The following is a 72,089-nucleotide window of genomic DNA, read 5'->3' as shown; positions in this document are numbered from 1 at the left end:
CTTCACCAAGTACCAGGATATTTTTTGGCAAAAACCTGGTTGCCTCTGCCAGGAGGCTGAAACTTGGCCACAAGTGGATCTTCCAGCAAGACAATAACCCCAAGCACACATCAAAATACACAAATACATTTTTATTGGCCACTAAATCAACATTTTGCAATGGTCATCTCAGTCTCCAGACTTCAAAGCCATTTGAAAACCTGTGGTTTGAATTGAAGAGGGCAGTCCATATGCACAGACAAAGGATATCAGGGATCTGGAAGCATTCTGTCTGGAGGAATGGTCTAAAATCACTCATATTGGATTCTCCAACTCATAAAACCTTTTAGAAAAAGGCTCAGTACCTTTTACCCTCGCAAGGTGAGGTATTGTAAAGGGGAGAAAAAAAACCTATTACCTAAATCAAAATCTCTTTCTCTGAACAATGATATAAGCATAAAATAATATTCATCCCCATGTTTATGGAGCATACAGCATTTTAATTAGTTTATACATTTTTGCTCATCTTTATCAAGGTTGTCAATCATTTAGGACCCCACTGTATATACGATATTAATTATAAGTAAATGTTGCTGTGTCTCCCTCTATCTAGCCGGGACTGTCCCATATTCTACATGAGGAAGAAGGTGCAGAAAGATCTGGATGATCAGGAGAAGCTGGTGTCTCGCTTTGGATGGTGAGAGACAGAACCAACAGACTCCATATTCACCGGCTCCCCTCTCTCTCCCCACTCTTTCTCAGACTCTCTCCCTCTCCTTGAAAGGATTTATACTGTATTTTCTTCTTGTAAGAATTGTAAATGTTACACTTAGACTTTTTTCTTGAATTATGAATCTAAATAAATTACATCTTTTTGTAGAAATGTGTCTTACCATAGTTGTCTGTCTTCAGTCTAGAAGATCTCAGTTGCATTGAACTAAAAGTATGGTGGTGGATGTTGTAGTATGTTGAGTACGAAAAGTGAATAACCAATGCAAAGCAGCAGTCGTTTTTAACTAAAAACACTTCTAATAGGCTACATTCCCATGCCTTGTGTTATGATAGACTGTATTTCTGAAGCATCTGCGTAGGAGTTGTGATCCAGGATAGGGTTTGCAAAGGGAGGGTATACAGTACTCAGACGTTTTACAGCCTTATTCTAAAATGGTTTAAATCGTCCCCCGCCTCAATCTACACACAATACTCCGTAATGACAAAGCAAAAAAAGTTTTCATACAAATGTATACAAAATAAGAAACTGAAATATCTCATTTATATAAGTACTCAGACCCTTTACTCAATACTTTGTTGAAGCACCTTTGGCAGAGTTTACAGCCTCGAGTCTTCTTGGGTATGACACTACAAGCTTGACAGCTGTATTTGGGGACTTTCTCCCATTCCTCTCTGCAGATCTTCCAAACCTCTGTCAGGTTGGATGGGGAACGTCGATGCACAGCTATTTTCAGGTCTCTCCAGAGATGGATCAGGTTCAGGTCCGGGCTCTGGCTGGGCCACTCAAGGACATTCAGAGACTTGTCCCAAAGCCACTCCTGCGTTGTCTTGACTGTGTGCTTAGGGTCATTGTCCTGTTGGAAGGTGAACCTTTGCCCCTGTCTGAGGTCCTGAGCGCTCTGAAGCCGATTTTCATCAAGGATCTCTGTACTCATCTTTCCTGACTAGTCTCCCGGTCTCTGCCGCTGATGCTGCCACCATGCTTCACCGTAGGGATGGTGCCAGGTTTCCTCCAGATGTGACGCTTGGCATTCATGCCAAAGAGTTCATTCTTGGTTTTATCAGACCAGAGAATCTTGTTTCTCATGGTCTGAGAGTCCTTTCGGTGCCTTTTGGAAAACTCCAAGAGGACTGTCATGTGCTTTTTTACTGAGGAGTGGCTTCTGTCTGGCGACTCTACCATAAAGGCCTGATTGGTGGAGTGCTGCAGAGATGGTTGTCCTTCTGGAATGTTCTCTCATCTCCACAGAGGAACTCTGGAGCTCTGTCAGAGTGACCATCGGTTTCATGGTCACCTCCCTGACCAAGGCCCTGCTCCCCAGATTTCTCATTTTGCCGGGCAACCAGCTCTAGGAAGAGTCTTGGTGGTTCCAAACTTCTTCCATTTAAGAGTGATGGAGGCCACTGTGGTCTTGGGAACCTTCAATGCTGCAGTAATATTTTGGTAGCCCTCCCCAGGTCTGTGCCTCGACACAATCTTCTCTCGGAGCTCTACCAACAATTCCTTTGACCTCATGGCTTGGTTTTTGCTCTGACATGAACTGTCAACTGTGGGATCGTATATAGACAGGTGCCTTTCCAAATCATGTCCAATCAATTGAATTCACCACAGGTGGACTCCAAGTTGTAGAAACATCTCAAGGATGATCTATAGAAACAGGATACATGAGCTCTCATAGCAAAGGGTGTAAATACTTCTGTTTTTTATTTGTAATAAATGAGCAAAAAAATCTAAACCTGTTTTTGCATTGTCATTATGGGGTATTGCATGTAGATTGAGGACATTTTTGTTTGATACATTTCAAAATAAGGTCATAACCTTCAAAATGTGGAAAAAAGGAAAGAGGTCTGAATACTTTCCAAATGCACTGTATTACAGAACTTTCTAAATTTACCAGTAAACTACCAGCATGTTGGTATTTTTCAAGGATTATATGTAATCTATCACAAGACCTATAGTGGCCCTTTTGGGTACTTCAGATTATCACGTGTCTAACTATCTCTGGCCCTTGTTGAAAATGTTAAATGAGATGATTTTCACATTTTTTAAAATCATGACAAAGCTCTAAAATATCCTAAATATAAACCATTTATTTAGTAAATACCATTATTTGTGTTTAATGAAGGTTTCAGCGTGAAATATCCTTTATAGTTTCTATGACGCCCATTCATTTGACAGTGTATTTCTTCTTGTCAATATTTTGGCATCAAACTGGTGGCAGTTGTGGGAAAAAAAGTAAATAGTTGCAGAAGTAATTGAAAAGAATGTCATTGTTGATTAGATATTTTGAATTAGGCTATTTTCTCTTGAACGATATGGTCCATCTACTAGAAACTAATGGACCATATGGACCTAGTACTTCAGTCTGTTTTTTCACTGACAGCTGTAAGCTGCTGTATTGTCAAGCAGCGGTGCTGTTCTAGTGATTTATTACAGGAAGGCTGCACACTACACTTTCACTTTAGTATCTTACCTAATTGTTTTCTGATCTAAATTCCCTTTTGTAGCTTTGGGAGGTACAGTGCCTCCAGAAAGTATTCAAGCCCCTTTACTTTTTCTACGTTTAGTTACAGCCTGAGAGAAAAGAGAAACCTGCACACTGCTCTTCCGAGTATCGTCCTTAAGGCCTTTGCCAGAGCTTTTGAGTGTTTTTCATCTGCACTCTTATGGAGACATTGTTCCACCCACATCTGTTGAATGGGGTTGGAGTCTAGGGAAAATAAACATGTTTCGTTACCAAATATAACAATGTGCACATAAAATATATTAAACACGTCTGTAAAACCACAATGAGGACATCGACCTATCAAGTAAGTGAATAATCCATGTCGTTTCTCCTGATTGTTCACTAATTCTCTGTTTAGGAGTGTCGTGAAAAGTCTACACAGGGACCCTAAATCAATTTTAAATTAATCAGTCTTTATCAGTGCGCTGGAGAGGTTTCAACCAACTCAATGGACCAAGTACACATGTCAATCAGGAGCTCCCCCGGGGCAGTCTCGTTAGTTCTTTATATACCGCAGACAAGTCATATTGGTATGATTTAGCAAATTAATTCATTGTTGACGTTTGCTTCATGTGACCTAACAATACTGGGTCATACATGTGACTGACCAATACCTCACAAGGCTTCTCTAAACTGAGACCGTGAAACTGATCTTACATTCTCAAAAACAGGGTTTGGGCATACTGCCAAATTGCAGATACTGATAGGTGAGGATTTGTTCCGTCACTTGCATGAACACGGAAATTGGTTATTAGAAAAGCACATGAATAGAACACAAACATAAAATGTTCCGTCACATGAGAACGAGAGGTTTTTACCTACATAACACAACCCACATGGACATTTAATCATGTCGATAACAACATGGGTGGAGGTGCACATAATGGCATTTATTTGGAACTGTTTTCCTGTGTGTGTTTGGCAGAAATATTCACACTTCATCACATTGTTGCACTGTGCTGTATGTTACCCTTTCTATCAGCTTATAATATAAACTACAATGTGAAAGCTACTGTTTACGTGACTGTTAATCATGTCAGCACATGTAACAGCAGTTTCTATCAGCTTATAATATAAACTACAATGTGAAAGCTACTGTTTACGTGACTGTTAATCATGTCAGCACATGTAACAGCAGTTTCTATCAGCTTATATTATAAACTACAATGTGAAAGCTACTGTTTACGTGACTGTTAATCATGTCAGCACATGTAACAGCAGTTTCCAGACCCTTTTTTTGTTCCTTATTCTTCCTCTCCCCAATTCACTTAAACTATCCTGCTTTATTTCCTATGGGCTTCACCAGAGTACCACCTAGTGGCTGGGATACAACTCTATGGCTTCACCAGAGTACCACCTAGTGGCTGGGATACGACTCTATGGGCTTTACCAGAGTACCACCTAGTGGCTGGGATACAACTCTATGGGCTTCACCAGAGTACCACCTAGTGGCTGGAATACAACTCTATGGGCTTCACCAGAGTACCACCTAGTGGCTGTGATACAACTCTATGGGCTTCACCAGAGTACCACCTAGTGGCTGGAATACAACTCTATGGGCTTCACCAGAGTACCACCTAGTGGCTGGGATACAACTCTATGGGCTTCACCAGAGTACCACCTAGTGGCTGGGATACAACTCTATGGGCTTCACCAGAGTACCACCTAGTGGCTGGGATACAACTCTATGGGCTTCACCAGAGTACCACCTAGTGGCTGGGATACAACTCTATGGGCTTCACCAGAGTACCACCTAGTGGCTGGGATACAACTCTATGGCTTCACCAGAGTACCACCTAGTGGCTGGGATACAACTCTATGGCTTCACCAGAGTACCACCTTGTCGCTGCTCGGAAATTGTATTTATTTACTCTGCCATGTTTTTGTCACGCTCCCTCCATCCTTGACTTTTCCTAAAAATAAATCTATACAACAATCTATACAAATCTATACACGCTGTGTTATAATCCTAATATTATTTGCACATCATTACAACACTGCATATCTACCTGTTAGTCTACCTGTTCGAGGAGAAAGGCTGGTCCTCATATCTACTACAGAACTACAGAACCTCAACACAACCAGTCTGCCCAAAGAGACAGTCACAAGTGGTGAAAAAAAATATGACATTTAAAATGTCTATTCTATTGGAACAGTGTAATTCTTTATTTCCTTTTGTTTAATCATTTCACTTGCTTTGGCAATGTAAACATACCAGTCTGCCCAAATTGAAAGAATATTAACCTCTTAGTGAGCCTCACATGCACAGCCTCACATGCCATCCTCAAGTGGTGAGGGTGGAGAAAAAAATATGACATTTAAAATGTCTATTCTATTGGAACTTTTGTGAGTGTAATGTCTACTGTTCATTTGAATTCTTTATTTCACTTTTGTTTAATCTATTTCACTTGCTTTGGCAATGTAAACATATATTTCCCATGCCCCTTCACCAAGGAGGAAAGAGAATTGAGAAAGAGAGACCCTTAAATTGAAATGGAATTGAAACGGTTTAACCACAACTTCAGTCTTCTACAAGGAGGAAAAAATACAGTGGAGAAATCCTGCACCGGGCCTCACATGCTCATCCTCAGTCACCAAGGAGGAAATGGAGAAAGAGATACAGTGGAGAAATCCTGCACCGAGCCTCACATGCTCATCCTCAGTCACCAAGGAGGAAATAGAGATACAGTGGAGAAATCCTGCACCGGGCCTCACATGCTCATCCTCAGTCACTAAGGAGGAAATAGAGATACAGTGGAGTGGAGAAATCCTCAGTCACCAAGGAGGAAAGAGAGATACAGTGGAGAAATCCTGCACCGAGCCTCACATGCTCATCCTCAGTCACAAGGAGGAAATAGAGATACAGTGGAGGAGAGAAATCAAGATACAGTGGAGAAATCCTGGGCCTCACATGCTCATCCTCAGTCACACAGTGGAGAAATCCTTGCTCATCCTCAGTCACCAAGGAGGAAATGATACAGTGGAGAAATGCAGCCTCACATGCTCATCCTCAGTCACCAAGGAGGAAATCAAGATACAGTGGGGAGAACAAGTATTTGATACCTGATGATGCAGGTTTTCCTACTAACAAAGCATGTAGAGGTCTGTCATTTTATCATAGCTACACTTCAACTGTGAGAGATGGAATCTAAAACAAAAATCCAGAAAATCATATTGTATGATTTTTAAGCAATTAATTTGCATTTTATTGCATGACAAGAATTTGATACATCAGAAAAGCAGAACTTAATATTTGGTACAGAAACCTTTGTTTCCAATTACAGAGATCATACGTTTCCTGTAGTTCTTGACCAGGTTTGCACACACTGCTGCTGGGATTTTGGCCCACTCCTCCATACAGACCTTCTCCAGATCCTTCAGGTTTCAGGGCTGTCGTTGGGCAATACGGACTTTCAGTTCCCTCCAAAGATTTTCTTTTGGGTTCAGGTCTGGAGACTGGCTAGGCCACTCCAGGACCTTGAGATGCTTCTTACGGAGCCACTCCTTAGTTGCCCTGGCTGTGTGTTTCGGGTCGTTGTCATGCTGGAAGACCCAGCCACGACCCATCTTCAATGCTCTTACTGTTGGCCAAGATCTCGCGATACATGGCCCCATCCATCCTCCCCTCAATACGGTGCAGTCGTCCTGTCCCCTTTGCAGAAAAGCATCCCCAAAGAATGATGTTTCCATCTCCATGCTTCACGGTTGGGATGGTGTTCTTGGGGTTGTACTCATCCTTCTTCTTCCTCCAAACACGGCGAGTGGAGTTTAGACCAAAAAGCTATATTTTTCTGTCTCATCAGACCACATGACCTTCTCCCATTCCTCCTCTGGATCATCCAGATGGTCATTGGCAAACTTCAGACGGGCCTGGACATGCGCTGGCTTGAGCAGGGGGACCTTGCGTGCGCTGCAGGATTTTAATCCATGACGGCGTAATGTGTTACTAATGGTTTTCTTTGAGACTGTGGTCCCAGCTCTCTTCAGATCATTGACCAGGTCCTGCCGCGTAGTTCTGGGCTGATTCATCAGCTTCCTCATGATCATTGATGCCCCACGAGGTGAGATCTTGCATGGAGCCCCAGACCGAGGGTGATTGACCGTCATCTTGAACCTCTTCCATTTTCTAATAATTGATGTTGTTCTCACCAAGCTGCTTGCCTATTGTCCTGAAGCCCATCCCAGCCTTGTGCAGGTCTACAATTTTATCCCTGATGTCTTTACACAGCTCTCTGGTCTTGGCCATTGTGGAGAGGTTGGAGTCTGTTTGATTGAGTGTGTGGACAGGTGTCTTTTATACAAGTAACGAGTTCAAACAGGTGCAGTTAATACAGGTAATGAGTGGAGAACACGAGGGCTTCGTACTGGTTACCCCCAGTAACCAAGCTGTCAGATAAGCAGTCCCTTAAAAAGCATGGGCTGAGTCACACCGCTAAATATTGGTAGAGGTGCTGAGTAAGGAGGGTAATCTGTATTTAAAGAAAGAAAGGAAGTCTCTCTCAACAATGGTTGTGTGACGTGAGACCAGCCTCTGTCCATCCGTCTGAAACGTATCCCTTCAGATAGCACTTGAATAAATGATCCTTCAGATAGTACTTGAATAACTGATCCTTCAGATAGTACTTGACTAACTGATCCTTCAGATAGCACTTGACTAACTGATCCTTCAGATAGCACTTGACTAACTGATCCTTCAGATCAGATAGCTGATCCTTCAGATAGCACTTGAATAACTGATCCTTTGAATAACTGATCCTTCAGATACTTGACTAACTGATCCTTCAGATAGCACTTGACTAACTGATCCTTCAGATAGCACTTGAATAACTGATCCTTCAGATAGCACTTGACTAACTGATCCTTCAGATAGCACTTGAATAACTGATCCTTCAGATAGCACTTGACTAACTGATCCTTCAGATAGCACTTGAATAACTGATCCTTCAGATAGCACTTGACTAACTGATCCTTCAGATAGCACTTGAATAACTGATCCTTCAGATAGCACTTGAATAACTGATCCTTCAGATAGCACTTGACTAACTGATCCTTCAGATAGCACTTGACTGATCCTTCAGATAGCACTTGACTAACTGATCCTTCAGATAGCACTTGAATAACTGATCCTTCAGATAGCACTTGAATAAATGATCCTTCAGATAGCACTTGACTAACTGATCCTTCAGATAGCACTTGAATAAATGATCCTTCAGATAGCACTCAAATAACTGATCCTTCAGATAGCACTTGACTAACTGATCCTTCAGATAGCACTTGACTGATCCTTCAGATAGCACTTGACTAACTGATCCTTCAGATAGCACTTGACTAACTGATCCTTCAGATAGCACTCAAATAACTGATCCTTCAGATAGCACTTGACTAACTGATCCTTCAGATAGCACTTGAATAACTGATCCTTCAGATAGCACTTGAATAACTGACTCTTCAGATAGCTGCTATTTTTACTTGCAATGATTGTGATGTGTGGTTGTTTTTGCCTACTTTTGTTGAATGCAAAGTCACTGTGTAGTTGAATAGAAATGTGTAGTTGAATGGAAATGTGTAGTTGAATGGAAGTCACTAAATGTAGTTTAGTTTGTAGAGCGTGGTGCTTGCAATGCCAGGATAGTGGGTTTGATTCCTGGGACCACCAGTACGTAACATGTATGTTTTGGATAAAAGCATCTTCTAAATGGCATATTGTTATTATATATTATTATTAAGTTAATGTAAATGTTGCTGTGTCTCCCTCTATCCAGCTGGGACTGTCCATTATTCTAAATGACAAATCCACTATAATTGAGAATTTCAATAAGCATTTTTCTACGGCTGGCCATGCTTTCCACTTGGCTACCCCTACCCCGGTCAACTGCCCGGCACCCTCCACAGCAACCCACCAAAGCCCCCACCATTTATCCTTCACCCATATCCAGATAGCTGATGTTCTGAAAGAGCTGCAAAATATGGACCCCTACAAATCAGCCTAAATGCATGCTATTCAACCGATCATTGCCCGCAACTGCCCGCCCATCCAGCATCATTACTCTGGACGGCTCGGACTTAGAATACGTGGACAACTACAAATACCTAGGTGTCTGGTTAGACTGTAAACTCTCCTTCCAGACTCACATTAAGCATCTCCAATCCAAAATTAAATCTAGAATCGGCTTCCTATTTCGCAACAAAGCTTCCTTCACCCATGCTGCCAAATATACCCTCATAAAACTGACCATTCTACCGATCCTTGACTTCGGCGATGTCATCTATAAAATAGCCTCCAACACTCTACTCAGCAAACTGGATGTAGTCTATCACAGTGCCATCCATTTTGCCACCAAAGCCCCATACACTACTCACCACTGCGACCTGTACGCTCTTGTTGGCTGGCCCTCGCTTCATACTCATCGCCAAACCCACTGGCTACAGGTTATCTACATGTCTCTGCTAGGTAAAGCCCCGCCTTATCTCAGCTCGCTGGTCACCATAGCAGCACCCACTCGTAACACACGCTCCATCAGATATATCTCACTGGTCACCCCCAAAGCCAATTCCTCCTTTGGTCGCCTTTCCTTCCAGTTCCCTGCTGCCACTTACTGGAACGAACTGCAAAAATCACTGAAGCTGGAGATTCCCATCTCCCTCACTAGCTTTAAGAACCAGCTGTCAGAGCAGCTCACAGATCACTGCACCTGTTCATAGCCCATCTGTAACAGCCCATCTATCTACCTCATCCCCATACTGTATTTATTTATTTTGCTCCTTTTGCACCACAGTATCTCTACTTGCACATCCATCTTCTGCACATCTACCATTCCAGTGTTTAATTGCCATATTGTAATTACCTCGACACCATGGCCTATTCATTTCCTTAACTCCCTTATTTGACCTAATTTGAACTCACTGTATATAGACTTTTCTTTTTTTCTACTGTATTATTGACTATGTTTTGTTCATTCCGTGTGTAACTGTGTTGTTGTATGTGTCGAACTGCTATGCTTTATCTTGGCCAGGTCGCAGTTGCAAATGAGAACTTGTTCTCAACTATTCTACCTGGTTAAATAAAGGTGTTCTCAACTAGCCTACCTGGTTAAATAAAGGTGTTCTCAACTAGCCTACCTGGTTAAATAAAGGTGTTCTCAACTAGCCTACCTGGTTAAATAAAGGTGTTCTCAACTAGCCTACCTGGTTAAATAAAAGGTGTAGAAAGACCTGGATGATCAGGAGAAGCTGAGCTCACTTTGGATGGTGAGAGACAGAACCAACAGACTCCATATTCACCGGCTCCCCTCTCTCCCTCGCTCCCCACTACCCCTCTCTCCCTCGGCCCCCTCTTTTGCTCCCCACTACCCCACTCCCTCCTCCTCTTTCCCTCTTCCCCTCTGCTGGAAAGGATTTGTCTTGAGTGTTTGTAAAAATGCTAAATGTTACACTTATTCTCTATTTTCTTGAAATATGAATCTAAATAAATGGCATCTTTTTTTGTAGATGTTGTATGTCTTCAGTCTAGAAGACCTCAGTTGCATTGAACCAAAAGTAGTTGTTGTTTTGTACTATTTTGAGTACTAAACGTTGTGTAGTGCTCATTTTGTGATAACCGATGTGTTACTGTTGTCTGTGGTAAAGCAGTAGGTCATTTTCTTTTTTACTGTTCTTCACATCTAACAGGTTACATTTCAGGCTCGTATGAGGCCAAACATAATCCAACACACCACAAAAACAAACAGAAAATGCATCTAATGAGTTTGTAGAGTCACCAACTTGATGAAGTCATTGCGTGCAAGAAATATGGGACTAAATACTAAAGTTTTGACTACTTCAATACACTCTAAGTCAGTTTTCTCAACTCCGGTCCTCGAGTACTTCCGGGGCAACAGTTGAGAAACACTGCTCTATATGAATTGGTCAGAATACTTAAGACTTCTACAAATGGGGGGACTAGATACATAACGTGCTTTCATTTCTAAACTGTGAAACAGATATGTATGAAAATACCCTCAAATGAAATGTCTCCTCATATTAAATAGTTGATCTCAAATCCAAAAATGTTGGAGTATAAAATCAAATGTACAATTGTAACTTTACTGTCAAAATACATATGAGGACTGTATATGCATTTATATTCCCTCAACTCAGTCTCCCTGCTTCTGCTCCTAACCTGTCATATATATATATACATATACATAATCAATAGGAGCTAAGGTTGTGTGTTTATACCTCTATCTGGTCTAGAAGGTTGTGTGTTTATACCTCTGTCTGGTCTAGAAGGTTGTGTGTTTATATCTCTATCTGGTCTAGAAGTTTGTCTGTTTACACCTCTATCTGGTCTAGAATGTTGTGTGTTTATACCTCTGTCTGGTCTAGAAGGTTGTGTGTTTATATCTCTATCTGGTCTAGAAGGTTGTGTGTTTATACCTCTATCTGGTCTAGAAGGTTGTGTGTTTACACCTCTATCTGGTTTAGACGGTTGTGTTTATACCTCTATCTGGTCCAGAAGGTTGTGTGTTTATACCTCTATCTGGTCTAGAAGGTTGTGTGTTTATACCTCTATCTGGTCCAGAAGGTTGTGTGTTTATACCTCTATCTGGTCTAGAAGGTTGTGTGTTTATACGTCTATCTGGTTTAGACGGTTGTGTTTATACCTCTATCTGGTCTAGAAGGTTGTGTGTTAATACCTCTGTCTGGTCCAGAGGGTTGTGTGTTAATACCTCTGTCTGGTCCAGAAGGTTGTGTGTTTATACCTCTGTCTGGTCCAGAAGGTTGTGTGTTTATACCTCTATCTGGTCCAGAAGGTTGTGTGTTTATACATCTATCTGGTTTAGACGGTTGTGTGTTTATACGGTTGTGTGTTTATACCTCTATCTGGTCTAGAAGGTTGTGTGTTTATACCTCTATCTGGTCTAGAAGGTTGTGTGTTTATACCTCTATCTGGTCTAGAAGGTTGTGTGTTAATACCTCTATCTGGTCTAGAAGGTTGTGTGTTTATACCTCTATCTGGTCTAGAAGGTTGTGTGTTTATACCTCTATCTGGTCCAGAAGGTTGTGTGTTAATACCTCTGTCTGGTCCAGAAGGTTGTGTGTTTATACCTCTGTCTGGTCCAGAAGGTTGTGTGTTTATACCTCTGTCTGGTCCAGAAGGTTGTGTGTTTATACCTCTGTCTGGTCCAGAAGGTTGTGTGTTTATACCTCTATCTGGTCCAGAAGGTTGTGTGTTTATACCTCTGTCTGGTCCAGAAGGTTGTGTGTTTATACCTCTGTCTGGTCCAGAGGGTTGTGTGTTTATACCTCTATCTGGTCTAGAAGGTTGTGTGTTAATACCTCTGTCTGGTCCAGAGGGTTGTGTGTTAATACCTCTGTCTGGTCCAGAGGGTTGTGTGTTTATACCTCTGTCTGGTCCAGAAGGTTGTGTGTTTATCCACCAAATTAACTTCAATATTCACCACCAACATTGACCAATATCAGTCAATGCTAAAATTAAGTGAGTGTCTAAACCAAAGCTTTATTTCTCTTGAGAAACTCTGGCCTACTGTACACAGACAGACGGGTGTGTTGTGGTTCCTGTTTGAAGCAACACATATTTAACAAACTAATATTTACAAAGTATTTGATCACACTTAACAATAAATTGTATCCTATTCAAAGTCAAAAGCATTTCACATAACTGCACTAACATTACAGAATATGGATGTACAGTCACAGGAATATAATATAATCATCTGATGTATTAATGTCCATATCTGAAGTCATGACCACTGTCAGCCGCATCAAGTCACACGGTTGTGTTAGAACCAAAGGGTGTGTCTGTGACTGTTGTCATGGAGACCCAGGTGTTCCTCCAGGACCGAGAAGGCTACTCTACCTGGCACAAGGACACTGAGCAAGGGTTACAGACATCTAGTCCAAAAGCTGGATAGAGGGGCTCAGTGAATGTGGTGTGGAATGTGTACATATGGGTCAATGTTTCAGAGAAGACTGTGTAGAAGGACAGAGTGCCGGCCGGCCAGTCCAGATACATTCCTATTCTGTGCCTAGAGTGGTTCCTAAAGGGGGGGAATGTAATATCTGCGCCATTATGACAAAAATGTGTTTTGTACTCCATACACCAGGACTTGTCATTGTGTCCAATGACAACGTCGTTGGAGATGCTGCCTTTTCTTTTGATTCCTTTGTACGTCACTCCGAGAACAACGTCGTCAGTTGACTCCGTTTCCCAGTAATGGCGCTCAGTCAGACCCTCTCTACAAAGAACCTGAAAAGCGTCGTAAAATCTCTCTGGGTGATCAGGATACGGCTGTTTCTTACTCTCATATCTCACCACTCTGTTTCCTTCAGACAGAGAGAGGTGTTTGTTTGCTGTGTTTGGGTCCAGTGTGAGATCACAGGCGTCTGTAGACAAGAGGTAAGAGAGGATCAGCTGGATTAAATCAGGAGTGTATTGTTACCAGGGCTGTCAAACTATTTTAAAAATATGTTTATGTGTAGTATAATACTTTATTATGTACCATATCAAGTATAATGTATTCTTACACTTCTTCAGCAGCTCCAGTTTCACCCAGCACTCATCGTTCTGGTCAATACTGTGCGAGAGGCAGGAGAACAGATAGTGTGAATATAGTCAAAGGCCTTACGAGATGTTGCATTACTTTCATCAACTGCACGTACTTGATGTTCAGTCTACAGGCTGGATCTTCCATAGTAGCAGAGAGCATCTTCACTCCTGAGTCTCCTGGGTAATTGTAGCTCAGGTCCAGCTCTCTCAGGTGGGAGGGGTTTGACGTTAGTGCTGAAGCCAGAGAATTACAGCCTTCCTTTGTGACTCTACAGAATGGCAGCCTGCAAAGAGGTAATGACGATCCTTGGCACATAAATCCTGCTTTTATTACTCACAGCAGATTCAGACATGAGACCAAATTACAAGGTTCAAGACACGCCAACTTTATGATACACCTATCTGCCATAGGATTGCTTTTGAAATAGAAATAGACAATATTCATAGGATTACCTTTGCAAAGCACCTTTTCTCCTGTACTTTACTATCGGGGAAAAGTGTGAAACGATGTCTCAAAAGGATGGGGGGTATCGTTGGAAATTGTAGACATGGAACAAAAAGTTCGGACCCACGTGTTTATTTATCAAAGTTGATATATCGATGGGGATTAAACATACTGACACGGAAACTACACGACAAGAGAAAACGGTCTACTCACAGTAACGTTAAGTGTTCCCCTTGGTGGGATAGAACATACTGACACAGAAACTACACGACAAGAGAAAACGGTCTACTCACAGTAACGTTAAGTGTTCCCCTTGGTGGGATAGAACATACTGACACAGAAACTACACGACAAGAGAAAACGGTCTACTCACAGTAACGTTAAGTGTTCCCCTTGGTGGGATAAACATACTGACACAGAAACTACACGACAAGAGAAAACGGTCTACTCACAGTAACGTTAAGTGTTCCCCTTGGTGGGATAGAACATACTGACACAGAAACTACACGACAAGAGAAAACGGTCTACTCACAGTAACGTTACAGTGTTCCCCTTGGTGGGATAGAACATACTGACACAGAAACTACACGACAAGAGAAAACGGTCTACTCACAGTTAAGTGTTCCCCTTGGTGGGATAGAACATTGACACAGAAACTGTTCGTTAAGTGTTCCCCTTGGTGGGATAGAACATACTGACACAGAAACTACACGACAAGAGAAAACGGTCTACTCACAGTAACGTTAAGTGTTCCCCTTGGTGGGAATAGAACATACTGACACAGAAACTACACGACAAGAGAAAACGGTCTACTCACAGTAACGTTAAGTGTTCCCCTTGGTGGGATAGAACATACTGACACAGAAACTACACGACAAGAGAAAACGGTCTACTCACAGTAACGTTAAGTGTTCCCCTTGGTGGGATAGAACATACTGACACAGAAACTACACGACAAAGAAAACGGTCTACTCACAAAAGTGTTCCCCTTGGTGGGATAGAACATACTGACACAGAAACTACACGACAAGAGAAAACGGTCTACTCACAGTAACGTTGTTCCCCTTGGTGGGATAGAACATACTGACACAGAAACTACACGACAAGAGAAAACGGTCTACTCACAGTAACGTTAAGTGTTCCCCTTGGTGGGATAGAACATACTGACACAGAAACTACACGACAAGAGAAAACGGTCTACTCACAGTAACGTTAAGTGTTCCCCTTGGTGGGATAGAACATACTGACACAGAAACTACACGACAAGAGAAAACGGTCTACTCACAGTAACGTTAAGTGTTCCCCTTGGTGGGATAGAACATACTGACACAGAAACTACGACAAGAGAAAACGGTCTACTCACAACGTTAAGTGTTCCCCTTGGTGGGATACTCACAGTAACGTTAAGTGTTCCCCTTGGTGGGATAGAACATACTGACACAGAAACTACACGACAAGAGAAAACGGTCTACTCACAGTAACGTTAAGTGTTCCCCTTGGTGGGATAGAACATACTGACACAGAAACTACACGACAAGAGAAAACGGTCTACTCACAGTAACGTTAAGTGTTCCCCTTGGTGGGATAGAACATACTGACACAGAAACTACACGACAAGAGAAAACGGTTACTCACAGTAACGTTAAGTGTTCCCCTTGGTGGGATAGAACATACTGACACAGAAACTACACGACAAGAGAAAACGGTCTACTCACAGTAAAAGTGTTCCCCTTGGTGGGATAGAACATACTGACACAGAAACTACTGACACAGAAAAACTAACGCAAGAGTGTTCTCCCGTTAAGTGTTCCCCTTGGTGGGATAGAACATACTGACACAGAAACTACACGACAAGAGAAAACGGTTCCCCTTGGTGGGATAGAACACTCACAAGAGAAAAGTACTCACAGTAACGTTAAGTGTTCCCCTTGGTGGGATAGAACATACTGACACAGAAACTACACGACAAGAGAAAACGGTCTACTCACAGTAACGTTAAGTGTTCCCCTTGGTGGGATAGAACATACTGACACAGAAACTACACGACAAGAGAAAACGGTCTACTCACAGTAACGTTAAGTGTTCCCCTTGGTGGGATAGAACATACTGACACAGAAACTACACGACAAGAGAAAACGGTCTACTCACAGTAACGTTAAGTGTTCCCCTTGGTGGGATAGAACATACTGACACAGAAACTACACGACAAGAGAAAACGGTCTACTCACAGTAACGTTAAGTGTTCCCCTTGGTGGGATAGAACATACTGACACAGAAACTACACGACAAGAGAAAACGGTCTACTCACAGTAACGTTAAGTGTTCCCCTTGGTGGGATAGGACAGTGTGGATGTTTGATCAGATGATCATGTAGCGTAAACAAACTCGTCAGTCAGAAACGAATGCTGACACGAAAAATCTAAATCAATCGTGCAATTTGTTATCGTTCTCCTATTGTCAACTACATATGCATTGGTTAATTCTAGAGCGATGTATATTGACGGTCACAACTGTTGGGTGCAATTTTTGATACAAAACATTCCTGCCTTGTGTTTAATCTTCTCCATTTTAGACTGGTGTGTTCTGGAACCTATTGGACCGGATCCGATACCTCTCCTGAAAAATTATTTAAACTTTTTGCAATGTAAAAATTATAATAAAAGCGATCCAAGTTCTTTCGAGTTGCCTCTTCGTTACTTCTCCTGCCTCCCCTCCCACCCAACAAAAAGAACGTAATGTGAAAAAGTCCATTTTCAGCCCGGGCCTAATACTGTAAGAGTTCATTTGGGTTGGCACGGCCTGGGTTTATGGTTTGCCCAACATTGTAACCTATGTTTGAGACCAACGCATGGTCGTGGCTGTGTGAGAAGAGTGCCAGTATCTCTCACAGAACTAGAATGAGATTCACTTTCTATGTTCTCTCTCCCTCTCTCTGCACTGATAGACATGAGCCTACAACTCACCTCTCCAGCGTTGCACTTCCTTTATTTCCTTATAAAATCATTGCTGCGCGAAGGGTTCTGAACGAACTGCAGCACCCCTGATAAATTGAAATACATTTGACTGTTCAGAAATAAATGAAATCATTCAGAATAGTCTACTACACCATGAAAATGCCTTCAATTTAGCGACAGAGGATCAATAGGTTTAAAAAAAAATATATATATATATATAGTTTCGTAGCTGAATCAGAATTAGTTGGGTAACATAGATAAATAAGATGTTTTATTGTTACATCATAATATGCTCATGTGAGATACTTGTCATTAGAATGTCTCTTTACTTTACTTTCGGCAGTTGCATTTTCCTTTCTTCTCTAGGGAAAAGTCACTTGGGGCCCAGAGAGGGGAGAGGTCAGGCTTGTCCTTTACATGTCTGGAATATCAGAATATCAGAATGGAACATTGTCTTCATATGTAAATGTATCTGTTAAACCATGAGAAGGGCTCCACAATGTCTGTACTCCAGTCACTCCCTCCTTTTCCCATTGGGGGGAGGAGTATAGCAGTGTCTGGAACCATTGTATTACCCCACAATGTCTGTACTCCAGTCACTCCCTCCTTTTCCCATTGGGGGGAGGAGTATAGCAGTGTCTGGAACCATTGTATTACTCCACAATGTCTGTACTCCAGTCACTCCCTCCTTTTCCCATTGGGGGGAGGAGTATAGCAGTGTCTGGAACCATTGTATTACCCCACAATGTCTGTACTCCAGTCACTCCCTCCTTTTCCCATTGGGGGGAGGAGTATAGCAGTGTCTGGAACCATTGTATTACTCCACAATGTCTGTACTCCAGTCACTCCCTCCTTTTCCCATTGGGGGGAGGAGTATAGCAGTGTCTGGAACCATTGTATTACTCCACAATGTCTGTACTCCAGTCACTCCCTCCTTTTCCCATTGGGGGGAGGAGTATAGCAGTGTCTGGAACCATTGTATTACTCCACAATGTCTGTACTCCAGTCACTCCCTCCTTTTCCCATTGGGGGGAGGAGTATAGCAGTGTCTGGAACCATTGTATTACTCCACAATGTCTGTACTCCAGTCACTCCCTCCTTTTCCCATTGGGGGGAGGAGTATAGCAGTGTCTGGAACCATTGTATTACTCCACAATGTCTGTACTCCAGTCACTCCCTCCTTTTCCCATTGGGGGGAGGAGTATAGCAGTGTCTGGAACCATTGTATTACCCCACAATGTCTGTACTCCAGTCACTCCCTCCTTTTCCCATTGGGGGGAGGAGTATAGCAGTGTCTGGAACCATTGTATTACCCCTCTGATGTTGCACTAATCTTGAGATAGTATATGACCTACAAGTCACTCCCCTCAGCGAGCTTGTCCAGGGGTGGGGTGTATTTGAGATGGGAGTATCTAGAATTGACAATTGATATATGCCATTGGATGAGGTAATGTTTTGGTACTATGAAGTACCAAGAACGAGATTAGAACCTTGTTTTAGAGAGCAAACTGAACGATAATTTATAGCTAATGCTACCACCTAGCTTTGGGATACTCCTCTCTCAAGTAAAAGGCCCTTTGTGAAGTTTCTGAGATCTGTGGTTCGTCATGTAAGTTGAGAGGGGTGTATCTTGGCTATAAAAGATCTTTGTATTCTCTTATAGGCACTCTCAGAATTCATCTGAGAGTCAAAGGGCTATGGTGAAGCTCATTTGATTAAAGATGAAGTTTAAATAACTCTGACTTGTGTGTGGTTTGTAAACTCTCCTCATTTAGTAATACAGAAAATTACCATGACATTAGCCTAACTGTGGATTCTAGCCAAATAACAAGGAATAGCCTACAGTCAGGAATGCGCAGGAAATCTGCAAGTGAAAAAACAGAATGCAGACAAAACAGGCCTTTCGCGATATTTCAAACACAAAAGAGAGAAAACAGGTTGGAAAGCAAATGGCTCCTGCTGAAAAGAGAATACTCTAGACGTCCTGAGTGGCACAGCAGTCTAAGGCACTGCATCAAATCAAATTGTAAGGTCACATACATGTTTTTAGCAGATGTTATTGCGGGTGTAACTAAATGCTTATCATCTCAGTGCTAGAGGCGTCACTACAAACCCGGGTTCGATCCCAGGGTGTATCACAACTGGCTGTGATCGGGAGTCCCATAGGGTGGCGCATAAATGGCCCAGAATCGTCCAGGTTAGGGGAGGGTTAGGCTGGGCAGGCTGTCTTTGAAAATAAGAATTTGTTCTTAATTGACTTGCCTCGTGAAATATATCAAATCAAATGTTATTTGTCACATACACATGGTTAGCAGATGTTAATGCGAGTGTAGCGAAATGCTTGTGCTTCTAGTTCTGACCATGCAACAATATCTAACAAATTCACAACTTATACCTTGTACACACAAATGTAAAGGAAGGAATAAGAATATGTACATATAAATATATGGATGAGAGAGATATATATATATTTGGCACGAGCAAATCGCCATCACTAGCGAGTGATGGGTGAAACTAGAAAACAGTTTTAGGTCTATAATTTCCTCCTCATATTGTAGCCTACAATACGTGTCTCACACACCTAGGCTGTTGATGGACTCAAGACAAGTTCGTTTTTATTTACATCAGATTGTCAATTTGTCACAGAGGTAAAGTTGGTTTTATATTCGGACAATCAACAGACATTCGCAAAAAGCCATTTAAAAATGTGAAAATCAATAACTAATTCACAGTTTGTCACAGAATCATCAAACTAGATATGATTTATTCTAAAAATGTCTAGTATACTTTTACAAGTTTTGTTGTGTGGAAAAATTCCAGTTTTGATTTGATAGAGGGCATGTAGTCCGTCTAGAGGGCATGTGGTCAAAGTTCTAACTAGTCTGTTATACCCTGTTAGAAGGGGCCTGGCATAAAATTATGCATTTTCAGTCATATTAAATTAGATTACAGGAAAAAACACGAGATGAAGGGGTCAGGTCTGACTAACAAAAAAGACAGGTGGATGATCAAGAGGACCAAGACAACCAAGAGGATCAACATGGACATTCCACAGTGGAGATAAGGACAACTAAGGGTAAACCATAACATACACTACCGTTCAAAAGTTTGCGTCAATTAGAAATTTCCTTGTTTTTGGAAGATTTTACTTTAAATTGTCCATGAAAATAACATCAAATTGATAAGAAATACAGTGTACACTGTTAATGTTGTATATGGATATTGTAGCTGAAAACTGTTGTCCTGAATAAAGAAGCAATAAAACTGGCCTTTAGATCAGTTAGGGTTAGGGTTAGGGTTAGGGTTAGAGTATCTGGAGCATCAGCATTTGTGGGTTTGATTACAGGCTCAAAATGGCCAGAAACAAATAACTTTCTTCTGAAACTCATCAGTCTATTCTTGTTCTGAGAAATGATGGCTATTCCATGCATGAAATTGCCAAGAAACTGAAGATCTCGTACAGCGCAAATTGGCTCTAACTAGAGGAGTGGGAGGCCTCGGTGCACAACTGAGCAAGAGGACAAGTACATTAGAGTGTCTAGTTTGAGAAACAGATGCCTCACAAGTCCTTAACTGGCAGCTTCATTAAATTGTACCCTTAAAACACCAGTCTCAACGTCAACGTGCTTGCTTGCTAACCCCGGTCTGCTAACTACTAGCTTGCTAGCCTCAGTCTGCCAACTGCTAGCTTGTTAGCCCCGGCCTACTAACTGCTAGCTTGTTAGCCCCGTACTGCTAACTGTCTGAATCGCCGTGTCCCCAGCCAGTCAACCACTCACTGGACCCATATGATCACTTGGCTATGCATGCCTCTCTCTAATATCAATATGCCTCGTCCATTACTGTCCTGGTTAGTGATTACTGTCTTATTTCACTCTAGAGCCTCTAGCCCTGCTCAATATGCCTTAACGTCCTTCTGTAGCTCAGTTGGTAGAGCATGGCGCTTGTAACGCCAGGGTAGTGGGTTCAATCCCCGGGACCACCCATACGTAGAATGTATGCACACATGACTGTAAGTCGCTTTGGATAAAAGTGTCTGCTAAATGGCATATATTAACCAACTATGTTGTTCCACCTCCTACATATGCGACGACATCACCTGGTTTAAACGTCTCCAGAAACAAAATCTCTCTCATCATTACTCAATGCCTAGGTTTACCTCCAATGTATTCACATCTTACCTTACCTTTGTCTGCACACTATGTCTTGAATCTATGCTATCGTACCCAGAAACCTGCTCCTTTTACTCTCTGTTCCGAACGTGATAGATGGCCAGTTCATATAGCCTTTTGCCGTACCCTTATCCTACTTCTCCTCTGTTCCTCTGGTGATGTGGAGGTTAATCCAGGTCCTGCAGTGCCTAGCTCCACTCCCACTCCCCAGGTGCTCTCATTTGTTGACTTCTGTAACCGTAAAAGCCTTGGTTTCGTGCATGTTAACATTAGAAGCCTACTCCTTAAGTTTGTTTTACTCACTGCTTTAGCACATTCTTCCAAGCCGGATGTAGCCGTGTCTGAATCCTGGCTTAGGAAAACCACCAAAAACCGTGAAATCTGCATCTCTCACTATAACATTTTCCGCCAAGATAGAACTGCCAAAGCGGGCGGTGTTGCAATCTACTGCAAAGATAGCCTGCTGCGTTCTGTCTTACTATCCAGGTCTGTACCCAAACAATTCGAGCTTCTACTTCAAAAAATGAACCTTTCCAGAAACAACTCTCTCACCGTTGTCGCTTGCTATAGACCACGCTCTGCCCCCAGCTGTGCCCTCAACACTATAGGTGAATTGATTGCCCCCCCCCACCTATCTTATGAGCTTGTGCTACTAGGTGACCGAAACTGGGACATGCTTAACACCCCGGCCATCCTACAATGTAAGCTTGATGCCCTCAATCTCACACAAATTATCAATGAACCTACCAGGTACAACCCCAAATCCGTAAACACAGGCACCCTCATAGATATCATCCTAACTACCTCGCCCTCCAAATACACCTCTGCTGTTTTCAATCAAGATCTCAGCGATCACTGCCTCATTGCCTGCATCTGTAATGGGTCTGTGATCAAATGACCACCCCTTATAACTGTCAAACGCTTCCTAAAACACTTCTGCGAGCAGGCCTTTCTAACTGACCTGGCCGGGGTATTCTGGAAGGACATTGACCTCATCCCATCAGTAGAGGATGCCTGGTTATTCTTTAAAAGTGCCTTCCTCACCATCTTAAACAAGCATGCTCCAATAAAAAAATGTAGACCCAGGAACAGATATAGTCTTTGGTTCACTCCAGACCTGTCTGCCCTTGACCAGCACAAAAACATCCTGTGGCGTTCTGCATTAGCATCGAATAGCCCCCGTGATATGCAACTTGTTAGGGAAGTTAGGAACAAATATACATTCGCAGTTAGGAAAGCTAAGGCTAGTTTTTTCAAACAGAAATGTGCATCCTGTAGTACAAACTCAATAAAGTTCTGGGACACTGTAAAGTCCAGGGAGAATAAGAGCACCTCCTCCCAGCTGCCCACTGCTCTGAGAATAGGAAACACTGTTACCACCGATAAATCTATGATAATTGAGAATTTCAATAAGAATTTCTCTACGGCTGGCCATGCTTTCCAACTGGCTACCCCTACCCCGGTCAACTGCCCAGCACCCTCCACAGCAACCCGCCCAAGCCCCCAGCATTTCTCCTTCACCCAAATCCAGATAGCTGATGTTCTGAAAAAGCTACAAAATCTGGACCTCTACAAATCAGCCGGGCTAGACAATCTGGACCCTCTCTTTCTAAAATTATCTGTAGAAATTGTTGCAACCCCTATTACTAGCCTGTTCAACCTCTCTTTCGTATCGTCTGAGATTCCGAAAGATTGGAAAGCTGCCGCGGTCATCCCCCTCTTCAAAGGGGGTGACACTCTAGACCCAAACTGCTACAGACCTATATCTATCCTACCCTGTCTCTCTAAGGTCTTCGAAAACCAAGTTAACAAACAGATCACCGACCATTTTGAATCCCACTGCTCAAGGTTCTAAACGATATCATAACCCCCATCGATAAGAGACATTACTGTGCAGCCTTATTCATCGACCTGGCCAAGGCTTTTGACTCTGTCAATCACCACATTCTTATTGGCAGACTCGACAGCCTTGGTTTTCTAAAAAATGATTGCCTCGTCTGGTTTACCAACTACTTCTCTGATAGAGTTCAGTGTGTCAAATCGGAGGGCCTGTTGTCCGGACCTCTGGCACTCTCTATGGGGGATTGCCACAGGGTTCAATCCTCGGGCCTGACTCTCTTCTCTGTATACATCAATGATGTTGCTCTTGCTTCTGGTGATTCTCTGGTACATCTCTACGCAGACGACACCATTCTGTATACTTCTGGCCCCTCTTTGGACCGTGTGTTAACTAACCTCCAGACGAGCTTCAATGCCATACAACTCTCCTTCCGTGGCCTCCAACTGCTCTTAAACGCAGGGAAAACTAAATGCATGCTATTCAACCGATCCCTGCCCGCACCTGCTCGCCTGTCCAGCATCACTACTCTAGACGGCTCTGACTTAGAATACGTGGACAACTACAAATACCTAGGTGTCTGGATAGACTGTAAACTCTCCTTCCAGACTCACATTAAGCATCTCCAATCCAAAATTAAATCTAGAATCGGCTTCCTATATCGCAACAAAGCATCCTTCACTCATGCTGCCAAACATACCCTCGTAAAACTGACCATCCTACCGATCCTCTACTTCGGTGATGTCATCTATAAAATAGCCTCCAACACTCTACTCAACAAACTGGATGCAGTCTATCACAGTGCCATCCATTTTGTCACCAAAGCCCCATACACTACCCACCATTGCGACCTGTACGCTCTCGTTGGTTGGCCCTCGCTTCATACTCTTCACCAAACCCACTGGCTACAGGTTATTTACAAGTCTCTGCTAGGTAAAGCCCCGCCTTATCTCAGCTCACTGGTCACCATAGCAGCATCCACTCGTAGCACGCGCTCCAGCAGGTATATCTCACTGGTCACCCCCCAAAGCCAATTCCTCCTTTGGTCGTCTTTGCTTCCAGTTTTCTGCTGCCAATGACTGGAACGAACTGCAAAAATCTTTGAAGTTGGAGACTCACATCTCCTTCACTAGCTTTAAGCACCAGCTGTCAGAGCAGCTCACAGATCACTGCACCTGTACATAGCCCATCTGTAAACAGCCCATCTACCTACCTACCTCATCCCCATACAGTATTTATTTATTTATGTTGCTCCTTTGCACCCCAGTATCTCTACTTGCACATTTATCTTCTGCACATCTACCATGGCCTATTTATTGCCTTACCTCCCTTATTTGACCTCATTTGCACTCACTGTATATAGACTTCTTGTTTTCTTTTTTTCTACTGTATTATTGACGGTATGTTTTGTTTTACTCCATGTGTACCTCTGTGTTGTTGTATGTGTCGAATTGCTATGCTTTATCTTGGCCAGATCGCAATTGCAAATGAGAACTTGTTCTCAACTAGCCTACTTGGTTAAATAAAGGTGGGAAAAAACCAACATAAAAAAACAGTGAAGAGGTGACTCGGGATGCTGGCCTTCTACGCAGAGTTGCAAAGAAAAAGACATATCTCTGTCCAGTGTCTGTGTTCTTTTGCCCATCTCTTTACTTGTTATTGGCCAGTCTGAGATATGGCTTTTTCTTTTTTCAGAAGAAAGATCTTTGTTTCTGGCCATTTTGAGCCTGTAATCGAACCCACAAATGCTGATGCTCCAGATACTCAACTAGTCTAATGAAGGCCAGTTTTATTGCTTCTTTAATCAGAACAACAGTTTTCAGCAGTGCTAACAAATTGCAATAGGGTTTTCTAATGATCAATTAGCCTTTTAAAATGATAAACTTGGATTAGCTAACACAACGTGCCATTGAAACACAGGAGTGATGGTTGCTGATAATGGGCCTCTGTATGCCTATGTAAATATTCCATTAAATAAATCAAATCAGCCGTTTCCAGCTACAATATTTATTTACAACATTAACAGTGTCTACACTGTATTTCTGATCAATTTGATGTTATTTTCATGGACAAAACAATTGCTTTTCTTTCAAAAACATTTCAAAGTGACCCCAAACTTTTGAACGGTAGTGTACGTATATACTATATGGGTATTGAAATATACTTGAGGGTGGATAAGAATAAAAACACTAATATAAGAAGTGGACAGTACATGTTTTGTTTTTGATCTGAATGTTTACATTATGATTTTTCTCTGAACTGTATGTGAACCCCTCTGCAATCTACTGGCACTATTAAAACTAGGACTTCAACCAGGCTGTCCCTATGCTATTTGCTCTCTTTCTCTCTTAAACTGCTAGCACAAAGCCTCTGTGAAAATGTGGTTTTTCACAAAAGAGCATGAAAAAAATATAAACTCAATTCAGCAGGGATGTGTGCATCTACCACACATTATACCCATTATACCTGTGTAGAAACTACGTCACCTTCATAGGTATTACCAAATACCTTTCAATTCACATTCCTTGCAGAAATAACTTCTTGTAAACCTTTTAAAATATCCAGAAAGACAGTGGTCTTAGAAGGGTATTTATACTTTAAAATACATATTGGATGTGGATGAAAGCATTCTGCCAGTGTTTTAATGTCCTAGTTTCATATTTTTTTCTTTACCTCCAACTCTATATATCCAAGTGAGCCTATGAGGACCTTGGGGATCAGATTGACCATTATACCCATTGATCAAACGTATAACAGACAGACACTGCTCAAAAGGAGTTGTTTGTGATATCTACACTCATTTGCCACTTTATTAGGTTCACCACCCTATTCACGGACATAAATTGCTCCTACTTACACCATGTCCAGTGGTCTTGGCTTGCTAGACACTAAAGCATGCAGAGAAGTATTCAGGTATTCTGTTTCTGTTTGAACTTTAGAATGTGCTAAATGACAGCAGTCTGTGATGGTCTTTTTTTACTCAGAAAAGTTCCAAAACGTTTATTTTTATTTTTATAATTCCAACACTCAACTTGTATTGACTGTAAAAAACTCCAAGTGGACATAAAAACATGAACACTCCATCTCCTTTCCCAGTTTCATCAACTGTTTTGAATTCACACTGTTCCAGATGCATAGGGGGTTGTACCTAATAAAGTGACAACTGAATCTATAGACGTTCCAGAATGTGTTCTGGGTATTAAACATTTGGCTGTAAGTGTTGAACAGTTGAATCTATTACCTCAGGAGATGGTACCATTCAGCTTGTCTGGGGATGACAACGAAGGACTTCAACAAAGCCCAAATAGAAAATTATTGGAAGGGGCTCTTTGCTGTTAAATTAGAGATATTTAAATAAATAACTGTTGTGCCTTTTAACTACTTTATAATTTGGCACTGTTGCACTAAAAATGCAAACATTGATTTGGCATACAATTTAAGATTGTAAACATTGTCTGACTTCATATAGAACAAATTGCACTTGAAATTAACATTTCTTTAAAGATATCGCAAATAAATGCATATTTTCACTTTTTTTCTGCAAAAATCACTGAATTAGTTATTGATTTCTTCATCTTTAAAGGCAATATTTGAGATTGTATGTATTTCTATCAATCCAAAACTGGAATTTCTACTTAAAGCAAAGGTTGTAAAGGTATACTAGACATTTATAGAATAAATCATATCTAGTTTGATGATCATGACATAATCAGTGAAAAAGTTATTGATTCATACGGCTTAAAATGGCATTTTATAGATTATATATATTTATATCAAGTCAACTGGAATTTCTACTCAAAACAAAGGTTGTAAAGGTATACTAGACATTTATAGAATAAATCATATCTAGCTTGATGTTTCTGTGAAAAACAGTGAATTAGTTATTGATTTATACCACTTTAATTAAATGGCATCTTATAGATTTTACGTTATTCTATCAAATCAAAACTGAAATCTTTCCTCGAAAAAGGTTGTAAGAGTATGCTAGACATTTATAGAATAAATCATATCTAGTTTGATGATTATGTGACAAACAGTGTATTAGTTATTGATTTTTACATTTTTAAATGGCTTTTGGTGAATGTGTGTTGAATGTCTGTTGAATGTCCGAATGTGTGAATGTAAAGCCAACTTTACCTCGGTCAGTTTGTCAGTGTCAAAGTAGCCTGCCATTTCGATCATTTGTGCGGTATAAAATAAAACGTTTTTGCCAAAGTCTCCAGTCATGTAAAATGACGTAGAATTGCATGAAATGCGTTTATAAAAGGCCCAAGTTATACCCGACGATAGGCTACTAAACATGTTACCAGCAGGGTTGAAATGGCAAGGCTATGTTCCCGCTTGAGCGGATAATGCATTCACGTTAAACGCTACATGTCAGCGGAATCGCAAATTACCCTCACAAGGAATCTGTAAGGCTTCAGTTTGAATAGAGCCCTAGATGACACCAATCATGGATAAGTAGCCTATTGTCGCATGTCTTTGGGTAAAAGCCATAGTAAAAGTTGACGGGAGATTGTGATGGGGCAGATAAAAATTATCTTTGGGCCGATACCTTAGAAAGAGTTGGTTGGATAGAGAGAAATGACGTGCTAATTTATTAAATTAAGCTTATATGTATATGCAAATGAGTTGTTATTTTCAAACATTATTATTCAATCAATATAATAACAAAACATAGAAAAGAGAGTAGCCTACCAACCTCAGAGTCTCCAGTTTACAGTGGGGATTCCCCAGTGTAGTAGACAGCAGCTTTACTCCTGAGTCCTTCAGGTCATTGTTACTCAGATCCAGCTCTCTCAGAAGTGAGGGGATGGTCTGAAGAGCTGATGCCAGTGCTTCACAACTTTCGTTATTGAGATTACATTGATAGAGCCTAAATGAAACATTTCAAAGAAACATATGAAGACAGAACCTCCCCAGTCCCTGCCAGCCACCATCACGATTGAAACGGTTTTACTCAGCGACCTGTTTAGTTGGATTTGGCCCAAACCTTTTATCCTGTGTCCCAGATCTGGTTTTGATCCATGCACCGTTTTCTCCTATATCAGCTGTTGAACTCTGTAGCTGTCTTAAAATCAACTTTGGCCTCTTAATGACGTCCCTGTTAACCTGTTATGTTGACCTTGCTCCAAGGAATATGTACTTAGTGTCTTGGAATTTGGTATAACCTCCTCCTGATCACTGCCTGTCCACAATATCCATGGGATGGTTTAGAAATACTCCATAATATTTATTTAACATTGAAAGTGTGGAGTTGATTGTGGAGATCAGTGAAAATAATCAGGCTATATCCTTCAGGAAATACAAACCTGAGAACAAGAAACATACTGACCTCAATTTCTCCAGTTTACAGTGTGGACTTTTGAGTCCAGTGGAGAGCAGCTTCACTCTTAAATCGATCAGGTCACAGTGAACAATGTCCAGCTCTTTCAGATGAGAGGAATTTGAGCTGATAGCTGAGACTAGTACTTCACAGAAGTCGTCTGTTAGTGTATTTCGATTCAGCCTGTACACAAGATTTATTTCATTTTATTATAACATGCATTTTGTTTGTAATTCAAAGATCCCAACATGCTAAATCAAAATGCCTGCACTTATTTAGTAAATCAAACAACCCCTGACAAAGAAATGAATGACTTGTCCAAATTGATGTACTAACAGAAAAACTACTGACCTCAGTATCTCCAGTTTACAGTGTTGACTCCCTAGTCCAGTAGAGAGTACCTCAACTACAGAATCCCGCAGTGTGAAGTTACTCAAGCCCAGCTCTCTCAGGTTGCAGCTGAGAACTGTTTTTATAGAGGAGACCAAATTATCACGTCCCTTTTTTACGAGTCCATTCCCGCAGAGACTGCAATTGCAGATATAATGCATTTTAAGGCAGCTTGTTTCATCAACACATTGAGGCAGATTGTTTTGTGAGACATGCTGTTATATCTTGTGGACAGATGCACGTAACATAACTGGTATTGATGCCAGACTGGTGCGACGACTAATGAGAAAGTTTGTTTCGGTGTGGCATTAGCACAAAGGTAAAAAAAAAAAAAAAATGGTTTGCAGTAATATGTCATCTTGGACACCCAGAACTAAAATCTTGCATAATTGCATCAGATGCTCGATTAATGCCGCATTCACGTGCTAGTTAGAAGAAGGAAACTATTACATTTCCGACTTGCTAACTAATTGAACGCGGCACGTGTAAAACTACAACCAGTTAGCAAGTCAAAGACTTCCTAGTTCCTAGTTGCGACTAGCACGTGAACACGGCATAAGTCAATTTGAGGCAAATGTTTGCCTAAATGGTCAATTGTAGTGACAAAGAAAATATTAACACATACAAGAAAGAAAATGTTACCTCATCATTCAACGGCACTTGCTGACGTAAAATGTATTTTTCTATTTGAAAAAAATTAAATAAAAAATCTCTTCAATTACCTCAGTGCTTCCAGTTTACAGTCTTGGCTAGACAGTCCAGTACAGAGCACATCCACATCTGAATCCATCAAGATTGAATCTATCAGGTGCAGTTCTCTCAATGGTGAGTTTGGTAACTGGAGAGCTGAGGCCAACGCTGCACAGTACCATCTATCCAGATAAACGCCTTCAATTCTGCAGAAACAGAGGAAAATTACATTTAGTCTACATTTGAGTCATTTAGCAGACTTACAAGAGCGAATAGGGTTAAGGGCCTTGCTTTTCACCTAGTCAACTCAGAGATTCGAACCAGCAACCTTGCGATTCCTGGCACATCGGTCTTAACTGCTAGACTACCTGCTGCCCTAATTATTCCTGTGAGGATTTGGATCTGCACAGTTCTCCATAATTTCTGTTTGCACACAGGCCCCGATTCTGACCTGAGTTAAGCTTAAATGGAATGGAATTCCCTTTTTATGTGATTTTCTCTGAGTATTTTTGACCTTGAATACTATTCACCCACTATTCATTTGAGGTGGAGCTTGATCAAATGAAGGTGTGGTGGAGGTGTGTCTACAAATATTTCGTATTCTGCCCTTGACTTAATTCCACCACCTTTACGCGTGAGGAAACCATGAAAAAGGTCGAGCGAACCTAACGGTTCAAGGTGGAATTTTTGTATTTTATTTCACCTTTATTTAACTAGGCAAGTCAGTTAAAATGTCTTATGTAGCTTGGATGAAAGGTGCCCAGAGTAAATGGCCTGCTCCTCAGTCACAGTTGCTAATATATGCATATTATTATTAGTATTGGATAGAAAACACTGAAGTTTCTAAAACTGTTTGAATGATGTCTGTGAGTATAATATAACTCATATGGCATGCAAAAATCTGAGAAGAAATCCAAACAGGAAGTGGGAAATCTGAGGTTGGTCAATTTTCAACCCAGCCCCTATTGAATACACAGTGGGATATTGGTTATGATGCACTTCCTAAGGCTTCCAACCATCTCTAGAATGAGGCTTCTACTGTGATGTGGGGCCGGATGGGAGCTCTTTGAGTCAGTGGTCTGGCGGAGAGCCAGGTCCTGGTCACGCGCATTTCACATGATAGCGACCTGCGTTCCATGGCTTTTCTACAGACATAGGAATTCTCCGGTTGGAATGTTATTGAAGATTTATGATAAAAACATCCTAAAGATTGATTCTATACTTAGTTTGAAATGTTTCTACGACCTGTAATATAACTTTTGGAAGTTTTTGTCCGAGTGTTTGGATTTGTGTACCTAACACCATAACACAAGTAGCTACTTGGACATAAATAATGGACATTATCAAACAAATCAAACATTTATTGTGGAACTAGGATTCCTGGGAGTGCATTCTGATGAAGACCATCAAAGGTAAGGGAATATTTATAATGTTTTTCTGATTTCTGCTGACATGGCGGATGATTTATTTTCTTTTTCTGAGCGCCTTCTCAGATTATTGCATGGTTTGCTTTTTCCGTAAAGCTTTTTGAAATCGTACACAGCGGTTGCATTAAGGAGAGGTATATCTATATTTCCATGTCTAACAATTGTATTTTCATCGACATTTATAATGAGTATTTCTGTAAAATGATGTGGCTCTCTGCAATATCACAGGATGTTTTTGGAACTAGTGAACGTAACGCGCCAATGTATACTGAGATTTTTAAAAATATAAATATGAACTTAATCAAACAAAATATACATGTATTGTGGAATATGAAGTCCTATGAGTGTCATCTGATGAAGATCATCAAAGGTTAGTGATTAACAACAACAACAAGATTACCTTTAAAACGGTATAAAATACATGTAATTATGAGATTTCTGTTGTTTTGAATTTGGCGCCCTGCACTTTCACTGGCAGTTGTCATATCAATCCCATTAACGGGATTGCAGTCATAAGAAGTTTTTAAGAACAAATTCTTATTTACAATAACAGCCTAGGAACAGTGGGTGAACTACCTTGTTCAGGGGTAGAACGACATATTTTTACCCTGTCAGCTCAAGGATTTGATCTAACAACCTTTCGGTTACTGGCCCAATGCTCTAACCACCAAATGCCGACTTTATGGGGGTCCGGAGAAACTCAGCTACACCAGTGTATATGTTCCATACTAACAGCCATCCAAATACAGACTATACTGATTTCTCAACAGCATGCTTATTGCATTTCGGGTCAAAGAGGTAATGGGTAATGAAAACAATAACAATTCAGTATATTCATTGTTATTTGGTATGTGTGAATTTTGACGATCTTTCTTACATTGCCTTTCTGCAGTTCCTCACAGCTGGAAGAAGTCTGAAAAAACCCTTTTGGGAGGTTTTATATTTCTTCAGGACAAACTCATCCAACACCTTCTCTGACATCAGAAGTACATAGGCCAGTACTGAGCAATGAGCGGGTGAGAGCTCTCTGTCTGCTTCCTTTTCTGATAGATATCTCTGAATGTCTTCATGTAGGGAATGGTCTTTAACTTCTTCAGTCAAAGAGAAGAGATTGAGGCACCTCTCAGGGGAGACATCAATTAGATCCATCTCCTTAAGTATTATCTTCATTTCTTTAACAATCTCTGAACTGTTCTCTGTCTTTGGCAGCAGGCCTTGTAGGAGGCACTGAACGGATTCCATAGACATTCCAAGAAGGAAGCGGAGGAACATGTCCATCTCTCCATTCTCTCTGGACACAGAATTGTACATGGTAATCTCCATCAACTCATCCAAGGGAAGGTCTACAGGCTCGTTCTCCAAGATAGCTTTGAGATATGGTTCTGAACCTTCCATCAGGAAAGACTTGAGGCTCGATGACGTCTTGAGGCTCTTGGTTGTGAAACAGTGGAAAACAAAGAGGGCAGCAATAAACTCCTGAATGGTCAGATGCATGAAGCAGTACACCTTCTTTTTGTACACCTTCTCTTCTTTAAAGATTTCTGTGCACAACGCAGAGTAGACTGCAACTTCACTGATGTCAATGCCATATTCATTCAAGTCTTCCTCATAGAACATGAGATTGCGTTTCTCCAGGTGTTCAAACGCTAGCTTTCCCAGCTTCAGAAGGAAGTCTTTATTTGATTGCCAGATCTTCTGTTTATCCCTCTCATGCCCAGGATCCTTTTGTGCCAGCTGTATTTGAATGAGCAGGAAGTGAGTGTACATCTCAGTCAGAGTTGTAGGGATTTCTCCATTCACATTTTCTCTCAACAGTTCCTCAAGAACCTTAGCGGAAATCCAACAGAAGACTGGTATGTGGCACATGATTTGGAAAGTTCTCGATGTTGTAATGTGTGCGATGATTCTTCTGGCAACTTCCCCATTCTTGACCCTCTTTTTGAAGTACTCCTCTTTCTGTCGCTCATCGAACCCTCTTACTTCTGTCACCAGGTTGATGTATCTACGGGGAATCTGATTGGCTGCTGCAGGTCTAGAGGTTATCCAGATCAGAGCATTGGGAAGCAGCTTCTCCTCGATGAGGTTTGTCACCAATACATCTACATTGTTACCGGTCTTTGTAACATCAGTCACCCTCTTGGTATTGAACTTTAGTGGATGACGCTTTTCATCCAGACCATCAAAGATGAACAGAACTTTGCTGGTAGCATATATCTTTGCATCTTTTATCTCTGTAAGTTCAGGGTGGAAGTCATTTATAAGTCCATGAAGACTTAACTCATCATCTTTGAACGAATGCAGCTCCCTGAAAGGGAGGACAAAGATGAAATCCAAATCCTGATTGGCTTTTCCTTCGACCCAGTCAAGGACGAACTTCTGCACTGAGACTGTTTTTCCAATGCCAGCAATTCCCTTTGTCAGCACAGTTTTAATGGGTCTCTTCTCTTCTTTCTCTTGTCCAGCTAAGGGTTTGAATATGTCATTAGAGTTGATTGGAGTGTCCGACGATGTTTCTCTCCTGGATGTATATTCAATCTGCCAAACCTCATGTTCTTTATTAACTCCTTCATTCTCTCCCAGCGTGATATAGAGCTGTGTGTAGATGCTGTTCAGGGGAGTTTCTTCCTCTGCAGTGCCTTCAAACACAAACCTAAACTTCTTCTTCAGACTGGCTTTATGTTCCTCTTTAACTCTCTGTATGAGTTCTGTAAGGACAGAGTCAGAATAAAACAGCTTTGTTATTAGAGCATAAGATAAAGAAGAAGTCTTATCCACCTTGTACTCATACGGTTGAGACTGTCTACTAATAAACCACTATAAGGTCTAGTGAGGTGCTGTGGGGTTTTCATGAGACTGTCTACTAATAAACCACTATAAGGTCTAGTGAGGTGCTGTGGGGTTTTCATGAGACTGCCTACTAATAAACCACTATAAGGTCTAGTGAGGTGCTGTGGGGTTTTCATGAGACTGTCTACTAATAAACCACTATAAGGTCTAGTGAGGTGCTGTGGGGTTTTCACTGAGACTGTCTACTAATAAACCACTATAAGGTCTAGTGAGGTGCTGTGGGGTTTTCATTGATACTGCCTACTAATAAACCACTATAAGGTCTAGTGAGGTGCTGTGGGGTTTTCACGAGACTGTCTACTAATAAACCACTATAAGGTCTAGTGAGGTGCTGTGGGGTTTTCACGAGACTGTCTACTAATAAACCACTATAAGGTCTAGTGAGGTGCTGTGGGGTTTTCATTGAGACTGCCTACTAATAAACCACTATAAGGTCTAGTGAGATGCTGTGGGGTTTTCATGAGACTGTCTACTAATAAACCACTAAGGTCTAGTGAGGTGCTGTGGGGTTTTCATAGTTTTTTTCTTAATTTGTCAGTAGTCAACAAATTATTCACCATTCCTCATCATACTCCTTTATCAGTAGTCATCTTATTCAACTCATTCCATTCCTCATCCTACTCCTTTTGAGTCCACACTTACTTATACAGTATCTATGGTAACATCTCCTATCTCCATCTCCTACCCTCTTCATAATGCATAATATGTGCATGCATATGCACAATACACAATGCAATATAACCTATTAGCTCCTATGTCATACATCATAATAATGCATATGTGCTTATAAGTAAAGATGTATTTAGTCTTCTTTGTCTTTATCTTCATATTGTGGTGGTAGTGGATAGCAGTGTGTGTTCCTCGACACGCTCTGGGTCTTTCTGCACTCTGGGGACAGGTAGAATAGATCACCATGCAACTCACTGCAGAAAGAGAGAGAGGGTTCAACCACAAACCTTTTATTTTAAACACACACACACACTCTCTAAAGTAAAATGTTTGACACCTTACCTTTTTTGTGTGTCACTGCATTGTGCAACCTGGGAGGAGTCATCTAGAATTTGAACAGAAAAGGAAAATATATGATGTTCTCCTACAGTTCTGAAGGTGACTTGATTGAATACAGTATGACTGTAATGTGCAGGTGGATACCTTTTCCTCACAGTTATGTAAAGAAGGAGGAAGAGTTGTGTTTTTACCGTTGTTCTGAGTGATGTTCTGAGTGATGTTCTGAGTGATGTTGATGCTACCTCCTACTTCATTATTTCTGATCACTGGGGCACATAGATTGCTTCCACCCTCAGCTGTGAGGGAAAACTGGGGATTGTATGCTGGTGAGAACGGAGATTGTAGGCTAGGAAGACTAGGAGAGACAAAGAGATAAATAGAGGTAACACTGGCCCCTGTGTCCTCACCCTTGTACTACAACACAAGGCAAAACTGACAAACCCTTTCAGGGAAATTGGTCTCACCTTTGTTGACAGGGCGTTTCTCCACCAATGAGACTGTTGCCCTCTGCGATCCTCCCTTCAGTGTACCCCTTTTTTCTTCCACAAGACAAACTCTCTTTGGAGAAAGTGGTAGTGTCCCCATCTTCTCTCCTCCCTTTGGAGCAATTGCTCCCCATCTCTTTCTCTCAAGTCTCAATCTATGGAACATGAGTGAACTCATGAAAACATATTGTTGTATTCTTCAGAAAATGTGTTCTAAACCATACCAAATTAAAGACAATAGCTGTTACCTAGAAAAGAGTTACAAATATATTTTACTGCCAATCCATTTGAGTTTGATAAATTGTCGAGAACACTTAAACCTTCTGTTCCACCATACCAGTAGCATCTGATTTAAAGGGGAATGGAAACAGTTTAGGAAGTAAATCTAAGCACTAAACATGTTAATTTAACATAAAAACATCTACATTTTTTGTATTTTGATCGCCGACAAGGTTTATTTGAGCTATGGTCAGCGCCATTTTAAATTGCCATAGCAAATTATCTGTGGTATTGAGCTTTCGCGCGGAGAGTGAATTGAAGAGAGTGAGGTCAGGTGCGGACAACAAAGATGGCAACAACAAGTAGTCATTCAAACATGAACTGTATAGCGCCAGGCTATAGGAATTGACTCCAAAAGAATCCCTACCATCGGCTGCCCAAGGACCCACAACTTTTGAAGAAGTGGCTTCATGTCCCAAAAAGGAAGGACATGCCAGCTTGAGCTTGTAGGATGTGCAGACAGCACTTCGCGGAGGCAGACTTCGGGATGAAGGGCACTTTCCATGCGGCAACTGACGTCACCGATTGAAACGCTATTAGCACGCACCGCTGCTAACTAGCTAGCCATTTCACATCGGTTACACTCACCCCCCTTTTGACCTCCTCCTTTTCCGCAGCAACCAGTGATCCGGGTCAACAGCATCAATGTAACAGTATAACTTTACTCCGTCCAATCGCCCATACCCGGGCGCGAACCAGGGAACCTCTGCACACATCAACAACAGTCACCCACGAAGCATCGTTACCCATTGCTCCACAAAAGCCGTGGCCCTTGCAGAGCAAGGGGAACCACTACTTCAAGGTCTCAAAGCGAGTGACGTCACCGATTGAAACGCCATTAGCGCGCACCACCGCTAACTAGCTAGCCATTTCACATCGGTTACATATAGTTGAATGTAAACTACCTAATTGCATCTGAAGTGGTAGTGTTAGGTAATGTCAGATAGCTTCCACCTCAGATAGTTAAGTAACGTTACTGTAATATATTGTAATATTTTTGTTGACAGATTTTTTTTGACAGATTTTTTTGTTGTAATGTTTTGTTAGCTCCACCTCATTTAGCTAGACTGAAGATGACATAACTAATGTTTGATGAAAAATAAATTTCCCTGTATTTTCTGTCTGTCTGTCTGTCTGTCTGTCTGTCTGTCTGTCTGTCTGTCTGTCTGTCTGTCTGTCTGTCTGTCTGTCTGTCTGTCTGTCTGTCTGTCTGTCTGTCTGTCTGTCTGTCTGTCTGTCTGTCTGTCTGTCTGTCTGTCTGTCTGTCTGTCTGTCTTTATTTCAAGTTTATGTAGTGATTTTTAGAATATACAGTTGAAGTCGGAAGTTTACATACACTTAGGTTGGAGTCATTAAAACTTGTTTTTCAACCACTCCACAAATGCCTTGTTGAAGCGAGGGGGGCGCTATTTCATTATTGGATAAAAAACGTGCCCGTTTTTAAGCGCAATATTTTGTCACAAAAAGATGCTCGACTATGCATATAATTGCCAGCTCTGGAAAGAAAACACTCTGACGTTTTCAAAACTGCAAAGATATTATCTGTGGGTGCCCCAGAACTGATCTTACAGGTGAAACCAAGATGCAACTTCAAACAGGAAATGAGCAGTATTTTTGAAGCTCTGTTTTCCATTGTCTCCTTATATGGCTGTGAAAGCGCTACAAATTAGCCTGCCCTTTCTATCGTTTCTCCAAGTTGTCTGCAGCATTGTGACGTATTTGTAAGCATATCATTGGAAGATTGGCCATAAGAGACTACATTTACCAGGTGTCCGCCCAGTGTCCTTTGTTGAAATTGTTGCGTAATCTCCAAGCTGCTCGCATTCATCCATGTGATTGAGACAGAGAGGAGACTTCCAGGAATGATATATCATGAAGAGATATGTGTAAAACACCTTGAGGCTTGATTCTAAACAACGTTTACCATGTTTCAGTCGATATTATGGAGTTAATGTGGAAGAAAGTTTGGCGTTTGGATGAAAGAATTTTCATCCAAGGTAAATGATTTATTGAATGTTTTTGCTGGTTTTTGTGAAGATGTTGCCTGCTAATGCTAACGCTAAATGATAACGCTAAATGCTAACGCCAAACGCTAGTTTGCTATGGTTGAGAAGCATATTTTGAAAATCTGAGATGACAGTGTTGTTAACAAAAGGCTAAGCTTGAGAGCAAATAGATTAATTTCATTTCATTTGCGATTTTCATGAATAGTTAACATTGCGTTATGGTAATGAGCTTGAGGCTGTATTCACGATCCCGGATCCGGGATGGCTCGACGCAAGAAGTTAACGAACTATAGTTTTTGCAAGTCGGTTAGGACATCTACTTTGTGCATGACACAAGTAATTTTTCCAACAATAGTTTACAGATAGATTATTTCACTTATAATTCACTGTATCACAATTCCAGTTGGTCAGAAGTTTACATACATTAAGTTGACTGTGCCTTAAGACAGCTTGGAAAGTTCCAGACAATTATGTCATGGCTTTAGAATCTTCTGATAGGCTAATTTGCATAATTTAAGTCAATTTGAGGTTTACCTGTGGATGTATTTCAAGGCATACCTTCAAACTCAATGCCTCTTTGCTTGACATCATGGGAAAATCCAAATAAATCAGCCAAGACCTCAGAAAAAAAACTGTAGACCTCCACAAGTCTGGTTCATTCTTGGGAGCAATTTGGTACCACGTTCAGCTGAACAAACAATACTACGCAAGTATAAACACCATGGGACCGCGCAGCTATCTTACCGCTCAGGAAGGAGAGGCGTTCTGTCTCCTAGAGATGAGTGTACTTTTGTGCGAAAAGTGCAAATCAATCCCAGAACAACAGCAATGGACCTTGTGAAGATGCTGGAGGAAACAGGTACAAAAGTATCTATATCCACAGTAAAACGAGTCCGATATCGACATAACCTGAAAGGCTGCTCAGAAAGGAAGAAGCCACTGCTACAAAACCGCCATAAAAAAAGCCAGACTACAGTTTGCAACTGCACATGGGGACAAAGATTGTACTTTTTTGAGAAATGTCCCCTGGTCTAATGAAACAAAAATAGAACTGTTTGGCCATAATGACCATCGTTATGTTTGGAGGAAAAAGGGGGATGCTTGCAAGCCGAAGAATACCATCCCAACCGTGAAGCACGGGGGTGGCAGCATCATGTTGTGGGGGTAATTTTCTGCAGAAGGGACTGGTGCACTTCAAAAAATAGATGGTATCATGACGGAGGAAAATTATATGGATATATTGAAGCAACATGTCAGGAAGTTAAAGCTTGGTCGCAAATGGGTCTTCCAAATGGACAATGACCCCAAGCATACTTCCAAAGTTGTGGCAAAATGGCTTAATCTCTAGCGTCGAGCAATCCTGTATCCGGGAGCGTAATTATAGCCTCAAGCTCATTACCATAACGCAACGTTAACTATTCATGAAAATCGCGAATGAAATGAAAGAAATATTCACTCACAAGCTTAGCCTTTTGTTAACAACACTGTCATCTCAGATTTTCAAAATATGCTTTTCAACCATAGCTACACAAGCATTTGTGTAAGAGTATTGATAGATAGCATAGCATTAAGCCTAGCATTCAGCAGGCAACATTTTCACAAAAACAAGAAAAGCATTCAAATAAAATCCTTAACCTTTGAAGAACTTCGGATGTTTTCAATGAGGAGACTCTCAGCTAGATAGCAAATCTTCAGTTTTTCCAAAAAAGATTACTTGTGTAGGAGAAATCGCTCCGTTTTGCTCATCACGTTTGGCTAAGAAAAAAATCTGAAAATGCAGTCTCTACAACGCCAAACTTTTTACCAAATTAACTCCATAATATCGACAGAAACATGGCAAACGTTGTTTAGAATCAATCCTCAAGGTGTTTTTCACATATCTATTCGATGATAAATCATTCGTGGCAGCTGTGTTTCTCCTCGAAGCGAATGAAAAATACACGCAGCTGGAGATTACGCAACAATTGCAACGGAGGACACCAAGCGGCCACCTGGTAGATGTAGTCTCTTAAGGTCAATCTTCCAATGATTTGCCTACAAATACGTCACAATGCTGTTGACACCTTGGGGAAACGACAGAACGTCTAAGCTCATTCGTGACCCATACACAGCCATATAAGGAGACATTGAAACACAGCTCATTCAAAATCTGGGGCACTTCCTGTATGGAATTTCATCTTGGTTTCACCTGTAGCATTAGTTCTGTGGCACTCACAGACAATATCTTTGCAGTTTTGGAAATGTCAGATTGTTTTCTTTCCAAAGCTGTCAATTATATGCATAGTCGAGCATCTTTTCATGACAAAATATCTTGTTTAAAACGGGAACGTTTTTTTATCCATAAATTAAAAGAGCGCCCCCTATATCCAAGAAGTTAAGGACAACAAAGTCAAGGTATTGGAGTGGCCATCACAAAGCCCTGACCTCAACCCTATAGAAAATGTGTGGGCAGACCTGAAAAAGCGTGTGCGAGCAAGGAGGCCTACAAACCTGACTCAATTACACCAGCTCTGTCAGGAGGAATAGGCCAAAATTCACCCAACTTATTGTGGAAAGCTTGTGGAAGGCTAACCAAAATGTTTGACCCAAGTTAAACAATTTAAAGGCAATGCTACCACACACTAATTGAGTGTATGTAAACTTCTGACCCACTGGGAATGTGATGAAATAAATAAAAGCTTTAATAAAAATCCTCTCTACTATTATTCTGACATTTCACATTCTTAAAATGAAATGGTGATCCTAACTGTCCTAAGACAGGGAATTTTTACTAGGATTAAATGTCAGGCATTGTGAAAAACTTGATTTTAAATGTATTTGGCTAAGGTGTATGTAAACTTCCGACTTCAACCAACTATAGCCTAATAGGTGCCTTATCTGTTATCTACCAACAGGAAAGAAGGGTTAGTACAGCATGCCAAACTGACCCCTGAGTGCCAGAGTGTTCCTGTGCTGCGGTGGAGAAGAGGTCCACTGGGACCATCACTAAAGAACTCAGGGCCCAGCTAGATTGCGCTCACGACCATCAGTATACAACCAAGTCCTGTATACTGATACTGAGTCCCCTATACGCCACAGATGGAGTTGACAGAGAGTTAGATCATTGAAGACCAGAACTCGCTGTGTGAACCTGAGAACTCAGAATCACAATCATCACAGAGCGAGCCAATATCTACTATCAATCACTTTGGGGGAGCGGGCTGGTGTTCTGAGAAGGAGCCATTCAACAGCCAATTCAAAAGAAACACCCATCCATAAAGGGAATCGGAGTGGAATTGTTTTTCCACAGATGTGTTTACCCGTTTCAATGGATGTTCTACCTTGTTCCGATCCTGCTGTTTCGACTCTCAACCTATGAATGCTCAGCTATGAAAAGACAACTGACATTTGCTCCTGAGGTGTTGAACCGTTGCACCCTCTATAACCACTGTGGTTATTATTTTTGATGGAAAAAGAGCTTTTGTAAAATACATTTGAATGATTGTTTGCTGTGTTGGATGCTGTGTATTCACTAACTGTCTGAGTGATGGGACATTTATAGTATCTGTAACATATTTTGGTGTGTATTTAATCTGCATCTTATTTTCTTAAAGTGGGAATCATCAGGAGGAACAATAAGTGTCTCTCTGCTCCTTATTCGGTAAAAAGCTGAGGGATGGGGCTGGAGAAATGTAACCACTCACAAATTCATAGACAGAGCTATAGATGCAAGGACTGACCATCCATGATATCAAAATTGTAATCCTGTTTCTGATCTGTTTCCACTACCATGTACCCTGTTCGCTTTGGATAAAGGAGTCTGCTAAATGGCATATATTATTGAAGTCTACTTTAACTCTGCCAACTAGCTGCCCAGCATAGTTACCATTCCTTTCCAATAGATGGCGGTAGAAGCTGGTTGAAGTCTACATTAACTCTGCCAACTAGCTGCCCAGCGTAGTTACCATTCCTTTCCAATAGATGGCGGTGGAAGCTGGTTGAAGTCTACTTTAACTCTGCCAACTAGCTGCCCAGCGTAGTTACCATTCCTTTCCAATAGATGGCGGTGGAAGCTGGTTGAAGTCTACTTTAACTCTGCCAACTAGCTGCCCAGCGTAGTTACCATTCCTTTCCAATAGATGGCGGTAGAAGCTGGTTGATGTCACCAATTATTTAACTGGCATATCGGCTGCAGACTGGTCGAGAAACCTCTTCTGCCAGGAAGTCCTTTCATAATGATTAGTGACACGTCCAATAAATACATCGCCAGACAGACTGACCAGAACCTCTGACTGGATGTAATACAGCCACCATCCAGACAGACTGACCAGAACCTCTGACTGGATGTAATACAGCCACCATCCAGACAGACTGACCAGAACCTCTGACTGGATGTAATACAGCCACCATCCAGACAGACTGACAGGAACCTCTGACTGGATGTAATACAGCCACCATCCAGACAGACTGACCGGAACCTGACTGGATGTAATACAGCCACCATCCAGACAGACCGACCGGAACCTCTGACTGGATGTAATACAGCCACCATCCAGACAGACCGACCGGAACCTCTGACTGGATGTAATACAGCCACCATCCAGACAGACCGACCGGAACCTCTGACTGGATGTAATACAGCCACCATCCAGACAGACCGACCGGAACCTCTGACTGGATGTAATACAGCCACCATCCAGACAGACCGACCGGAACCTCTGACTGGATGTAATACAGCCACCATCCAGACAGACCGACCGGAACCTCTGACTGGATGTAATACAGCCACCATCCAGACAGACCGACCGGAACCTCTGACTGGATGTAATACAGCCACCATCCAGACAGACTGACTGGAACCTCTGACTGGATGTAATACAGCCACCATCCAGACAGACAGACAGGAACCTGACTGGATGTAATACAGCCACCATCCAGACAGACAGACAGGAACCTGACTGGATGTAATATAGTCACCATCCAGACAGACTGACTGGAACCTCTGACTGGATGTAATACAGCCACCATCCAGACAGACTGACCGGAACCTCTGACTGGATGTAATACAGCCACCATCCAGACAGACTGACCGGAACCTCTGACTGGATGTAATACAGCCACCATCCAGACAGACTGACCGGAACCTCTGACTGGATGTAATACAGCCACCATCCAGACAGACTGACCGGAACCTCTGACTGGATGTAATACAGCCACCATCCAGACAGACTGACAGGAACCTGACTGGATGTAATATAGTCACCATCCGCTGGGATTTTGTGCTGTATCGCCACCATCTCTCTACAACACACACACTCCTACTCTATATGGCAGCATCCCCACTCACACCTGTTCGTTTTGCTACGCAGACCCTCTAGCTGAGGTGTTTCAGGCGGCATATCTGTGTTGTTACTGCTACGAAAACGAACTCTGATCTCGGGCAACGGTCGGCTCAAACATGAATGGCTTCAGTAGGTTTATTGTCTCCCTAGCTAACATAATTTAAATCTCTGTAATAAACTAATTCTCAGACTCGGAGCTACTTGGTAAATTCAGCCATTTTTGGGAGTTCCATAATGTTCTCTCCTGCCAGTGACGCAACAATGCCAATATGGCGATTTACAGTTAGCTGGTGTTGTAAATCCTAGTGTTTCCATTCCTCCTTAAGGTGAATCTAAATATTCAACAAAGATTTACTTCAGAAGTTACTCCAAAACAAATCAAACATATTGTAATTATTAAAAGAAGATCCTTACCTTTCTGGTAATAGAAATGTACTGCGATGTGAATGTCATGTTATTGTGTGTGTGTGAGAGAGAAAGAAAGACAGAGAGAGAGAGAGAGCGAGAATGAAAGAGAAAGAGAACCCCTGTCTTGGCAGGTTGTTATCTTAGATCAGGGCACAGCAGGACTGTCAGCAAACAGAAGATAAGCGCCGTTCTCAAAAAGTCTCCAACAGTACAGAGTTCCAGATGGTCCATTGTTTGGCTAGTGCACTTTATATTCTATTAGATATCTTTTAAGTGTGCACATACTATTTCCCTGGGTAGAAAACACTGATTCACTGTTTTTCTAAGTGTACAACATACATTTTCTCAGTATACCCCTAATTAAGTGTTATTTCCTGTTGCAACAACAGACCTACTCTCTTCTTTCCCCAAAAGCTCTCTTACATAAGCAGTATTCATATTTCCTCAACGTCTAATTAACCTTTCAAATATCTAATCAAATGATAGTTATCACATTTTCCAACAGCACGCACTCGCACACTAAAATAAAAAATGTTAAAATATTTAGGGCAAGATAATTTCTCAGTGTGAAATACTAATAAACAGTTATCTTTTGGATTGTGAGTTTTGACATTATTTTTCCGTGAAGGGCGGAGTTTAGAGAGGCCTAGACAATGAGTCCATTGGTCCGCTAGTTTTGGAGTGACAGTTCGTCTTAACACAATCAATGAACATGATTGGCTAACCGGACTATCTGCATTGTGTCCCACCACCCGCCAACCCCTCTTTTTACGCTACTGCTACTCTCTGTTCATCATATATGCATAGTCACTTTAATGATACCTACATGTACATACTACCTCAATAAGCCTGACTAACTGGTGTCTGTATATAAACTTGATACTCTTTTTTTCAAATGTCTTTTTACTGTTGTTTTATTTCTTTACTTACCCACACACACACACACACACACACACACACACACACACACACACACACACACACACACACACACACACACACACACACACACACACACACACACACACACACACACACACACACACACACACACACACACCTTTTTTTCCCGCACCATTGGTTAGAGCCTGTAAGTAAGCATTTCACTGTAAAGTCTACACCTGTTGTATTCGGTGCACGTGACAAATAAACTTTGATTTGATAGACATGCTTTTAAGATCAATTGGATAAAACAATTCCTAAGAAGACCCACTTCTATTTTTTATTTTTTTATTTCACCTTTATTTAACCAGGTAGGCTAGTTGAGAACAAGTTCTCATTTACAACTGCGACCTGGCCAAGATAAAGCATAGCAGTGTGAACAGACAACAACACAGAGTTACACATGGAGTAAACAATAAACAAGTCAATAACACAGTAGAAAAAAAGAGTCTATATACATTGTGTGCAAAAGGCATGAGGAGGTAGGCGAATAATTACAATTTTGCAGATTAACACTGGAGTGATAAATGATCAGATGGTCATGTACAGGTAGAGATACTGGTGTGTAAAAGAGCAGAAAAGTAAATAAATAAAAACAGTATGGGGATGAGGTAGGTAAATTGGGTGGGCTATTTACCGATGGACTATGTATCTCCAAAAGCTTTCAATTAGGATTTTAGCTGCAGATTTGAATACAACATTCTAGGTATTGGGAGGCACAGTAACTGTACACTAGTGGAAAGGTTTTAATTATGGCCAACTTGTTTGAACATTAACAAAATAATTGTGTTCATTAAGAACTAAATGATTCTGGAATGTGTATGTAGATCAAGTAGAAACACCTGCACAGCTAGAAGGCTATTTTATCTGATCAAATATTGTACCAGTCACAACTTGCAGACTTGTTTTCGAGTTGCTGTGCGTTTTGTTGCCAACCTATTTTGCTACCTGACAACTTTACGGTTTTTACTTTTTAATTACCGTTTATATACAGTGCCTTGCGAAAGTATTCTGCCCCCTTGAACTTTGCGACCTTTTGCCACATTTCAGGCTTCAAACATAAAGATATAAAACTGTATTTTTTGTGAAGAATCAACAACAAGTGGGACACAATCATGAAGTGGAACGACATTTATTGGATATTTCAAACTTTTTTAACAAATCAAAAACTGAAAAATTGGGCGTGCAAAATTATTCAGCCCCTTTACTTTCAGTGCAGCAAACTCTCTACAGAAGTTCAGTGAGGATCTCTGAATGATCCAATGTTGACCTAAATGACTAATGATGATAAATACAATCCACCTGTGTGTAATCAAGTCTCCGTATAAATGCACCTGCACTGTGATAGTCTCAGAGGTCCGTTAAAAGCGCAGAGAGCATCATGAAGAACAAGGAACACACCAGGCTGTTCTGCCTTATTATGATTCGACCATGCTGGTCATTTATGAACATTTGAACATCATGTTCTGTTATAATCTCCACCCGGCACAGCCAGAAGAGGACTGGCCACCCCACATAGCCTGGTTCCTCTCTAGGTTTCTTCCTAGGTTTTGGCCTAGGGAGTTTTTCCTAGCCACTGTGCTTCTACACCTGCATTGAACAGGGCTCCGGGCAGCCGAGCGGAAATGGAGGAAAACTCGCCTCCCTGCGGACCTGGCATCCTTTCACTCCCTCCTCTCTACATTTTCCTCTTCTGTCTCTGCTGCTAAAGCCACTTTCTACCACTCTAAATTCCAAGCATCTGCCTCTAACCCTAGGAAGCTCTTTGCCACCTTCTCCTCCCTCCTGAATCCCCCCCCTCCTCCCTCTCTGCAGATGACTTCGTCAACCATTTTGAAAAGAAGGTCGACGACATCCGATCCTTGTTTGCTAAGTCAAACGACACCGCTGGTTCTGCTCACACTGCCCTACCCTGTGCTCTGACCTCTTTCTCCCCTCTCTCTCCAGATGAAATCTCGCGTCTTGTGACGGCCGGCCGCCCAACAACCTGCCCGCTTGACCCTATCCCCTCCTCTCTTCTCCAGACCATTTCCGGAGACCTTCTCCCTTACCTCACCTCGCTCATCAACTCATCCCTGACCGCTGGCTACGTCCCTTCCGTCTTCAAGAGAGCGAGAGTTGCACCCCTTCTGAAAAAACCTACACTCGATCCCTCCGATGTCAACAACTACAGACCAGTATCCCTTCTTTCTTTTCTCTCCAAAACTCTTGAACGTGCCATCCTTGGCCAGCTCTCCCGCTATCTCTCTCAGAATGACCTTCTTGATCCAAACCAGTCAGGTTTCAAGACTAGTCATTCAACTGAGACTGCTCTTCTCTGTATCACAGAGGCGCTCCGCACTGCTAAAGCTAACTCTCTCTCCTCTGCTCTCATCCTTCTAGACCTATCGGCTGCCTTCGATACTGTGAACCATCAGATCCTCCTCTCCACCCTCTCCGAGTTGGGCATCTCCGGCGCGGCCCACGCTTGGATTGCGTCCTACCTGACAGGTCGCTCCTACCAGGTGGCGTGGCGAGAATCTGTCTCCTCACCACGTGCTCTCACCACTGGCGTCCCCCAGGGCTCTGTTCTAGGCCCTCTCCTATTCTCGCTATACACCAAGTCACTTGGCTCTGTCATAACCTCACATGGTCTCTCCTATCATTGCTATGCAGACGACACACAATTAATCTTCTCCTTTCCCCCTTCTGATGACCAGGTGGCGAATCGCATCTCTGCATGTCTGGCAGACATATCAGTGTGGATGACGGATCACCACCTCAAGCTGAACCTCGGCAAGACGGAGCTGCTCTTCCTCCCGGGGAAGGACTGCCCGTTCCATGATCTCGCCATCACGGTTGACAACTCCATTGTGTCCTCCTCCCAGAGCGCTAAGAACCTTGGCGTGATCCTGGACAACACCCTGTCGTTCTCAACTAACATCAAGGCGGTGGCCCGTTCCTGTAGGTTCATGCTCTACAACATCCGCAGAGTACGACCCTGCCTCACACAGGAAGCGGCGCAGGTCCTCACCCAGGCACTTGTCATCTCCCGTCTGGATTACTGCAACTCGCTGTTGGCTGAGCTCCCTGCCTGTGCCATTAAACCCCTACAACTCATCCAGAACGCCGCAGCCCGTCTGGTGTTCAACCTTCCCAAGTTCTCTCACGTCACCCCGCTCCTCCGCTCTCTCCACTGGCTTCCAGTTGAAGCTCGCATCCGCTACAAGACCATGGTGCTTGCCTACGGAGCTGTGAGGGGAACGGCACCTCAGTACCTCCAGGCTCTGATCAGGCCCTACACCCAAACAAGGGCACTGCGTTCATCCACCTCTGGCCTGCTCGCCTCCCTACCACTGAGGAAGTACAGCTCCCGCTCAGCCCAGTCAAAACTGTTCGCTGCTCTGGCCCCCCAATGGTGGAACAAACTCCCTCACGACGCCAGGACAGCGGAGTCAATCACCACCTTCCGGAGACACCTGAAACCCCACCTCTTTAAGGAATACCTAGGATAGGATAAAGTAATCCTTCTCACCCCCCTTAAAAGATTTAGATGCACTATTGTAAAGTGGCTGTTCCACTGGATGTCATAAGGTGAATGCACCAATTTGTAAGTCGCTCTGGATAAGAGCGTCTGCTAAATGACTTAAATGTAATGTAAATGTAAATGTAAATGATGCATTGCTTGCTGTTTGGGGTTTTAGGCTGGGTTTCTGTACAGCACTTTGAGATATCAGCTGATGTACGAAGGGCTATATAAATACATTTGATTTGATTTGATGTACAGCTGCAGTGATCGGTTAACTGCTCAGATAGCAGATGTGGAATTTTATTCCTCATCATGTCTTCTCTACTTTTGGTGGCCTTAACTTCATGTTGGTTTGCAATTATAATATAGACAAAGTTCCAGTGAAACTTTCTGCTTTTCATCGGCAGGTTTTCTTGTCATGGTCGTTAATTTATAAGCATAATTTTTCTCCACACAGATATTATATATGGAATAATCGGGATATATTGTATAAAAATACTTTGTTTTTAGAATATTGGTTCCCACATAATATCCTATTGGTGAGCCAACTGGTAAATGCAGAGGGTCTTTTACTTAGTTATAAGAAATTATTATCACTTTACAAGGTCCCTGTAACACCTAAAGATTTTGCAATTGTTTTAGATGCCATTCCCTCAGGTGTTGCTTTATTATTCAGGAACGTGTCAAGACCTGACCCTCAGAGCCTACCTTCTATTGACCCTGTTGACTCATCAGTAGGAAAGACCTGACCCTCAGAGCCTACCTTCTATTGACCCTGTTGACTCATCAGTAGGAAAGACCTGACCCTCAGAGCCTACCTTCTATTGACAGTGTTGTCTCATCAGTAGGAAAGACCTGACCCTCAGAGCCTACCTTCTATTGACAGTGTTGTCTCATCAGTAGGAAAGACCTGACCCTCAGGGCCTACCTTCTATTGACCCTGTTGACTCATCAGTAGGAAAGACCTGACCCTCAGAGCCTACCTTCTATTGACCCTGTTGACTCATCAGTAGGAAAGACCTGACCCTCAGAGCCTACCTTCTATTGACCCTGTTGACTCATCAGTAGGAAAGACCTGACCCTCAGAGCCTACCTTCTATTGACCCTGTTGACTCATCAGTAGGAAAGACCTGACCCTCAGAGCCTACCTTCTATTGACCCTGTTGACTCATCAGTAGGAAAGACCTGACCCTCAGAGCCTACCTTCTATTGACCCTGTTGACTCATCAGTAGGAAAGACCTGACCCTCAGAGCCTACCTTCTATTGACCCTGTTGACTCATCAGTAGGAAAGACCTGACCCTCAGAGCCTACCTTCTATTGACCCTGTTGACTCATCAGTAGGAAAGACCTGACCCTCAGAGCCTACCTTCTATTGACCCTGTTGACTCATCAGTAGGAAAGACCTGACCCTCAGAGCCTACCTTCATCAGTAGGAAAGACCTGACCCTCAGAGCCTACCTTCTATTGACCCTGTTGACTCATCAGTAGGAAATATTTGTTTCTCTTTTGGTCCATTCAACAACAGAGTGATATGAACCTTGTTTCCGCAGGATGTTGTATCTATACCTTATGTCATGCCTTATTGGAATGGATTTATTCATAATATCTGTTGGGAAAAAGTTTGGATGTTGCCACACACATACCTACGTGTTAACAGAATTAAGGAAGTTTCTTTTAAAATTATTCATAAATGTTATCCTGCCAACCACTATATGAAGAAGTTTAAGGAAAACATCTCAAATTGTACCTTTTGTAATGACCACCCAGAAACAGTGTTGCATCTTTTTTGGCATTGTATTCAAATATCAATCACGGTCCCTTTCTGATTTGCTTCTAACAGTACCAAAAATTAGAACAGGTCATGGTAGAAATAGTTTTAGTTACTTAGCACCGTGGTCCTGGAATTCTCTCCTGAACATTTTAAAATGTGATGATCTAGTTTCGTTGGTGGAGTTTAAACACTTGATCGATGTATATATCATAGAAGAGTGTAATTGTTTTTAGGCCAGCTGTTTTTAGTCAAGATGTTTGTGTTTTTAATGTAATATGTAATTGTTGTACTGTATGTGTGTTTATAGTTTTGTTTAATGTTGTGTTAGTGTATGTAAGTTGTGTTGTCTGAAACGTTGTTCCCCCTGCTGCTATTGGACCAGGTCTCTCTTGGAAAAGAGATATTATCTCAATGAGAAAAAAAAAAACATTCTTTTTTTCTATTGCCTACTTAAGTAGACGGTCTGACTTCACCACTACGCGCCAAATCTTCCCCTATATTCTGAACATGGCGAACCTGTTACCAACACCTGCGCCGAACGTTGTGCAACAGGTAATTCATATGTTTACCTAAGTAGTTAGAAGGGTCAGAGCCAATGACACATCAAATCACTGATTGGGTTAAGACGAACCGCCACTCCAAAACTAGCAGACTAATGGAGACGCATTGTCTACGCCTCATGGAAAAATAATGGTACAACTCACAATCTAAAAGACTGGCAGTTTAAGCAAAGAAACAGACATTGAAATAAAATATACGAGTAGCATAACCAAAAGGTAGTACATGCAGGCAAGAGCCTAGGCAAAATGTATTCAATAGGATTGGTTGCTGGGAAAGTTGAACCGAAAACCATTTTTGCATTCGTTTTCAAATATTTGTCATAGAGTTATATAATAAATAATAAAGAAATTACTTTTCCAATAAGTTACACATTATGTTGGTGGACAATTTGTTAGCTACGCTATCCTTAAGAACTGCATAGCATTACAGCAGTATGTATCGGTATGTTAACTAGTTACCGAACATTAGTTGTCTACTACATCAAACTTGCAAGGCAGTATATTAACTAACTAACTACCCAACATGTATTGACTTGATTATTCACATCATGCTTAGCTAAGTGGTATAGTCGTTGTGCCTTTCAATGGAGTTAACAGCAGTCTGGTCTGAGTGTGGCAGAGCGCAGAATAACTGATGAATTTACGAACGCTCAACACCAGTTGAATATGATCAGTAAACGTAAGCAAAACATTTATTAAAAAAGCGGAATTAAATTGTTGCTAGCAGCACAGTTACAGTCACAAACACACTGGATAACATGAAAACAGCCTAACCAGCTCTGCTAGGGCGAATAAAATAGTCAGAGTGAGGTGTTCTCTCATTTGTGGCTAAAAGTAGCTAGCCAATGTTAGCCAGTTAGCTTGGGTGCCTGACTGCAGTTGAACACTCGGATTAACCCCCCTCGGCCAGTGTCCAGTACGCTCCGAGAGCAAAACACTCTGAATTTGATGAACTGACAATCTGACAACGCTCTGGATTTTAAAAAAATTCTAGAAAGTAATTTGTTATGCTAACAAGCTAGCAAGAGCGGTTGCATAGCAACAGCATCAACTTCCAGGTAGACAGGTGAAGCGCTAGTACGCTCAACTGAAACGATACTGTTCCTTTACAGTATAATAAAATGAACTAATAGTATGTAGTATATACTCATTAAGTATGTAGTATACAGTAAAGGTATTAGAACACAGCTATTTATTGCCTACCTCCTCATGCCTTTTGCACACAATGTATATAGATTCTTTTTTTTCTACTATGTTATTGACTTGTTTATTGTTTACTCCATGTGTAACTCTGTGTTGTTGTCTGTTCACACTGCTATGCTTTATCTTGGCCAGGTCGCAGTTGCAAATGAGAACTTGTTCTCAACTAGCCTATCTGGTTAAATAAAGGTGAAATAAAAATAAGAGAGGATCTACAGAGGATCTACAGTGAAGAATGGGAGAAAAAATAAACAGCTATGGCTTAAAAATGTATCAATATAAGTACAAAGAGGGGTTCCTACTGATGCCCCCCCCCCCCCCCCCCCAAAAGAAAACATGAATTTCCTTCAATTCGCAAGAGGCTGAATGTATCTCACTCGAGAAACCATCAGAGCGAACAAAACAGCGCCCCTCTGACTCACGTCTTAGTATGTGTAGAGTATCTATCTGATCCTGTCTGGTCAGAAGGAGTATGACATTGTTGCCGCCCATAGCACTGAATGCAAGGGAAGCCAGCAAGCATTTGGCCTCCCTTGATAAAACAATGTATTAAATAATAGCCAATCAGCATTGAGCTAAGCCGAACGAGTTCAGCTGTGAATGGTCCTGACGCACCAAAAAAAAAAGTGTGAAGGGAAGCCAGTGATTCTGATCCAACCATAAATGAATACTGTGCCGCTGGCCTGAGATGATGGGAGTTCAACATGGAGCCAGATGTAGTATAGCTATGTTAACTAGCTGGCATATCATTGCCCATGAAAGGAAGTTAGGGAAGTGAGTAAGTATTTTAACCAGGTAGCCTAGGACAACAAAAAATACAAAATGTGTACTGTATGACAGTCCTAGACCGTTTAGGCAACAGGAAAGAGAGGAGGATGGCATTGGTATTTCTCTACAAGGTGAGTCAACATGTTTTTCTACTTTCCCGAACAAGCATGCACACAGAAATCAGAACATGGATAACCACATATTTAGCTTCAGTTGATTGGACTAAATCGTTATATTTGAGTTGTACTAGACGATTAGATGATGTGTAACCAGGTTCTGCACCGGTACCTTTCTGTGTTTGTGTTCTGGTGAGGTGCAGGTGGAAGGGAAGAGGCTCTGAACATGATTCTGCCGGTTGTCTCTCTTGTAATGGCTGCATGGAATGGATACAACTGCAAGGTAGACGTTGATGCTGCCATCTGGACTCATACACAAGTATATTTGCCTCTCCTCATCACACTTTGAGCAAAAACCACATTTAAAAAAAGTGTACATGTTCATATTTTCAAGAGACTCACATTTAATTTTATAAACCTTTAACACCATTACACTAATTGTCTAATAAGTGCTAAATATTTGAGTGTACTATTGTACCATTATACCTGAGGCATACTAATGAGGCAACAACCCCATTTTTGACATGACCGGACAGGTAACAAAATGAAGGACAGCTAACTAGGCACATTAAACATGAAATACAAAAACGTCACATTTCACAACATACCTGCATGGAATAGATATAAATGCAAGACTAACTTTAATGCTGCTGCCTGGACTCTCATACAGAAGTATATTTGCCTGGTAAAAGACAGTGCAGAATGCCCGTGAGAAAATCGTCAGAAAACTCAAGCCGTCTAATGTTACACGAAAGAGACCCTCTACCGCAACCAAAGCTAACCGTAGCTGGGCTAGCCTTGCAAAGTTGCAATTGAAAATTATCCCCATTCACGCTAATCTATATTGCTACAAGCAGTAGTGGAACAACACTAAATCAATGACGATATCATGTTTTGCTTGTCTTTTTTGTGCATTTGCGAACGTAAACACATACCTCTCCTCATCAAGCCTTGTGCAAACTGAGGAGTAAACGCATGGCTCCCGATGACGACATTAACACAATTTAGAAAATAAATACAATAAAATAGTTCACTCTTGAAATTAGTGTAATACATCTCAAAATAACCTTAAAATAATAAATGAAAATAAATGAGGGATTTTCTGTGAAATACAATACAAGTATATTTTACACATCCTGAATTTCAACTAAATCCTGAATGCATATCAAAACAGGATATACATCACAAGGGACAACAAACTCTACTGAGTCACTACTGGCACATGTGAACACCAAGATCTCACCTTCGGTCTCTGCTATACAAGCCATCTATCTGCTGGGCAGATTCGGATGAATGGGACAGCAGGTAGCCTAGTGGTTAGCAGATTGGACTAGTAACCGAAAGGTTGCAAGATCGAATCTGTCGTTCTGCCCCTTGTTCAGGGGCAGAAAGCTGTAATTGAAAATAAGAATTTGTTATTAAATGACTTGTTCAGAGTGGCATAGGATAGTGGGGAGAACAAGTATTTGATACACTACCGATTTTGCAGGTTTTCCTACTTACAAAGCATGTAGAGGTCTGTAATTTTTATCATAGGAACACTTCAACTGTGAGAGGCGGAATCTAAAACAAAAATCCAGAAAATCACATTGTACGATTTTTTAAAAAGTAATTAAATAGCATTTTATTGCATGACATAAGTATTTGATCACCTACCAACCAGTAAGAATTACGGCTCTCACAGACCTGTTAGTTTTTCTTTCAGAAGATCTCCTGTTCTCCACTCATTACCTGTATTAACTGCACCTGTTTGAACTCGTTACTTGTATAAAAGACACCTGTCCACACACTCAATCAAACAGACTCCAACCTCGCCACAATGGCCAAGACCAGAGAGCTGTGTAAGGACATCAGGGATAAAATTGTCAACCTGCACAAGGCTGGGATGGGCAACTGGACAATAGGCAAGCAGCTTGGTGTGAAGGAAACAACTGTTGGTGCAATTATTAGAAAATGGAAGACATTCAAGATGACGGTCAATCACCCTCGGTCTGGGGCTCCATGCAATATCTCACCTCGTGGGGCATCAATGATCATGAGGAAGGTGAGGGATCAGCCCAGAACTACACGGCAGGACCTGGTCAATGACCTGAAGAGAGCTGGGACCACAGTCTCAAAGAAAACCATTAGTAACACACCAAGCCGTCATGGATTCAAATCCTGCAGCATACGCAAGGTCCCCCTGCTCAAGCCAGCGCATGTCCAGGCCCGTCTGAAGTTTGCCAATGACCATCTGGATGATCCAGAGGAGGAATGGGAGAAGGTCATGTGGTCTGATGAGACAAAAATAGAGCTTTTTGGTCTAAACTCCACTCGCCGTGTTTGGAGGAAGAAGGATGAGTACAACCCCAAGAACACCATCCTAACCATGAAGCATGGAGGTGGAAACATCATCATTCTTTGGGGATGCTTTTCTGCAAAGGTGGCAGGACGACTGCCCGTATTGAGGGGAGGATGGATGGGGCCACGTATCATGAGATCTTGGCCAACAATCTCCTTCCCTCTGTAAGAGCATTGAAGATGGGTTGTGGCTGGGTCTTCCAACATGACAACGACCCGAAACACAGCCAGGGCAACTAAGGAGTGGCTCCGTAAGAAGCATTTCAAGGTCCTGGAGTGGCCTAACCAGTCTCCAGACCTGAACCCAATAGAAAATCTTTGGAGGGAGCTGAAAGTCCATATTGCCCAGCGACAACACCGAAACCTGAAGGATCTGAAGATGGTCTGTATGGAGGAGTGGGCCAAAATCCCTGCTGCAGTGTGTGCAAACCTGGTCAAGAACTACAGGAAACGTATGATCTCTGTAAATGCAAACAAAGGTTTCTGTACCAAATATTAAGTTCTGCTTTTCTGATGTATCAAATACTTATGTCATGCAATGTGATTTTCTGGATTTTTGTTTTAGATTCCGTCTCTCATAGTTAAAGTGTACCTTTGATAAAAAGTACAGACCTCTACATGCTTTATAAGTAGGAAAACCTGCAAAATCGGCAGTGTATCAAATAATTGTTCTCCCCACTGTACATAGATGAGTAATGCAAGATATGAAAACATTATTAAAGTGACTAGTGTTCCAAATGCAATTTTCATTGTTAATTAGGAATGTTATTTTTTTAATGTGAGCAATAACACCAAATTCTGTGTCCATTGATATCAGAAAAGTGCCCTATGGATTGTAGCTACTTCGCAGACAGAGTTCAGTGTGTCAAATCAGAGGGTCTGTTGTCTGGACCTCTGGCAGTCTTATGGGGGTACCACAGGGTTCAATTCTCGGGCCAAATCTTTTCTCTCTATATATCAACTATGTCGCTCTTGTTGTGGGTGATTCCCTGATCCACCTCTACGCAGATGACACCATTCTGTATCCATCTGGCCCTTCTTTGGACACTGTGTTAACTAACCTCCAAATGAGCTTCAATGCCATAAAACTCTCCTTCCGTGGCCGTCAACTGCTCCGCAGTTGTAAATGAGAACTTGTTCTCAACTAGCCTACCGGGTTAAATAAAGGTGAAATAACAAAATAAAATAAAAAAGTAGCTGAGGGTCAAACTGGCTGCATTACACAGACTCCCTGTGATGATCAACAAATGCAATTTTAGAGCTCAATGCCATTTTTAAAATTTTAACTAGGCAAGTCAGTTAAGAACAAATTATTATTTACAATGACAGCCTACCGGGGAACAGAACAACCCATTTTTATGTTGTCAGCTCGGTGATTCAATTCAGCAACCTTTCGGTTACTGACCCAACACTCTAACCACTAGGCTACCTGTAAAACAAATCCCCTCCATCATTTATTCATTATTTTATAGAAACAGTATGTTCCTCCAGCCTTGTCTTGAATAGTGATTTCCTACTCATTGTAATGGCACTATACATCCACTAGATGGAGGTGTTTTGACTAAAGTACCTCCTTTTCCAAATCTCCATCTGTTTAATTATTATATTAATGTATTAATAGCCACTACCCTTTCCAAGGGGAAAAGCCTGGAAGAAAATATTGCTCCTGCAAAGGATTTAATAAACTGCTGAGGAGGCTGCAGTGTAGGAAGGACCAGGGTCATTCCAATGCCCACTAATTCTGGAACTCAAACCAAGCTCTATTTATATAAAACATTTTAGACATGAATGAGCTAAAATACAATGCACTTCACAGGGAAAAAAAAATATGAAAATAAAAACATAAGAGGATAACATTTAAAAAAAAAAAACATTTAAAACTGAAAGCAAAAGTAAAGCTAAAAATGTTTTAAGATCTTTTAAATATGTACTCAGTTTCAGCCCCCCTCATGTTCTCTGGCAGGCTATACCCCCCGTATAGTAACTAAAGCAGTGGTTCTTAACCTGGGTTCGATCGAACCCCAGGGGTTCGGTGAGTCAGTCTCAGGGGTTCGGCGGAGGTCAAGACACACATCCGATTCATATGATTCGTGATGACATGCTCCGCTTGGCCATCATTGGCTGCAGGTGATCACGCTACATCGCTTGGCCTATCTGTGCTGCAGGGAATTTGGTGCGCTCAGTAGTCGACTTGTGACTGTCGTGATGGTACGTCTTGTGATTTCTTTCTTAATATTTTAATCCCTTCATACTTACTATGTCGAGCAAAAAAAGAAAGTGGTCGGACGAATATGTACATTCACATGTATAACGGAACGTTATAAAACCAGCTGTGTTGAAGATGGCGAATATCATGCTGGGAAAAGAGGCTGAAGTTAAGTTATTACAAATTCCTCCATCAGCGACAAAATAGAGGACATGAGCAAAGACATCTTGGCTCAAGTAGTTGCAGATCTGATTTCAAGCCCGGAAAAATTCAGCCTTCAACTCGACGAGACCACAGACGTTTCCAATCTAAGCCAGCTTGCTGTATTCGTGCGCTGTGTGAAAGACGACGTGATAAAGGAAGATTTTTTTTATTTTGTAAGCCTCTTACAACAACAACTAAGGCAGCCGCTGTGAAGAAACTTGTGGATGACTTCTTCAAAGACAACAATATTTTGTGGGATATGGTTTCTGCAGTTTGTCAAATCAAATCAAATTTTATTTGTCACATACACATGGTTAGCAGATGTTAATGCGAGTGTAGCGAAATGCTTGTGCTTCTAGTTCCGACAATGCAGTGATAACCAACAAGTAATCTAACTAACAATTCCAAAACTACTGTCTTATACACAGTGTAAGGGGATAAGGAACATGTACATAAGGATATATGAATGAGTGATGGTACAGAGCAGCATACAGTAGATGGTATCGAGTACAGTATATACATATGAGATGAGTGTGTAGACAAAGTAAACAAAGTGGCATAGTTAAAGTGGCTAGTGATACATGTGTTACATAAGGATGCAGTCGATGTTGTAGAGTACAGTATATACATATGTATATGAGATGAATAATGTAGGGTAAGTAACATTATATAAGGTAGCATTGTTTAAAGTGGCTAGTGATATATTTACATCATTTCCCATCAATTCCCATTATTAAAATGGCTGGAGTTGGGTCAGTGTCAATGACAGTGTGTTGGCAGCAGCCACTCAATGTTAGTGGTGGCTATTTAACAGTCTGATGGCCTTGAGATAGAAGCTGTTTTTCAGTCTCTCGGTCCCAGCTTTGATGCACCTGTACTGACCTCGCCTTCTGGATGATAGCGGGGTGAACAGGCAGTGGTTCGGGTGGTTGATGTCCTTGATGATCTTTATGGCCTTCCTGTAACAACGGGTGGTGTAGGTGTCCTGGAGGGCAGGTAGTTTGCCCCCGGTGATGCGTTGTGCAGTCCTCACTACCCTCTGGAGAGCCTTACGGTTGAGGGCGGAGCAGTTGCCGTACCAGGCGGTGATACAGCCCGCCAGGATGCTCTCGATTGTGCATCTGTAGAAGTTTGTGAGTGCTTTTGGTGACAAGCCGAATTTCTTCAGCCTCCTGAGGTTGAATAGGCGCTGCTGCGCCTTCTTCACGACGCTGTCAGTGTGAGTGGACCAATTCAGTTTGTCTGTGATGTGTATGCCGAGGAACTTAAAACTAGCTACCCTCTCCACTACTGTTCCATCGATGTGGATAGGGGTGTTCCCTCTGCTGTTTCCTGAAGTCCACAATCATCTCCTTAGTTTTGTTGACGTTGAGTGTGAGGTTATTTTCCTGACACCACACTCCAAGGGCCCTCACCTCCTCCCTGTAGGCCGTCTCGTCGTTGTTGGTAATCAAGCCTACCACTGTTGTGTCGTCCGCAAACTTGATGATTGAGTTGGAGGCGTGCGTGGCCACGCAGTCGTGGGTGAACAGGGAGTACAGGAGAGGGCTCAGAACGCACCCTTGTGGGGCCCCCGTGTTGAGGATCAGCGGGGAGGAGATGTTGTTGCCTACCCTCACCACCTGGGGGCGGCCCGTCAGGAAGTCCAGTACCCAGTTGCACAGGGCGGGGTCGAGACCCAGGGTCTCGAGCTTGATGACGAGCTTGGAGGGTACTATGGTGTTGAATGCCGAGCTGTAGTCGATGAACAGCATTCTCACATAGGTATTCCTCTTGTCCAGGTGGGTTAGGGCAGTGTGCAGTGTGGTTGAGATTGCATCGTCTGTGGAACAATTTGGGCGGTAAGCAAATTGGAGTGGGTCTAGGGTGTCAGGTAGGGTGGAGGTGATATGGTCCTTGACTAGTCTCTCAAAGCACTTCATGATGACGGAAGTGAGTGCTACGGGGCGGTAGTCGTTTAGCTCAGTTACCTTAGCTTTCTTGGGAACAGGAACAATGGTGGCCCTCTTGAAGCATGTGGGAACAGCAGACTGGTATAGGGATTGATTGAATATGTCCGTAAACACACCGGCCAGCTGGTCTGCGCATGCTCGGAGGGCGCGGCTGGGGATGCCGTCTGGGCCTGCAGCCTTGCGAGGGTTAACACGTTTAAATGTCTTAATCACCTCGGCTGCAGTGAAGGAGAGACTGCATGTTTCCGTTGCAGGCCGTGTCAGTGGCACTGTATTGTCCTCAAAGCGGGCAAAAAAGTTATTTAGTCTGCCTGGGAGCAAGACATCCTGGTCCGTGACTGGGCTGGATTTCATCTTGTAGTCCGTGATTGACTGTAGACCCTGCCACATGCCTCTTATGTCTGAGCCATTGAATTGAGATTCCACTTTGTCTCTGTACTGACGCTTAGCTTGTTTGATAGCCTTACGGAGGGAATAGCTGCACTGTTTGTATTCAGTCATGTTGCCAGACACCTTGCCCTGATTAAAAGCAGTGGTTCGCGCTTTCAGTTTCACGCGAATGCTGCCATCAATCCACGGTTTCTGGTTAGGGAATGTTTTTATCGTTGCTATGGGAACGACATCTTCGACACACGTTCTAATGAACTCGCACACCGAATCAGCGTATTCGTCAATATTCCCATCTGACGCAATACGAAACATGTCCCAGTCCACGTGATGGAAGCAGTCTTGGAGTGTAGAGTCAGCTTGGTCTGACCAGCGTTGGACAGACCTCAGCGTGGGAGCCTCTTGTTTTAATTTCTGCCTGTAGGCAGGGATCAGCAAAATGGAGTCGTGGTCAGCTTTTCCGAAAGGGGGGCGGGGCAGGGCCTTATATGCGTCGCGGAAGTTAGAGTAACAGTGATCCAAGGTTTTACCACCCCTGGTTGCGCAATCGATATGCTGATAAAATTTAGGGAGTCTTGTTTTCAGATTGGCTTTGTTCGGACGGAGCTCCAGTCATGCTGGGAAGAAAGTCTGGTTTTGGTGCGATAGTGAAAGCCGATGCACTGTTACACATTGTATTCTGCACAGGCATGCGTTGGCAACAAAAATCTTGCCTCAAACTGGCAGAAGTATTAAAAATTGTGGAATGCGTGAACTATGTGCGAACTAGTGCTCTGCGGCATCGCATCTTCAGTGAGCTGTGTAAAGAAATGGGCTCTGAATTCGAGGTACTTCTGTACCATTCTAATGTTCGGTGGTTATCCCGGGGACAGGTGCTGAATCGTGTTTTTGCCGTGCGTGTGGAATTAGCCCTGCATTGTCATGCAGATTGCTTCAACAGTTCTGAGTTCATTCTCATTTTAGTGTACATGGCCAATATCTTCACAGCTCTCAATAATCTCAATCCAAATATGCAGGGTGGTGGAGTCAGCATCATCGAAGCGGAGGAAAACCTAAAGGCTTTTCAAAAAAAGCTACTGTTATGGAAACGACGAACAGAGAACAATAACTTCGCAAACTTTCCCCTTCGCAAACTTTCCCCTGCTGGATGACTGTGTAAGTAAGATCGAAGATGTATCTGGAATCAGAGACATTTCTGTACCTGCGGAACTGAAGCAAGCAATTGCCACGCACTTAGATGAGCTTGCAAAGTCTCTCGACGGATACTTCCCTACAAGAGAGTCATATCCAGCATGGGTGAGACAGCCGTTCACGTTTAGTGTTGAGACAACAGATGTCAATGATGAATACCTTGATGAAATCATTGACATTCAGCAGAGCCAGGTTCAACAGCAACTCTTCAGAACAACAACGCTTTCAACGTTTTGGTGTCAACAAATGGTAACGTACCCTGTTATTGCTAAGAAAGCTCTGGAGATTTTCATACCGTTTGTTACAACATATCTTTGCGAGCAATCCTTTTCGAGGATGCTGGACATAAAAACGAAGAAAAGGAACAGACTTTGTTGCGAAAATGACATGAGTGGAACTTGCCAAGGTGAAGCCGCGCATTTCTGAACTGGTCTCTGAAAGGCAACAGCAGAAGTCACACCGATTTGCAGTAAATAGTCATTATTATGTTTTTGTGTGAAAATCATGTTTTGATGATTTTGTTCTTTGAACACAGTGATGTTGATGCACGGTTCATTTTGTGCACCAGCCAAATATATACCTATGTTTTGAATTTGAAAAAATAATGTAATTTTTCCAATTAAGAAGGGTTCGGTGAATGCGCATATGAAACTGGTGGGGTTCAGTACCTCCAACAAGGTTAAGAACCACTGAACTAAAGTCTGCCTCTCCATGCCTCTTGGTCCTAGGCTTTGGGATAGTTAAAAGGCTGCCTCTCCATGCCTCTTGGTCCTAGGCTTTGGGATAGTTAAAAGGCTGCCTCTCCATGCCTCTTGGTCCTAGGCTTTGGGATAGTTAAAAGGCTGCCTCTCCATGCCTCTTGGTCCTAGGCTTTGGGATAGTTAAAAGTCTGCCTCTCCATGCCTCTTGGTCCTACGCTTTGGGATAGTTAAAAGGCTGCCTCTCCATGCCTCTTGTTTCTAGGCTATGGGATAGTTAAAAGTCTGCCTCTCCATGCCTCTTGGTCCTAGGCTTTGGGATAGTTAAAAGGCTGCCTCTCCATGCCTCTTGGTCCTAGGCTTTGGGATAGTTTAAAGGCTGCCTCTCCATGCCTCTTGGTCCTAGGCTTTGGGATAGTTAAAAGGCTGCCTCTCCATGCCTCTTGGTCCTAGGCTTTGGGATAGTTAAAAGGCTGCCTCTCCATGCCTCTTGGTCCTAGGCTTTGGGATAGTTAAAAGGCTGCCTCTCCATGCCTCTTGGTCCTAGGCTTTGGGATAGTTAAAAGGCTGCCTCTCCATGCCTCTTGTTTCTAGGCTTTGGGATAGTTTAAAGGCCAGTGCCAGAGGACCTGAGGGACCTACTGGGTACATAACTTAAAAGCATGTCTGATATGTATTGGGGTGCATGATTGTGGATTGATTTGAAACCCAATAGAATAATCTTAAAATGTATTCTAAAACTCACAGGCAGCCATTGCAGAGACTTTAACCCTTGTGTGGTGTTCGGGTCTGTGGGACTCATTTTGTCACGCAGTGATCTGTTTCACCTGTTTCTGTGATTGTCTCCACCCCCTCCAGGTGTTGCTTATTTCCCCCAGTGTATTTATCCCTGTGTTTCCTTTCTCTCTGTGCCAGTTTTTCTTGTATGTTAGTCAAATCAGCCAGTGTGTTTTTTGCCGTACACCTTTTGCTATCCTTTTTGCTAGTCTTCCCGGTTTTGACCCCTGCCTGACTCTGGACTACTGTCCCGCCTGCCTGATCATCCTGCCTGCCCTTCGGTACCTTTTGGACTCTGTACCTTTTGCCTGTCCACAACCATTCTCATGCCTTACCCTATTGGATTAATAAATATGGTAAGACTCCAACCATCTACCTCCTGTGTCTGCATCTGGGTCTCGCCTTGTGTCATGATTCATTTTCAATGTTTACTAAAAGAAAAATTATACAATTATTTTTTTCAACCTGAGACTCATTGGACGAAAATAACACATTTTCATTGAGTGCACACTGCACCCCCCCCTACACATTTATATTACATATGAGTGTTTGTGTCCGCCTGAGGGTAATAAAAGTGTGTGTGTGTGGGTAAAAACAAGTCAAAATGAAACAGGTTTGTTGTCTGTCTTCACGGTCTTCCTCCTCACTGGGCCTGCTGTTTCAACATAGCACCAATAGCCTATGTCCCACTTTTCTTGCTCTCTTTATCCTTTGAAGTGTGTGAAACTACACAATGTCTTGCAGGAACCTGAACAATGCTATTACAATACTTTATTTTTGATACATTGTAAAAAAATGCAGTGTTTTTCCACACAAATTGGGGGAGGGACACAACAAATATCTTGACATGTGTGGCTCCTTATCAGCAGCCAGGACCAGCCCAATCAGCAGCCAGGACCATCCCAATCAGCAGCCAGGACCATCCCAATCAGGAGCCAGGACCAGCTCAGCTCAATCAGCAGCCAGGACCAGCTCAGCTCAATCAGCAGCCAGGACCAGCTCAGCTCAATCAGCAGCCAGGACCAGCTCAGCTCAATCAGCAGCCAGGACCAGCTCATCTCAATCAGCAGCCAGGACCAGCTCAGCTCAATCAGCAGCCAGGACCAGCTCAGCTCAATCAGCAGCCAGGACCAGCTCAGCTCAACAGCAGCCAGGACCAGCTCAGCTCCATCAGCAGCCAGGACCAGCTCAGCTCCATCAGCAGCCAGGACCAGCTCAGCTCCATCAGCAGCCAGGACCAGCTCAGCTCCATCAGCAGCCAGGACCAGCTCAGCTCCATCAGCAGCCAGGACCAGCTCAGCTCCATCAGCAGCCAGGACCAGCTCAGCTCCATCAGCAGCCAGGACCAGCTCAGCTCCATCAGCAGCCAGGACCAGCACCAGCTCCATCAGCAGCCAGGACCAGCACCAGCTCCATCAGCAGCCAGGACCAGCACCAGCTCCATCAGCAGCCAGGACCAGGACCAGCCCATCAGCAGCCAGCCCCAGGACCAGCCCATCAGCAGCCAGCCCCAGGACCAGCCCATCAGCAGCCAGCCCCAGGACCAGCCCATCAGCCCCAGCCCATCAGCAGCCAGCCCCAGGACCAGCCCATCAGCAGCCAGCCCCAGGACCAGCCCATCAGCAGCCAGCCCCAGGACCAGCCCATCAGCAGCCATACCAGCCCATCAGCAGCCAGCCCCAGCCCATCAGTAGCCAGCCCCAGGACCAGCCCATCAGTAGCCAGCCCCAGGACCAGCCCATCAGTAGCCAGCCCCAGGACCAGCCCATCAGCAGCCAGCCCCAGGACCAGCCCATCAGCAGCCAGCCCCAGGACCAGCCCATCAGCAGCCAGCCCCAGGACCAGCCCATCAGCAGCCAGCCCCAGGACCAGCCCATCAGCAGCCAGGACCAGGCCAACCAGCAGCCAGGACCAGGCCAACCAGCAGCCAGGACCAGGCCAACCAGCAGCCAGGACCAGGCCAACCAGCAGCCAGGACCAGTCCAACCAGCAGCCAGGACCAGTCCAACCAGCAGCCAGGACCAGCCCAATCAGCAGCCAGGACCAGCCCAATCAGCAGCCAGGACCAGCCCAATCAGCAGCCAGGACCAGCCCAATCAGCAGCCAGGACCAGCCCATCAGCAGCCAGGACCAGCCCATCAGCAGCCAGGACCAGCCCATCAGCAGCCAGGACCAGCCCATCAGCAGCCAGGACCAGCCCATCAGCAGCCAGGACCAGCCCATCAGCAGCCAGGACCAGCCCATCAGCAGCCAGGACCAGCCCATCAGCAGCCAGGACCAGCCCATCAGCAGCCAGGACCAGCCCATCAGCAGCCAGGACCAGCCCATCAGAAGCCAGGACCAGCCCATCAGCAGCCAGGACCAGCCCATCAGCAGCCAGGACCAGCCCATCAGCAGCCAGGACCAGCCCATCAGCAGCCAGGACCAGCCCATCAGCAGCCATGCTAATTCCGATTCAGAAACTCAAAAGTGAACTATAAACTAAACCTAATGATGATTCCCCTTTAACTCAAATCATTAATCATAAGTTTTAAACAACGTCAAGGTATATGTTTACTTAATGAACATGCTTCCCTTAGATACAATTAACCCCATAACATTATTGTATTACTGTTTCCCCTCTGCCGCAAATGTCGTACATTTCTCATTGTAAGAAATCCGTAATTCAATCCCCGATATTTAATAAATATGCATGCGCATTCTCCCATGGCTCCTTTAATGAACTTATTTTAGATAACTTCCATCCGTCCCGGAATGAAGAATCCTACTTAAGCACGCCAGAATACAATGTTTACCTGAATTAAATCAAACTCCGAAATTGACCATAACTAGCAAACAAATAAACAAATCACTTTTATCAGCTAAAAACAAACTATACAAAAACTCACTACTTATAATGCTTCAGATGGCAAAATTACTCAGAGACTCACGTCCACATCTGTTAGTTCCTCAAGAAAAACAAGAAACTAACTCCAACTTGCCCCTGTTCCGCATTTCTACCTATCAGGGGAAAAGTTTGAATAACCAAATTCAACCTTGCTTACTTCCCCAAACATATGCAGTTATGTTTTTCTATAGAGGTTGCTTTTCAAACTTTAAATACCCTAACATGGTTCCACACAATGGAAAGTGCTCAAATTCACTGGTGTTACATAAACAATCAAACCTGGAATCACAACCATGGAATCCATTACCACGATGTTTTACGATTCATACATCCAGTCTCTCTCTCTCCCATAGCCTAGTTCAATCCAAACAAACGCCACAAATCTTATGATGCCTACCTAGGTATCAGCTGATAGTTTTTAGCATCTTTCCTTACTATCCTGGCAACTCTCAAATTACTGTTAAATGTATTTTGTAATAAAAAAAATTCAACTTCTGAAAGGTTACTCAAAACACTAATACACACACTAACAGACAAACAATTTTCTCCGTTTCCCCCAGTCCCTGGCGCCAAAAGTGCCTCGCTAGTGACGTCATCATCAAGCGCTCAACCTCAGCCCAATTCGTAGCGACTTTAAATGAATTGTAAATAATTGTTGTTCGATTAACCAAACCTAATTTATCACATCTGTTCAAATCCTGAATTATAATTTACCACCCCAACCAATATCTCTAAATTCGCTAATTTTATAAAAACATTTCGATGGGCATAAATCGTAATTGTCTCTTTGTTATCATTTAGAATCAATTTTGCTCTAAGTAACTGTCTCGTCTTTGACTTAGTATTTTAATTACAACTCTATTCCCAGTACGTTATTCACTTATTCGATTGTCGCCTCTGACTTTCCCCACAGTTAAATTACAACCTTGTTGATGACTTTTGCAGGGAGAGTTACACTCCCTGGCGAAATTTCCAATTTCGTTACAATTAAACCATCTTGTATTTTTCTTTTGACTCACCTTATCCATTTTTCTCAACATTATTATTATAATTGTCCGTAGTCCCAAAACTTCGACACCGGGAATTCCCAGAAAATCGTCCTAATTTAAAACCCTTCCTTGCTATATTCGTAATATCAGCTTCCATTCGGGTTCTTTGTCTGAGTCAGATTTTGGACGCCTCCCTTCCATTCTCTTTGTTCTCCTATTACGGTAATCTCCCGCTAGTTTCCGACACTTCTTTTGAGGAATTTCTAAATAATCCTTCCTTTTCTGTCTGACTATTTGTGTGTCTCTTTTATGGAAATCTTATCAATAGCTTTGACTTTTGAATCAGATATTATGTCTTACCTTACAACTATAAACCCAGGGTTTGTAAAGCCCTAGTTAATATCTTATTTTCCGGTTGTGTCAGAGGGCTTTTAAAGAACACTAATAATCGTTATCTCACGCCACTAATTGTTAGACTTCCCTCTCGCATGGAACTTTCCTGTCTATAGATATGGCTTTTCTCATTTCTTTAGATTTAAGTTCCCTCTCCTCCTTATTTGGATATTTCAGTAGTATTAGTTGAATCGGAACGATGATCAATACTGCCACTATTCAAACGACCAATCCAGTTATCTTGCGCATTCTTGCCGTCTCCCCACGCCCAGTATTTGTACAAGATCACCGTCCTATCCCCCAGTACCTATTTAATATTCCGTCTTAATCTCGGGCGGGTGTGCCTCTCATGATTAAGTTTAGTTTATTTACGGGAGTGCACATTACCGCAGGTTATTTTCGAACCTGCTTCAGTGTATATCGGTTATAGAAAACCCAGTGTATGATGGTCATACAAACCCTATGGGAATAGCAAAGCTCCCATTATTGATGAATTCTGAAAATTTCCGAACATCAATTAAAGAACTCAAATCCCCCCAGAATCGAGAATAAAGGCTACTTTACCTGCTGCCGGCTGGGAAAGCATTGTTCGTTTGAATCTGTCACCTTCCCTGTACTCCGTGATAATACGCAGGCCTGAATTTTAACCTCAATTCAGAGGTCAGGTCTTTAGTAAAACGAGTCAAAAACGAGTCCATGCACAATTTTCAGCGTACTACCTCCAGATACAGGGAGGGGTATTTAGATCCGGGATCGAAGGACCAATTGTTAGAGGAATTCTAAATTCCTATATGTTTTGTAACCAAAACCAAATTCGCACTCTTTCTATTTCATTAATGAGTTGTAAATTCATTAATTATGCATGAAATAGATCGAGACCAGTCTTAAATGTCAGGTAACAACGTTTATTACAAGAGAGTACTGAAGCCAAATACAAAGAACCTTACATTTTAAAGAGACAACATAAAATGACATCAATTTACAATATCCTGAAACAAATAGTGTTCAACATATCAATACACTAGATATTAAGATCAACAACACTAATGGCTAAGCAAAGGGAGCTAGGAAAGGTAAAGGAGCTAGAATAGAAAAGTAATGGTAGAGGAGCTAGAATAGAAAATAAATGGTAGAGGAGCTAGAATAGAACAGGAGGAAAGGAAAGGTAGAGGAGCTAGAATAGAACAGGAGGAAAGGAAAGGTAGAGGAGCTAGAATAGAACAGGAGGAAAGGAAAGGTAGAGGAGCTAGAATAGAACAGGAGGAAAGGAAAGGTAGAGGAGCTAGAATAGAACAGGAGGAAAGGAAAGGTAGAGGAGCTAGAATAGAACAGGAGGAAAGGAAAGATAGAGGAGCTAGAATAGAACAGGAGGAAAGGAAAGGTAGAGGAGATAGAATAGAACAGGAGGAAAGGAAAGGTAGAGGAGCTAGAATAGAACAGGAGGAAAGGAAAGGTAGAGGAGCTAGAATAGAACAGGAGGAAAGGAAAGGTAGAGGAGCTAGAATAGAACAGGAGGAAAGGAAAGGTAGAGGAGCTAGAATAGAACAGGAGGAAAGGAAAGGGAGAGGAGCTAGAATAGAACAGGAGGAAAGGAAAGGAAAGGGAGAGGAGCTAGAATAGAACAGGAGGAAAGGAAAGGAAAGGGAGAGGAGCTAGAATAGAACAGGAGGAAAGGAAAGGTAGAGGAGCTAGAATAGAACAGGAGGAAAGGAAAGGTAGAGGAGCTAGAATAGAACAGGAGGATAGGAAAGGTAGAGGAGCTAGAATAGAACAGGAGGATAGGAAAGGTAGAGGAGCTAGAATAGAACAGGAGGAAGGGAAAGGTAGAGGAGCTAGAATAGAACAGGAGGATAGGAAAGGAAAGGTAGAGGAGCTAGAATAGAACAGGAGGAAAGGAAAGGAAAGGTAGAGGAGCTAGAATAGAACAGGAGGAAGGGAAAGGTAGAGGAGCTAGAATAGAACAGGAGGAAAGGAAAGGTAGAGGAGCTAGAATAGAACAAGAGGAAAGGAAAGGAAAGGTAGAGGAGCTAGAATAGAACAGGAGGAAAGGAAAGGTAGAGGAGCTAGAATAGAACAGGAGGAAAGGAAAGGAAAGGTAGAGGAGCTAGAATAGAACAGGAGGAAAGGAAAGGAAAGGTAGAGGAGCTAGAATAGAACAGGAGGAAAGGAAAGGTAGAGGAGCTAGAATAGAACAGGAGGAAAGGAAAGGTAGAGGAGCTAGAATAGAACAGGAGGAAAGGAAAGTTAGAGGAGCTAGAATAGAACAGGAGGAAAGGAAAGGTAGAGGAGCTAGAATAGAACAGGAGGAAAGGAACGGAAAGGTAGAGGAGCTAGAATAGAACAGGAGGAAAGGAAAGGTAGAGGAGCTAGAATAGAACAGGAGGAAGGGAAAGGTAGAGGAGCTAGAATAGAACAGGAGGAAGGGAAAGGTAGAGGAGCTAGAATAGAACAGGAGGATAGGAAAGGTAGAGGAGCTAGAATAGAACAGAAGGAAAGGAAAGGTAGAGGAGCTAGAATAGAACAGGAGGAAAGGAAAGAAAAGGTAGAGGAGCTAGAATAGAACAGGAGGAAAGGAACGGAAAGGTAGAGGAGCTAGAATAGAACAGGAGGAAAGGAAAGGTAGAGGAGCTAGAATAGAACAGGAGGAAGGGAAAGGTAGAGGAGCTAGAATAGAACAGGAGGAAAGGAAAGGTAGAGGAGCTAGAATAGAACAGGAGGATAGGAAAGGTAGAGGAGCTAGAATAGAACAGAAGGAAAGGAAAGGTAGAGGAGCTAGAATAGAACAGGAGGAAAGGAAAGGTAGAGGAGCTAGAATAGAACAGGAGGAAAGGAAATGTAGAGGAGCTAGAATAGAACAGGAGGAAAGGAAAGGAAAGGGAGAGGAGCTAGAATAGAACAGGAGGAAAGGAAAGGAAAGGGAGAGGAGCTAGAATAGAACAGGAGGAAAGGAAAGGTAGAGGAGCTAGAATAGAACAAGAGGAAAGGAAAGGAAAGGTAGAGGAGCTAGAATAGAACAGGAGGAAAGGAAAGGAAAGGGAGAGGAGCTAGAATAGAACAGGAGGAAAGGAAAGGGAGAGGAGCTAGAATAGAACAGGAGGAAAGGAAAGGTAGAGGAGCTAGAATAGAACAGGAGGAAAGGAAAGGTAGAGGAGCTACTAATAAACCACTATAAGGTCTAGTGAGGTGCTGTGGGGTTTTCACTGAGACTGTCTACTAATAAACCACTATAAGGTCTAGTGAGGTGCTGTGGGGTTTTCATGAGACTGTCTACTAATAAACCACTATAAGGTCTAGTGAGGTGCTGTGGGGTTTTCACTGAGACTGTCTACTAATAAACCACTATAAGGTCTAGTGAGGTGCTGTGGTTTTTTTTATAGTGGTTTATTAGTAGACAGTCTCATGAAAACCCCACAGCACCTCACTAGACCTTATGACCTTTGTGGGGACCTAAAATCAATAAAACAAGTACAATTCTCCATCGTGGGGACATTTCCCACGTTCCTTCCCTAAGAGGACAAAGGCTATTTTAAACTTAGGGGTTAGGGTTGTTACAATTAAGGTTAGAGTTAGTGGCTTATTAGTAGGCAGTCTCATGAAAACCCCACAGCACCTCACTAGACCTTATAGTGGTTTATTAGTAGGCAGTCTCATGAAAACCCCACAGCACTCCACTAGACCTTATAGTGGTTTATTAGTAGACAGTCTCATGAAAACCCCACAGCACCTCACTAGACCTTATAGTGGTTTATTAGTAGGCAGTCTCATGAAAACCCCACAGCACCTCACTAGACCTTATAGTGGTTTATTAGTAGACAGTCTCATGAAAACCCCACAGCACCTCACTAGACCTTATAGTGGTTTATTAGTAGACAGTCTCATGAAAACCCCACAGCACTTCACTAGACCTTATAGTGGTTTATTAGTAGACAGTCTCATGAAAACCCCACAGCACCTCACTAGATCTTATAGTGGTTTATTAGTAGACAGTCTCATGAAAACCCCACAGCACCTCACTAGACCTTATAGTGGTTTATTAGTAGACAGTCTCATGAAAACCCCACAGCACCTCACTAGACCAAATAGTGGTTTATTAGTAGACAGTCTCATAAACCACCACTATAACCACTATAGGAACGTGGGAAATGTCCCCACAATGGAGAATTGTACTTGTTTTATTGATTTTAGGTCCCCACAAAAATAGGAGAAAACACACACACACACACACACACACACACACACACACACACACACACACACACACACACACACACACACACACACACACACACACACACACACACACACACACACACACACACACACAAACAGTCCAGTATATTTTCGGCCTGGTAATTATTCAGCGTGAAATACTAAGAAAAAACTCCAACAAAAAGAGAAGAGGAAGTTCCATCAGTGTCTGTCTACATTCCTTTTCTAGTGACGGTGAGAAAGAGCTCTGGCTGGACTCCTGTTTCAACATGGTAAGAGTCTCTGTTACTGGACTCCTGTTTAACATGGTAAGAGTCTCTGTTACTGGACACCTGTTTAACATGGTAAGAGTCTCTGTTACTGGACTCCTGTTTAACATGGTAAGAGTCTCTGTTACTGGACTCCTGTTTAACATGGTAAGAGTCTCTCTTACTGGACTCCTGTTTCAACATGGTAAGAGTCTCTGTTACTGGACTCCTGTTTAACATGGTAAGAGTCTCTGTTACTGGACTCCTGTTTAACATGGTAAGAGTCTCTGTTTCTGGACTCCTGTTTAACATGGTAAGCATCTCTGTTACTGGACTCCTGTTTAACATGGTAAGCGTCTCTGTTACTGGACTCCTGTTTAACATGGTAAGCGTCTCTGTTACTGGACTCCTGTTTAACATGGTAAGAGTCTCTGTTACTGGACTCCTGTTTAACATGGTAAGAGTCAGTTACTGGACTCCTGTTTAACATGGTAAGAGTCTCTGTTACTGGACTCCTGTTTAACATGGTAAGAGTCTGTTACTGGACTCCTGTTTAACATGGTAAGAGTCTCTGTTACTGGACTCCTGTTTAACATGGTAAGAGTCTCTGTTACTGGACTCCTGTTTAACATGGTAAGAGTCTCTGTTACTGGACTCCTGTTTAACATGGTAAGAGTCTCTGTTACTGGACTCCTGTTTAACATGGTAAGAGTCTCTGTTACTGGACTCCTGTTTAACATGGTAAGAGTCTCTGTTACTGGACTCCTGTTTAACATGGTAAGAGTCTGTTACTGGACTCCTGTTTAACATGGTAAGCGTCTCTGTTACTGGACTCCTGTTTAACATGGTAAGAGTCTGTTACTGGACTCCTGTTTAACATGGTAAGCGTCTCTGTTACTGGACTCCTGTTTAACATGGTAAGAGTCTCTGTTACTGGACTCCTGTTTAACATGGTAAGAGTCAGTTACTGGACTCCTGTTTAACATGGTAAGAGTCTCTGTTACTGGACTCCTGTTTAACATGGTAAGAGTCTCTGTTACTGGACTCCTGTTTAACATGGTAAGAGTCTCTGTTACTGGACTCCTGTTTAACATGGTAAGAGTCTCTGTTACTGGACTCCTGTTTAACATGGTAAGAGTCTGTTACTGGACTCCTGTTTAACATGGTAAGAGTCTGTTACTGGACTCCTGTTTAACATGGTAAGAGTCTCTGTTACTGGACTCCTGTTTAACATGGTAAGAGTCTCTGTTACTGGACTCCTGTTTAACATGGTAAGAGTCTCTGTTACTGGACTCCTGTTTAACATGGTAAGAGTTTCTGTTACTGGACTCCTGTTTAACATGGTAAGAGTCTCTGTTACTGGACTCCTGTTTAACATG

The 72,089-nt window shown here is 42.4% G+C and overlaps 1 protein-coding gene across 2 annotated transcripts; it reads right to left on the bottom strand.

Moving 5' to 3' along the window:
• Positions 1 to 12,697: 12,697 nt before the first annotated feature.
• On the bottom strand, positions 12,698 to 43,494 carry LOC124020880 (NACHT, LRR and PYD domains-containing protein 12-like). 2 transcript variants are annotated; one of them, XM_046336180.1, is made up of 12 exons: positions 43,369 to 43,494; positions 35,328 to 35,503; positions 35,055 to 35,218; positions 34,868 to 34,909; positions 31,886 to 33,713; positions 29,614 to 29,787; positions 28,853 to 29,029; positions 28,511 to 28,684; positions 27,878 to 28,051; positions 13,881 to 14,051; positions 13,746 to 13,795; positions 12,698 to 13,604 (listed from the first exon to the last, which is right to left on the bottom strand). In XM_046336180.1, the coding sequence occupies exons 2-12, from the start codon at positions 35,480 to 35,482 to the stop codon at positions 13,069 to 13,071; spliced, it is 3,645 nt and encodes a 1,214-aa protein (XP_046192136.1). In that variant the 5' UTR covers positions 35,483 to 35,503; positions 43,369 to 43,494; the 3' UTR covers positions 12,698 to 13,068. The 2 variants fall into 2 exon arrangements, with proteins under 2 accessions (XP_046192136.1, XP_046192137.1); XM_046336181.1 differs by having other exon boundaries at positions 13,462 to 13,604; positions 13,721 to 13,795.
• Positions 43,495 to 72,089: the final 28,595 nt, after the last annotated feature.

Source organism: Oncorhynchus gorbuscha, unplaced genomic scaffold (assembly GCF_021184085.1).
Source record: "Oncorhynchus gorbuscha isolate QuinsamMale2020 ecotype Even-year unplaced genomic scaffold, OgorEven_v1.0 Un_scaffold_963, whole genome shotgun sequence".
Classification (NCBI taxonomy): Eukaryota; Metazoa; Chordata; class Actinopteri; order Salmoniformes; family Salmonidae; genus Oncorhynchus; species Oncorhynchus gorbuscha.
The sequence above is the reverse complement of the archived record's forward strand: the minus strand, read 5'-3'. Positions and strand labels throughout refer to the sequence as shown.

Excerpts from the sequence above, each read along its gene's own strand:
- LOC124020880 (XM_046336180.1), bottom strand. The coding sequence starts at position 35,482 with ATGGGGAGCAATTGCTCCAAAGGGAGGAGAGAAGATGGGGACACTACC. Across the intron at positions 34,910-35,054 it reads GAACATCACTCAGAACAACG|ATGACTCCTCCCAGGTTGCA; the intron begins GTAAAAACACAA and ends TTCAAATTCTAG. Across the intron at positions 29,788-31,885 it reads AGGAACTGCAGAAAGGCAAT|AATTGAAGGCGTTTATCTGG; the intron begins GTAAGAAAGATC and ends CTGTTTCTGCAG.